The sequence below is a fragment of the Bidens hawaiensis genome, unplaced genomic scaffold (genome assembly GCF_021521415.1).
Source record: "Bidens hawaiensis isolate Kalapana, Puna unplaced genomic scaffold, B.hawaiensis_p1.1 tig00047518_1, whole genome shotgun sequence".
In the NCBI taxonomy this organism is placed as follows: Eukaryota; Viridiplantae; Streptophyta; class Magnoliopsida; order Asterales; family Asteraceae; genus Bidens; species Bidens hawaiensis.
The window spans coordinates 27,265-99,353 of record NW_027498495.1 but is presented as its reverse complement, the minus strand read 5'-3'; the positions used below and the strand labels follow the sequence as shown (position 1 = coordinate 99,353).

Here is a 72,089-nt window from a genome sequence, read left to right as displayed (position 1 = left end):
AATTAACATCCAAATCAAGCGTAAACGAGCACCGAAAGCTCTGATACCACTTGTTTGATCTCGTAAAACCAACACACAGATCTCAAATCTGATCTATGTTTAATTAACCTAATACGAAGGATCTAGTTCATAATTACTCTTGATTGCATGTTGTATATATGATATATTAGTTGTATGTATGTATGTGTATAATATTAATATACTGATTGAAGTTTGAGAGTGAATCTGGACAGAAATTCGTTAATATAACTCAAAACTTAAATTAAACAGTCGACAGAAGCCACTATATATAGAAGATGGATCTAGTTCGTTACACATTCCGTAACGAACTAGCATCCACTTCGTTACATACACTTAAATCAAATAACCTTAACGAATCACCCCCTGATTCGTTAAACATCCTTAACGAATCAGGAGAGATATAAAGTTAGATCTAGTTCGTTAAACATCCTTAACGAACTAGACTATACTTAGCGAACTACATTAATAACTTAATAGTTTATTCCATAAATAAAACGAAAAATACATAATCGATAAATACAAAGACTCGAGACGCAAAACCGTGCACTAAAATGTTGTAGACTAGCAAGGAATACAACAAGTGTATGACTATCAAAATTGATAACTCGATACATACCATACTCAAAATATTCCCATTTTTAACCCAACGCGATTGGAAAAGGGGAGCGTAACCCCGATAGATCTACCAATATTTTTGTGCCTTTATTAATTCGGTTAACAGTTATTTAACCAATTATTGACTCATCCCACTTTTTAAACGATTTGTAAAATAAAATGCGTTATAAAAACTTCAATAATAAATATTGATAAAGAATATGTTTCCCCCCAAAACACAATAAAAACATTTCGAAAACGAGGGGCCGATAGAGAAACTCACGGTTTGAAGCTTTTCGTTCCAAAATCTCGTGTCCTGTATTAGTACACGTTTTGTTAATAAAAACTTGGTGTTAGTTTATAAAAATCTTTTAAGTTTATTGATCCTAATCTAGTGTCCACACAAACACATAAGCAAATAAATTCCTATTAAGTTAACGAATACGCATTGTTCGGTTTTCGTTAACTATTTAAATACTAAATAATTTAATAAAAAATTAAAACATATATAGTAAAATATTTTAAGTTTTAGTTTCTGGAAAGTTTTAAGAAAATATTAATATATTATTTTTCATAATTCTTGTCGGTTTTGTCGGTTTTACGTTTAAAAATGAATTGTTTGGTTTTTCGTATAGAAATGTAACTTTTAAATTTTGATGAATATTTGTTACATATATATTAGTTAAGTTTTATAAGTTACCTTGTAAAAATATATTGTTTTCATTTTCGTCAATATTTTCTTAAAATAGCAACTTTTTAACGTTTTCGTGTCGGTTTTCGCGACACGAACAGTTTAGAACTAAGTTATATCATCTTATCCTTTTCCCATATATTATCTAATGTTATATATGAGTATTTTACAATTTTAGGGGCTGTTCTAAAATAGTCCCTAATAGTCGTGTCAGTTTACGTTTTAAAACTGATTTTTTGACCGTTAAAGTTACCGACAAGTCAAATAAGTTAAACAAGTGCATACCAATTATCCCATGAACTAATTACACATATAATAACATATAATTCATCATAAATTCCAGTTTTGATCATACAATTTCATAAGACATATTAAACCCAATTTTAAGTTTCTAGTTTATATTTTAAGTTTGTTCATAAGGTTGTTAATCAAGTTTGTTTATTCTTATATGAACAAATATTATTATATAACCTAAGAATCCAGATTTTTAACTTATTTTATGGGTTCATAACAAGTTAAAATAACACTTTTCAACAAAGTTCTCTTATTCTGTTTTGGAAGAATCTAAAGTATATGATCAAGTATGTCTTTTTCAAGAATCAAGTGTTTTAACTTTTTGGTGATTATTCTCCATTATTTGTCACATCATTCATATCATCATCAATATTTTAAACAATTCATTCAAATCAACAGATCATGTATTCTAATGAATTTTCTAGATGTTAATCTAACAAAGTTTCCTATTATAGTAACGTTTAATTTTTAATAATTCTAACTAGTTCAATCTTTCAAATTTGACTAAGTATGAATCTAAGTTCATTTCATTCAATTAGTTTGATAGGGTTTCATGCATCTTAAGTGTTCTATTCAAGTTTTATTCTTTCAATTTACAAATCAACAAAGTTTCCATTTCTAGTAAGTTGTAGTCCATTTAATCAATGTGCTAACAAATCCATACTGTAATCATGCACCCTATCTTAGTTCAAAGATCTAATTCATCACACATTAAACACATTCATATCAAGTATTCATATCCCAATCAAAAATTTAACTTTTCATTAAATAAAGTTTCCTTAATTAGCAACTTTAACAATCTTTATCAATCTTCAAGTATCAACTAATGATTCTATGTGTTTACTAGCATATACCCTATTTCAGTTTTATTGTTCCATATCACTTCTTGATTCATTATTCCATCCAAAATCCACAATTAATCCAAGAACTCAAAAATCCCAAACTTTCCAATTATGAACAAGTTATTGTTTTGTGTTATCTCTAATAACAATTTTTCAATAATTCAAGTCCATATTAACAAACTAATGATCAACAGTTATCCCAAATCCATTATAACATCACATCCTAACATCAAGTTTATCCAAGTTTATATCAAACAATCAAGAGATCAACAATACTTGTAATCAAACTTGGAAATCAATGTATGATCCTCAAGATGGATGTGTGCATGTGTAAATGAGTTTAATCTTTCCTCATACACATACATACATATATACATACATACATACATACACACATAGACTATCCATATATTCAACTTTCAAGCTCCAATCAACTCAAGAACAACTAATCTAATGCTTATAATCCTAATAATCAACCTTAAATCAAAACTTACTTGTTGTTCTTGGAGATTAGAAAGATGTGAATGATAATGTTACGAGTGTGATGGTGATGTTCTTCTTCCCTAATCTCTTCCTAGCTTGCTTGATCTTTTAGTTTCTTGATTCAACCTTCATGATTCTTGATTATGTGTGTGTGTGTTTAATATTTGAATTTGATTTGTGTGTGGGTGCAAAGGGGGTGTTCGGCCGCAAGCTTTAAGAAGAGAGGGAGAGTGTGATGTAGAGTGATGAGTAATGTATAAAGTGATTGGTTGGATAGTTTGTGTATCTTACAAAACATAATCCTTCTAGAAGCATAATCATTAGTTAGAGTGATTTGGATAGTAACTATTGGAGATCAAGGGTGGTTGGGGTGATGAGGTGTATTTGAAGTGTTTGGTTATTTTATAAACAATTTTGGTTAAGCGTTTAACGTGTTGCGTGATTTAGATGTCCAAACGGATCCCGTTTTTAATAATTTTTGTCGGACTTTGAACGAAATCAAATTCCTGACAGTATGGACCATAAAAAATATTTTCTTGATAATAGTTAGGGTTGGGTCCTTTCCGGGTCCTGTACTGGCTTGTGCTTATTTTTAATCCAGTTTTCGCGATTCAAGCCTTCTTAAATTATGTTTTTATATTGTCTCACATGTTTTAGTATATATTTTGAATTTTTGGGATTATTTAACTAATCTAATGATTTATTTACTTATTGGCTCGTTGCCCGAGGTTTTTGCACGTTTTACTCAATTTGTGTCGGAATTTGGACTTTTTGTTGACTTTGCAAGATATAGAACCTTAAAAAAGAATGATTTTATTAATAAAGCGATATTTGAATGGTACACATGATTACATTAGTGAAAATGTTTGCCAGATGTTATAGTTATAACCCGATTTAGAAGCTATCTGGGTTTTGTGAGACCCATGACCCGTTTTTTTTACTATAAAATTGTTTCTTATTTATAAATATTATCTTTTAAAAAAAATTTTAGCATATCCCAATTTTATAAGGTTTTAATATCAAATATTTGATGAATTAATTTTTAATATAATAAGATGTTATAACCCATTTAAGAGCTATTTGGGTTTGGTAATACCTATACCTATGAATTCGAGTTAAGTGTGTGAGAAATATTCATTTACAAATAAAGTAATCTGGTGGACAGAGAGAATTTAGGAAGGTTTTGTTTATATATATTTAAGATTAATAAAGTTTATTATGTATTAATTAAATTATCTTTTATTTAGTTTTCTTATTGTTTGGGAGTCTTACCGAAAGCAGTCTCTCTAATCCTACTGGGTAGAGGTAAGGTTGTATACATCTTACTCTTCTCAGACTCTACCATTGCTTTGCTATTGGTGGGATTTACTGAGTACAATGATGACGATTGTATTATAATTATGTTTCCTTATTATTTATTTTTTCCGTATTTTAATGTATTTGTTTTCCTAATTCTATATATTGTAATCTCGTTTAAGAAACCAAATAAAAAAAATAATCATAAGATTTTCTCAATTTGGTTTGGTTTCTCTATTCTCTTTTGTTCTTGTAGCCTAACTCACTCTAAGTGTCTGTTGGAAGAGTGACAATCTCGAATCAGTCTATATCATAAACTATATGTATATTTTTTTAAACAACAAACAAAGCTCTGCTAACCGGGTTAACTAAATAACAAAAGACGATCCCCACACGCAGAATAGGGATGATCAATGCCAACTCAATCAATAATTCAAATTGTCGTTTAGAAAATAAATATAATGAAATAATCGGTTGAAATTAACGGGATTCATTAATTAATTTTGAATGAATTAACATTGTAGAGTATATATTAAATGTTATGCGAATTAATTTACCATTTATCTGTTGGGTGCAGTACGACAAAGAATGCTAAAGAGTGGTCACGTTAATTATATGAAATGGTTTGAAATTGTGAAAATTAATGAGTTATATATTAATAGAAATGAAAAAAAGAGCTACGTGGATGTAGGCTGAGATTTATAAAAGTCTTGGGCTGTTTAAGAGGACTAAAATACTCAATTTATATAATTCTTTTGGGCCAATTAAATGTGCGTTGAATAGGCTATCCATTACTAAAGCTATGTTTCAGAGTTGTATTCAAGAGAGGAAATGAAAGTAAACATAGGAATAAAAAACAAAAATAATTGTAGCCTAACTATCATAAGAAGAAAAAGGAAGGAAAACATAAAAAAAGAGTGTGTTTAAGTTTTATTAAATGAAATAATAGAGGATACATGAAAAGAAAAGGAAGAGTAAAATGAGAGAATATATTTTTTACAAATTAACAAGATTTGATAGGAAAGAAAAAGGAGATGAAAAAAAAACAGAGAAGAATGGAAAACTATCTTTTAATTTTATTTTTTTCCATAAGGCTGATTATTATGAAGGGGCTTTAAACCCCTCTACGTCATCTTGACGTCATCACCATGTAGGAGACGGGGTTTTGAATCCCTTCTCCATAATGCACTGTTGTGGTTTAAAGTTCCTTTAACGCCCGTTATATGTGTGTGTGTATATTTATATATATATATATATGTGTGTGTGTGTGTATGAGGTTGAGAGAGAGAGAGGGCCCACAAAAATCCACAAAGGCATCAATCGTTGTGAAGCCGCCCCCTAGTGCCCCTTTCTCCGCACCCCTCAACGGTGTGCAGGGCCGAAGGCGTCCCATAGTCGCCCACTTCCATGCCCATAGCGAAGGGTCTAAATGTGTGTTGATTTGCCTTTCTGATCGAACAAGAAGAATCAGAGGGCAAGGAGAAAAAAAGATAAGGAAACAAGCAGATAGATATTTAAGTGGAGCACATTCAGAATTAACAACTATTCATCTAAATACATTTATCAGTTTCATTTCCTTATTTTTATCATGAACTAAGTTGTTGAGCCTATTAGTTTTGTTTCGTTCGTGATTATGAGTAGCTAATTTTGTTGAACAACTTAGGTTATGGTTGAATGTCGGCTATTGTTTGTTTAACTAATTACGTAATGTGTTTGCTATTGAAAATTTTTATTCAAAATGATCTTTGATGTGTTATATTACATTATTATATAACTAGTTTTTATCCCCCGTATTACTACGGGGTTGTTTTACATTATTCATTTTAAATCTTTATATATTTTTTTTTTAGATTTTAATTTGATTTATTGTAAGGAAGTTAATAATGTAATTTGGATTTAATGATAAAAGGGTTTCACAGATAAATGAAATGTTATAGCCCGTTTTACAAGCTAGCTGGCTTTGATGAGACCCATGACCCGCTTATTTTTTTACTATCAAATTGTTTCTTAATTACAATTTTATATATATTTTTAAAAAAGTAGGATATTAATTTTTAGTATATACTTATTTTATAGGAATTTTCATATCAAATATTTGGTGAGGTTAATTTTTAATTTAATAAAACGTTATAACTCGTTTAAGGGCTATATGAGTTTGGTGAGAGTCATGCTCATGAATTCGAGAAGTCTTCATTTACAAATAAAACAATCTTGTGACTTGAGAAAAAGTAGAGAGCAACTAGAAGGATTTTAAATGTTTCGTTTGTATATATATTACTATTTTTATCCCCCGCATTACGGGGGTTGTTTTACATTATTCGTTTTTAGTATTTATATATTTTTAGATTTTAATTTTAGTTATTATACATAAATTGCATGCAGTTGTTAATCACACAAAATAGAACAAAATACTGAAAATAATAATCAAAGATATTATGTATCACCATAATCAAAGATAATCGAACTGATGCAAATTGTTCAAATTTGCAACAATTTTAAAGATAATCGATTACCTTGGCATGGCCACTACAAACCCCTAAAGATAATAAAATCCTGAACATATGATAATCATGTATTAAACTAATCTAAAAACTAAATATTAACATGTATGTAGCAATTAGGGTTACCTTTGGAGTAACCAAAATAAAGTTAAAAGAAGGAAATAACGAAATCGCTAATGATTAAAGGGCTCACAAATAAATGAGATGTTATAACCCGGTTTAAAAGCTATTTGGGTTTGGTGAGACTCATGACCCGCTAATTTTTGTTTACTGAAAAATTGTTTTTTAATTATAAATTAATATATATATATATATATATATTTTTAAGAAATCATATATTAATTTATAGTAAATCACTATTTTATAGGATTTTCATATTAAATATTTGGTGAGAGTAAATTTTAATTTAATGAGATGTTATAACCTGTTTAAGGAATATTTGGGTTTGATGAGACCCATACCCGTGAATTCTTCTCTAATGAATGAGAATCCTCCATTTAAAAATAATGGAATCTGGTGGCTTGCGAGAATGTAGGAAGCAACCAGAGATCCTGAACATATGGTAATCATGTATTAAACTAATCTAAAGACTAAATATTAAAATGTATGTAGAAATTAGGGTTACCTTTGGAGTAACCAAAAGAAAGTTAAAAGAAGGAAATAACGAAATCGCTAATGATTAAAGGGTTCACAAATAAATGGGATGTTATAACCCGGTTTAAAAGCTATTTGGGTTTGGTGAGACCCATGACCGCTAATTTTTGTTTACTGAAAAATTGTTTTTTAATTATAAATTAATATATATCTTTTTTTAAGAAATCATATATTAATTTATAATAAATCACTATTTTATAGGATTTTCATATCAAATATTTGGTGAGATTAATTTTTAATTTAATGAGATGTTATAACATGTTTAAGGAATATTTGGGTTTGGTGAGACCCATACCCGTGAATTCTTCTCAAATGAATAAGAATCCTCCATTTAAAAATAATGGAATCTGGTGGCTTGGGAGAATGTAGGAAACAACCAGAGAGCTATTAAAGGCTTCGTTTATATATATTATAGATTGCATATGATTATGTGTGTAACTTTGAATTATTGATTGCGTGCCATTGAGTTAGGGCGTCCATACGAATCTAGAGTGTGAATGTTAAAATTCGTTAGGTTCACCTCCTTTGCGACTGAAAGGTATTGGGGAGTTAATTTGTCTTGAATTTTTATTCGGTTAGGTTAGGATTGCGTGGAATGAGTTTTTATTCGGGTTAGATAGACTTACCGATTGTGATATAGTAATGTAACGATAAGTCTGAATATCGATTATGTGAATATATGAGCTGGCTCTCAATACTAAACCTTTATTGAGTTCTAACGTCCTTTAAAAGTTAACTGAATTTTCGTCAACTCGCCACCGTAGCGCTTGAGTTTTCCAATGCCCATGCTTCAACGCTTGGATTTTAATAACGCCCAATTTTTCCCGACCCCAATAAACATCATTTTAAATAGAGTAAAATGTGATTTTCGTCAATGTGGTTTGTTCAAATCTGTCAATTCAGTCCAAAAGTTTAAAATTTTCTATTTCTATCCTTGTGGTTTCATTTTGGTTGCAATTAAGTCCAAGCCACTAAATCCATTTACTTATTCTGATAGTTTTTGTTAAATAACTATAATGCCCTTAAAATATTAAGTAACTTAATCCTACTCTTCTAATAAAAGAAAATGATTGTGACATGTGTTGATTTATGGTTAAATTTCATAACTGTTTTCCCTCCTAAACTAATATCTTAATTGACACTAATATACAGGCCCGGCCCAGGCGCATGGCAGGGTAGTCGACGGCCATAGGCCCGACCACCCGGTAGGCCCGAAAATTTTTTTAAAAAAAAATTATATTTTATAAAAAAAAATTGTTTAGGCCCATTTATGATTTATGAATTGTTCATTTGTTTAGGCCCAATCTTCCAAATTTGTTTAGGCCCATATCCATTTATGATTAATCATTCACAGAGGTTTTAAAAAAATAAAATACAACCTAACATTATCCATACCAACATACCAGACTACCAGTGCACAAAAACTCAAAAAGGCAGCCAGGCACCAGCTAGCCACTAACCACCGCGGACCGCCGGCAGCCAGCAGCTTGCACCACCAGCACCAGACACCAGTTCACACCACCACAGCGGCGCAGCCGGCTCCAACCACCCTGCTCCGACAGTCCGACTCCGTCAGCGACTCAGCGGTTAGTAATTAGTTCTGAGTTGTGAGTTCTAACAAATAATTTGTTTAGTTTTATACTTTAATTATAAAAGTTAGTGAGTTCAGTTTATCAGTTTGGGTAACATTTTGTTTGTTTTGTTATAAAAGTTGTTGAATTGTTGTTTATCAGTTTATCAGTTTATGTCAACAGTAGGTTTGATTGTTAATTGTTACTTTGTTTTTGTTTATTGAATTAACACATATATATTATTTTTTAGAAAAATGCCTCCTAAATACAAATACCTATCCGGTAATGAAAAACGCAAAAAGAGGAAACGTGACGAAGAAATAAGAAAGTCTCAAGCCGGGGATATATTCAAGTTTTTAACAAAACAACCAGAAACTTCTAATGTTAATGAAGAACAAGAACGTGTTTATGTTGATGATGATAATGTGATTAATGTCGAAGCTAATGTTGATGGTAATGTCAATGTGGATGAAGATGATATTGATGTGGATGTTCGTGTTGATAAAGATGATATTGATGTGGATAAAGATGATGTGGATGAAGATGATGATCATGATGTTGATGTTGATGTTAATATGGATGGAGCTAATGTGAATGGAGGTAATATAAATACAAAAATTGATATTTTTGATCCTAGAATTTGGGATGGCCTTAATCCGTACATGATTAATTTGTTGGTTGAGAAAGGTCCAAAACGAGATCCTATTGATAAGGGTCCGGTGAATTCAACGGGAAGACGGTTTTCTTCAAGCATGTATACTAGGTGTCTATGTAATGGGGACACTTATGATAGAGTATGGCTAGTGTATTCAAAGGAGGTTGACAAATTATTTTGTTTTTGTTGTAAACTTTTTAGAAAAGGGCATCCGAAAGGTGGGTTAGATAGCGATGGTTTTGCTACTTGGAAGAATTGTTCCGTTAGACTTAAAGAACATGAGCTTGACATCGAACATTTGAAGAATATGAAACGATGGTTTGAAATGCGAAAGAGATTGAGTTGTAAGGAAACCATCGACAAAGTAGCATACGAACAATTCAAGAAAGAAAGAGATTATTGGCGAGAAGTTATTTTTAGGATTATTGCACTCGTGAAATTTCTTGCTAAAAATGGTTTAGCATTTCGGGGATCCTTAGAGAAGTTATACCAAAAAAATAATGGAAACTTTTTGGATTGGTTGAGATGTTGGAAGAGTTCAACCCAATTATAAAAGAACATGTACGACGTATTATGAGTGACGAACTCAACGTACATTATCTTGGTCACAATATCCAAAACGAGATAATCGGTTTACTAGCACATCGTATTAGATCGGAAATCACCGAGAAGATAAAGCAAGCAAAGTATTATTCTATCATCCTCGATTGAACTCCGGATATAAGTCACCAAGAACAAATGTCTATAATTGTGAGGTATGTCAATATCAATTTAAAATATAATTCGGTTACCGTTGAAGAATCATTTTTAGGTTTTCTAGTTGTTGATGATACCACCGGTAAAGGACTTTTTGATGTTACACTTGAAGAATTAAAGTCTCTTGGTCTTGATGTCAATAATATGCGTGGTCAAGGCTATGATAACGGATCGAACATGAAAGGAAAACATCAAGGAGTTCAAAAGAGATTCTTAGATATAAATCTTAGGGCTTTTTATGCCGCATGTGGTTGTCATAGTCTTAATCTTGTACTATGTGACATGGCTAACGCTTGCACTAAATCTAGAGAATTCTTTGGTGTCATTCAACGGATTTATAGCGTCTTTGCTAATTCTACTAATAGGTGGGCGGTTTTGAAAGACAATGTTAAAGGACTCACTCTTAAGTCAATGTGTCCTACTCGTTGGGAAAGTCGTGTGGATAGTGTTAAACCGATTAGATTTCAACTTTCGGATGTAAGAGAAGCTTTGCTTGAAATTAGGGACACCGACTTAGATAATAAAACTCAAAGTGATGCTCATACGCTAACAAAGAATGAATTTGGTGAGTATGAATTTTATTTAGCAATTGTCATTTGGTATGAAATATTATCAACGGTGAATTTCGTTAGCAAAAGATTGTAAACCAAGGATATGGTTCTCGATGTTGCTATTAAACAAGTGAAGAAATTGATCAAATACTTCAAGAATTATAGAGAAGTGGGGTTTCCTAAGGCAATTGTTGATGCTAAAAAAATTGCCATTGAAATGGGTGTTGATCCGGTATTCTCTCAAAGTCGTCCGCTTATTAGGAAAAAACAATTTGACGAGTCTCGTGAGCAAGAAGTTTTGTTTTCACCCGAGGAAAACTTTAGAGTCAACTACTTTTTATGTATTGTTGACCAATCGATTTCTTCTCTTGAAACAAGATTCGAACAATACGAAAAACTATTTGGTTCTTTGTTTCCTAAAAAGTTGAAGGCGCTTGATGAAACAAAACTTAAATCGTGTTGTTATACTCTTCAAGAAGCATTGAAGCATGGAGAAGAGTCTGATATTGATGCCGAGGAACTTTTTTTGGAGTTGAAGTTGTTTGAGACATTTTTATACTTGGTGAAATCCAAAATTCAACAAAAACCATGTTTGTTAAAGATTGAAAAGAATATAATTTTAAATGTTATCATCAACATATTATACTATGTATATAGTTAAAGATCGTAAAGAACAACAAAACTCGAATACGATTTCATTTTATGAAGAAAATTTTAAATTGTTAAATTATAAATGTATGCTTAAAACTCATCCGTTTTTTTTAAATCAAATCATTTATTTATTACTACACGGGTGCTCGCGCGATGCAGCGAGTGTTTCAACCTGTTAATCACGTACAAATATAAGTGTTTATGGTTCAGTTAAAACCTTGAAATCGTTTAAAACGGTCATTGGTTTAACTTCTTTTTTCTTTTTTCTTTTCTACTTTCGGTTTGTTGGTCGGTTTCAAAATTTTCTAAACGTAGTGAACGGTTGGTTCGCGGTTTATATCGGCAACCGACCATATGAAACCAGAAAAGACTATAAATTAACCAAATTGCCATATGATTCCTTTTGTAATCTTTGTTGTTATTATTTCACTTCCTAGATCTTCCATTAATATTTTACCATTTATGTGGCTATAATTATCATTTTTTATTTATGATCATCTCAAGTATCATATTATATTGGTTTTTAGTTAAAATTGATGGTACATTTATTATTAATTATTTTAAACTAAATTTATTATTAAAGTTTAAACTGTGAAACCAAACTGGAACCAGGCCGTTAGTAACGATTCGGTTTCAACTTTCAATGGTTGAGTTTGGTTTTGGACGACAAAAAATCAGTATTAACGGCTGGACTCACAAGTTTAACTTAAAAACCATCAAAACCGACACTGAACACCCCTACGTAACATAAATTATTTAAAATGAAAAACAAATTACAACAATATCATATCCAAATTAAAGAGAATAAAATGCTCGTTTTTATGGTGCAATTTGTTTATAAAAATATTAACGTATGAAGAGGCTATAGTCGTTTAAAAATCATGGGTGGGAAGTTAGTTTACAAGTTAAATTAAAAACATAATATGGTTAAAGATGAGTGACCAAACTTGTAAGTTGAATGTATTGTGTTTAAAAGACATGTTTACACTTACTACACATGTACCTCATGCTTTAAGTGTTGTAAATTACTTAAAAATGAGTGTCTTAATTTGCCCTTGTTTGGTGTATTATATATAGACTAGACGGGTGCCCGCGCGATGCAGCGGGTGTTTGAACCTATTAATCATGTACAAATATAAGTGTTTATGGTTCGGTTAAAACCTTGAAATCGTTTAAATCGGTCATTGGTTTGACTTACTTTTTTTCTTTTTCTTTTTTTACTTTCGGTTTGTTGGTCGGTTTCAAAATTTTCAAAATGAAGTGAACGGTTGGTTCGCGGTTTATATCGGCAACTGGCCATATGAAACCAGACCATACTGTAAATGTTGAACGCAATTTAATCTTTTTGTTTATTAATTATCAGATATGTTTTGTAATATATATTAGATATAGTTAAAATTTAATTGAACATAATCTTTTTATTATTAAAAATAACTTGGCTATATAGTTTCAAATTAACCTAATTACAATATGATTCATTTTGTAATATTTGTTGCTTTCACGTCCTAAATCTTCCATTAATATTTATCATTTATATGGTTAAAATTATCATTTTTTATTTATGATCATCTCAAGTATCAAATAATGTTGGTTTTTAGTTAAAATTGATGGTACCTTTAAATATTAATTATTTTAAACTAACTTTATTATTAAAGTTTAAACTGTGAAACCAAACTAGAACCAAGCCGTTAGTAACGACTCAGTTTCAACTTTCAATGGTTGAGTTTGGTTTTGGACGACAAAAAATCAGTATTAATGGTTGGACTCACAAGTTTAACTTAAAAACCATCAAAACCGACACTGAACACCCCTACGTAACATATTAATTTATTTAAAATGAAAAAATTACAACAATATCTTATCCAAATTAAAGAGAATAAAATGCTCGTTTTTATGGTGCAATTTGTTTATAAAAATATTAGCGTATGAAAAGGCTATAGTCGTTTAAAAATCATGGGTGGGAAGTTAGTTTACAAGTTAAATTAAAAATATAATATTGTTATAGATAAGGGACCAAACTTGTAAGTTAAATGGATTGTGTTTAAAAGACATGTTTACTTAAAAGACATGTACCTCATGCTTTAAGTGTTATAAATTACTTAAAAATGAGTGTCTTAATTTGCCCTTATTTGGTGTATTATATATAGTATAGATTATTATTGTAAATCGTTGTATAAATTTATAAATTATAAATATATGCTTTAAATCTATCCATTTATTTTTTCGGTTAATTTAGTAAACTGTATATATGTTAAAATGTAAGGATGGTATATACCAATCACTTTCATATATAACAAAGTTTATAATATTTAATTTCTTAGTTTTTTTATCAATGATTGTTTTCGATTTATTGTGGAAGTTAAACTTGACTGTTACAGGTCAAAAGTTAGTAAATAGATACAAGTTAACTACATTTTGTTTAAATTTGTTACAAGTTAAAAATGACTAATCTGAGTATTTTAAAAGTTTGGGAATGGAAATAGATTTATCTTCAAATTTGTTACGGTTCAAAGTGTTGACTTGAAAATGTCAAGCAGATGAAAGCTAGAATTTTAAACATGATTTGGGTTTCAAATTATCTTCAAGGGCATTTTTTAGAAATAATCAAAAGATTTAGGATTTAGTAATTGACTACTTTTCGATCAACTATTAAAATTTAAAAAAATATGGTGAACACTTCTGACATGTCACTCTCAAGCCTATCAATACTTCTAACTTTTATCAATTTTAAAACATTTGTGTCAACATTAATTTTTCATTCAATGGTGATTAAAATGTTGAATATAAAACATGTCATGCAAAATTATGCCCAAATGAAGAAGAATATTTACAAAATTGAATGGGTTAACATGTTATTTCTTATGTTATCATTATGGCAAAGTCAATAAACCCCTCAAACTTATCAAAAAAAAATTTCATTGTGTAGTTCAGAAAAACATAGTTCTTGAAAAGAATCCATCGTAATTTGGATCATCCGGGCTCTAAAACTAGTGCTTTATAAAATACTAGTATGAAACCCGCGCGATGCTGCGGCGGCAAGAATTTGCAATTTGATAATTGTTTATGTTAGTTTATCAATCCTCTCATGATATAGTGTATAGTATTTATCCATACGTATTCAAGTTATTTTACAAAAATGAGATAACATTGAGAAAGATACAAAGGATTTGTGTATATAAAAAAGTCCTTAAAAATAATAAAAATTAGAGAAAGAAAGAAAAAGAATAAAGAATATAATAAAAAAAAACTCATCACTCAAAATTTAAATAAAAGCGAAAAAAGTAAACAAGAGAAAACCAAAAATATTCCTCCCGTCTTCTTCATTCTAAAAAAAATGTTGAAAAAAATATCATTGTGTTTTTTTATTTATTTTCGTCATTGATTGTGTCTCTTTTATTGATAGTGTCCTTTTTTTAAATATTGTTTTATGTTAATCAACATTGTGTTATATTTTTCTCGGCATTATGTTATATCAGGTTTTTTATAGTGTTTTATTTATATTTTGAGTTATTATTTTTTTAATATTTTCCTTGAAATTCTTTAGAGGTTTCTTTCGAGGTCACAAATACTTCTCACACTGTTTGTTTTTGTCTTCCTTTATAGATTAACAGTTTTCCTATACTAATAATAGTTTTCTTAATCTTTAATGTTTTACAAAAGTTTATTACGTTACTTGTTGAATTGGTTCGGTTGATACATGTATGTTGGGTTGTCAATGAGCCGAGCCGAGCCAAGCTCGACTCGAATACATGTCGAGCTAGCTCAGCTCGAGCTCGAAACAACCAACATGATTAAAACAGCAAAAAGAAAAACATAAAGCAATATAAAATATTTATTATATTATTTTCATATAATTTTAATTATGTTATTTAATATCAATCAGTAATAACAAATTTAGTATAGTATTTTGTATAAAATTGTTCCATAGTTTTAATTATCTCTTTGTTATCAGTGAAACCATAACATTTTTTTATCAGTGTCATTGGAAGTTTGAAAATTTGTTCTTGTCACTACATTGAATTACGGTATTCCATATATTATTAACATAAGAATGATTTTGTAAACTTTAACAAAACAACATATAGTATTTATTTAGTTATTACTTTCACCCATAATAAAAACGAAAAAGACAGTGTAGGTCCCAACAAGCCTTATTATTATACGTTAATAATAATAGTCTATAAATTCGATGGTTTTCTTAATCGTTTAATGTTTTACAAAAGTTTTATTGATACTGTCTTTTTTTAATGCCAAGTTTTAGCCTAGCCAAAATTCGGCCACATGTTCAAGCGATTTTTTTTTCAAGCATTGGGCGAGCCGCGGGGTTTTTGGACACCCATAAATGTATATTTCACCAAAAGAATTACAACACATATCCAAAATAATATTAATTGGAGTTTATTTATTTCTTTTTATTTTGTAATTTGAGTTGTATAATTGGGAAGACAGGTTTTGTAAATTCTAATTTGATAAAGTCAAACAGGAGGCATCTTTATGAGATTAAACATTTTATAGGTTCATAATGCATATTTAAGTTTGTATTTTAATGCTTCATTAACTTGTAAATTATAATTTACAAACTGGTGTTGAAATTTTTTTACATTTAAACGTCGAAAAAAATATGCACGTCGTAATATAGGCTTTGGTTCTTTTATAAACATAATATATTTAAAAATATTGAGGGAAAAAATAAATATATAAATTTGTCAAATTATTGGCTAAAGATGATGGGTAAAATATGCAACAATTTCTATATATTATAAAAGTCATATAAAGTTTAAGGGTAGTTATTGTAACTATAGTTAGAGAACGTAAATTTATTTATAGGTTTATAGTTGCATATCTAACTTGTACATTAATGCTTGATTAACTTGTACATTATAATCTACATATTGGTTTGGGAGATTTTTTATATCTAAACGTCGACAAAAATTAGCACAACGTAATGGTATGTTCAGTTTTTTTTAAAACATAATATAGTTAAAGATATAGACGGAAACAAAAACATAAATAAATTTGTCAAGTTTTTGGATAAAGATGAGGGTTAGATGTATAACTATTCTTAGATATTACAAATATTATCTAAAGTTCAAGGGTAACTATTGTAACTATAGAATGATGATTGTTGTAACTATTGAATTAAATGAAAATCTACGGTTAGTGGATGTTGAGTAAAGACATAATTACCCTCAAATTTTGAAAAATATATGCATTTACAATTGTACATATTGCATAATTGATTGGACCTCTTAAAATTTAAAAGGTCCTTCACTCACTATTTATATATATTATATACAGTAGAGAATAAATAAAACTATGGGACCCACCACCGACCTTTTAAATGAAGAAGAGACTCACCCACCATGAACCTAGACCCTAGCCTCTGGTTCGATCAATTCTCTAGAAACTTGGCAAGTAGAGGCCACAATGAATCACCATGTGCGCCACCATCGGACCTCCTCATCTATACTCACTCTAATCACCTGGGCCTCCATTTCATTCCTCCTCACACACCTATCACCGAAAACCATCGTCGGCCTCTATCGCCCGAGACATATTACCCACAACAACCGATATTCAGACTGAATTTTTGTTATTTGGAAAAACAACCACCGATGAAGACCACCACGGAAAAAACGATTTGAGACTAAAATGCTGGTGGTGGTCGGTGGGTATCACGGGTTGAAGTTAGAAGATTTCTTTATTATATATTGACAGAATTACAGAAATTGTCCTTTGTATCAAATTTCATTCATTGTCTTTTACCTTTAAAATTGATATGTTTTATCCTTTACGTTTGCAAATCCAACAGTGTTATCCTTTAATCCTAACCCAGTTAATTTTTCTCGCTAAGTCAAATCATATGTTTGGCACATGAGGACAAATTGGTCCTTTATCCATATATTTGAAAATCATTTTATTTAAAACACATTTAAAGATATTATATATATATATATATATATATATATATATATATAATAAGATTAAAATCTCTCTTTATCTCTCTCTCTCTTTTTCTGTGTTCTACAGCACGTCACAACCCACCCACTCCATCGCTACTAGTCACCATCCAATCTCGGGCAATTATCCACTCCATCGCTCATGTTTTTTGGTTTTAAAATGTATTTTTTTTAATGAATAGGTAAATTGACCAATGTGCCCTCATGTGCAAGGCACACATTGTTGGATTTGTAATCGTAAAGGATAAAACATATCAATTTTAAAGATAAATGACCATGACTGAAATTTGGTACAAACATAAAGGAAATTTCTGTAATTCTGTCTAATATAAATATATACTTTATAAAAAAATAGAATTTGAACGGACCAGATAAAAAACATAAAAAAACCGTCTTGAGAGACTGCTTTTTACAAAAGGATTTAAGTAAAAAATTTGAACGAAAACCTTGATTTTCAAAAATCTGGTCGGGTTTATCAGACTAATGCCAGGTGTCAACTTTTAGTTGGTTCTATAATCCCGTCGGTTATATTTCCAAAGTGTTGCCTCAGTACAAATTCGTTGGGTTATTTTGAGAATGTTGTGACTTTTTGGATCTTTTTTTCTCTCTTCATTTAGGTTATTTTGGGAATTATCCCTTTTATTAATCTCAACTGTTTTATAATTTTAAAATGTATTTTAGAATGAATAGGTAAATTGATCAATGTGCCCTCATGTTCAAGGCACATGACCTGACTTAACGAGAAAAGTTAATTGGGTTAGGGTTAATGGACAAACATTGTTGGATTTGTAATGTAAAGGATAAAACATATCAATTTTAAAGATAAAGGACTATGAGTAAAATTTGGTACAAACCTAAAGAAAATTTATGTAATTCTGCCTAATATAAATATATACTTTATAATATAAAAAGACTAAAATACCCCTTAATACCCTAGGAAAAGGCTGCAATATCCCTCCACTTAACAAAAATATTTAATATGGTTAGTGAGGTGGACTTACTTGCAACAAAAATGAAACCACGGAGACGAAAATAACAAATTTTAAACTTTTGGACTAAAATATCATATTTGAACAAACCACAGGGACGCAAACCGCATTTTACGCTTTTAAATATTTTAACTTTTTGTATGTTAATCTTTTTATACATTAATTCAACAAATTTATATTTTGGGTTTTATTAAGGTACTTTTACTAACATAACTAATACCCACCGAATATGTGTCAACTCGATGTTGTAACATAATGCCCGGTTTTTCCGGCCGAATAAATATTGTTTTAAATATGGTAATTTTAAATATAATATATGTTATACGAGCGCTGCTATTTTTTTTTAAAGTATGTTAATATGATGAACTTAATTTTAATTTTTAGGTCTGGTAGCATAACAAACGTAGTCAATACATACAAAATTCACGTTGACTCATAACTGCATCACCGGAGTTTTACATATCAAATTCGTCACGTAACGCACGGGTTAATCACTAGCTGCCATACTGGTTAGAACGTGAAATTCTAATATATTCCTAAACACCAATATGTCAAATAATTTAGTAAGAATGTGTAATGATAATAATGTCATTTAAAACAATATTTATTTGACCGGTAAAATTGGGCATTGTGTTACAACAACGAGTTGATGCGCATTAGGTGGGTAATGATTACGTTAGTAAATGTAACTTAATAAAACCCAAAATATAAAATAGTACATTACATTGCCACAAATTTAAAACCTTAGAACCCAAACTTGCAACTTTTAAACCTTGATACTCAATCTTGTTACTCTATGGAAACGTTAGAGACTAAGTTTGTAATTGTGTCTTTTTTTTAACTTGATTATTAAAAGTTATTAGATAAAACAATATTGTAGTTAAAACTAATTATTGTGAAAGTAAAAGAGGTCCATTAAAATGTTGACATGTGAAGTGAGTGGGTTTACAAATTGATTTGGTGCATCAAACGATTTGGTCCATTTATTTTATTTGTTTAATTTTTTTTTTCAAATAGTGAAACAAACCAGGAATGGTTTGCTAACGGAGTGGTTTAAGTATGGTGGTTTATGAGTGTATTCAGGCTTCATCCTATAAGCAATGGCGAAGCTTGAACGAAAACATAGAGCAACTGGACTCAATACGTATAATAAATATTCATAAACAGAGAGGCAGCCATGCTCAAATTTTTGGAAGAAAATGAGTTCATTTACGCTAGGTGTGACACTTTTGAAGGGAAATAAGTAAACTTACACAGTGCAAAAAAGCAGGGTGGGCCACCCTGGGCCATCACCAGACATCGCCCTTGCCTATAAGAGCACAAGACTACAAGTGTTATGCATAATGCATGATTCCATTAAACAATACTTATGAAACATTATCCGGTCTATTAGAAGAAACCACACTTCATTTTCTTTAGAGTTAAGTGTCATTTTAGTACCTGTGCTTTGTTTAATTACGCAACTCTAGTACCAATTTTGAATTTATTGCAAATGGATACCTCACTTTTCTAAAACTTGCAACTTTAGTATTTTTTTTTAACTCCGTCTATTTTACACGTTAAGTCAGGGGTACTGTTGGTGCATGTTTTGTAACAGATGATCCTTTGTGTTTGTTAGAATTGAGAGCAACGGCCAAAGGGGAGACTGTTGGTGCATTTTGTGGCCGTCGCTATGCAATTCTGACCAGCGGATCGCCACAGGCGAAGTTAGCACAACTTCGCCTTAGGCGAAGTTAGAACAACTTCGCCAACGGCGAAGTTGTAACAACTTCTGCCTTAGGCGAAGTTATCACAACTTCGCCTAGGCGAAGTTATGCACAACTTCGCCTACTGAAGCCCAGGCCCGTGAATGTTATCTATATATACATGTGTCATGTTTAGTTTTAGGGATCAAGTAATCAAGTAATCCAGTAATTCGTATTGTGTTATAGTTCAGTTAGAGAGAGCAAGAAAGTGAGAGTCGTGTAAGACGACCCGAGGTAGAGCTCACCTCGGGTCAGTCGTGTTTCTGTTTATGTTACGGTATGTAACGTGATTATTTTATATATGAATCTGCAGATTTGATTATCCATTCTTGTATTTGTTTGTGTATTTGATCGTGTACGTGTTTGTGTTCTTCGTCTATACACCATATACGAGTCTAGGAGGATTCCGCACTCCTAGACCTCGTGCGGATCTCGTATCGATCAGCAACGGGACTAACAAGTGGTATCAGATCCTTAGGCTCTTATGCTATGGTTCGAGATCTTCGTTTTGGTGTTTCTGGCACGTTTCTGGCCGAACAGCGCCGCAGGCGAAGTTAGTGTTCATCAGGCGAAGTTGCCGTCACTGTTCGTAGGGTTTCAGCGAAGATATAAGATCTGGCGAAGTTATGGACAGGCGAAGTTAGCAGCCAGGCGAAGTTATAGCCAGGCGAAGTTATAGCCAGGCGAAGTTACGAACAGGCGAAGTTGACTTTGGGCGAAGTTGACTTCTCGGCGAAGTTAAAAAAAAAAAAAAAAAAAAAAAAAAAAAAAAAAAAAAAAAAAAAAAAGTCTGGAACGCCCGCTTACACGAAAATTTGCCCAAGCCATTTTTATCAGTCGGGAAGTCTTCTGAAAAAGTTTGGCAAAAATAAATTTTTTCGGCAAAATTTCCGGGAAATTTTCGGTTAATTTTCGGGTCTGTGATGAAGATTTTTCTGGACATCCTATACAAGTTGATTACTTTCCAGAAAAAAATTTGGTGACAGTGAAATTTTCACTGACTTTGGAGTTTTCGTCTATATGGCCAGGTGTACACGATTATTGTGAGACCAAAGATGTGGTTCCGTCAACGAGTGATCTTGTTATCTTTTGGTCTTACGTGTGAACAAATACGTGTCAACTCTGGATTTGGAGTTGATGTTCTGAATGGGATATTGTTTGGTACTGGATATTGACACAGATTCGGGTGTTTGTGGGCAATGAAATTGTTGTTGTTCGTGGTGACCAACCGAAGAAAGTCAAATTAAACTGAAGGTTTTCGTCATTACTGGATTGCGGTCAGAGCATATTATTTATGTTATTTTCAAGGCGTTCGAGAATTGGATCCTGAAACGTGATGCTTATTGATTAGAGTGAAGATTCTGGAACAAGTTGGATTTAACCGGGAATTAAAGCGTTTATGTTCCGGATCGTTATCCCTGGTGATTGAAGATGCTTCGGATTAATTAATGGTCGTGTGTTTGATTCTGTCAAGGTGGTTTTGTGATGATATTGATCACTTAATGTTGAGTAGTTGAAGATTAAACCTTATCGTATGCCGACGAGTTGGTGAAGTTGTGGAGGAAGCCCAACTTCATGTGTTGGTGAAGTCAGATGGACTCACGTGATTGATTGAGATGATCTATTGGCACGAGGATGCATGCATTTCAAAGACCTCAATCGTTATAGTCGGAGAAGCTTACACTGAAGGGGAGATCTGATATGGAAGACGCTGGGTGATTGGTAGATTTGTGAAGCTACAGGACGGATTCAGACACGGCTGGTTGACTGCAAACAGGGATCATCAGTTAAGGGGGAGACTGTTGGTGCATGTTTTGTAACAGATGATCCTTTGTGTTTGTTAGAATTGAGAGCAACGGCCAAAGGGGAGACTGTTGGTGCATTTTGTGGCCGTCGCTATGCAATTCTGACCAGCGGATCGCCACAGGCGAAGTTAGCACAACTTCGCCTTAGGCGAAGTTAGAACAACTTCGCCAACGGCGAAGTTGTAACAACTTCTGCCTTAGGCGAAGTTATCACAACTTCGCCTAGGCGAAGTTATGCACAACTTCGCCTACTGAAGCCCAGGCCCGTGAATGTTATCTATATATACATGTGTCATGTTTAGTTTTAGGGATCAAGTAATCAAGTAATCCAGTAATTCGTATTGTGTTATAGTTCAGTTAGAGAGAGCAAGAAAGTGAGAGTCGTGTAAGACGACCCGAGGTAGAGCTCACCTCGGGTCAGTCGTGTTTCTGTTTATGTTACGGTATGTAACGTGATTATTTTATATATGAATCTGCAGATTTGATTATCCATTCTTGTATTTGTTTGTGTATTTGATCGTGTACGTGTTTGTGTTCTTCGTCTATACACCATATACGAGTCTAGGAGGATTCCGCACTCCTAGACCTCGTGCGGATCTCGTATCGATCAGCAACGGGACTAACAAGTAATTGTAGGTTCCTGGACGCGGATCGTACACGGGAAATCTCTAACAACGCAGGTGCGGAATCCCTGCGTATATAGGTACGAGTGTAGATATTGTAGAGATTGAATACACGAACAATGAACACGAGCTATAAGGTAAACACGTTATATTGAATAACCAAACACGTGACAGTAGGTCACTGTTACAGAGAACAAAACGAAACAAAACGTAAAACCAAAACCCTAACTCACGTTCTCTGCTGAAACGTTCTATTTAAACACGACAACTTCGCCACTGGCGAAGTTGTCAGTAACCTCGCTAGATCAGCAAGTTCGCCATAGCGAACTTGCTGATAACTTCGCTAGTTTACAAAACAAACCATAAACAAACCATTAACTATATTACAGACTCGATAACAAATACTAGACTATGAACTACTGACAAACATGTACCAACAGACTCCCCCTTGGCAGTAGCTTCATATCTTGATCTCTGAGTCTTGTAATCTTGCACTTTCACGCGTGCGCCCCTTCTCTCACACAAACCGACACTACCCGTTGATATTTCCTAGCTTGATCCTTCCAAGCAGGAATGTAGAAGATCTTCTTCTCGTTCAGCACTTCCAGATCAGCTTCAGCAGTCTGGCAGTCTACATACCACCATTTCAGACTCTTCAATACATCTTGATCAAACACATATCAATCACGTCGAGTTCCTTTCAATAATATCATTTGGCAGCACATCTTAATCAAACAGCACATCGTCTATCTCTTTCAGTGGATCTATCACATCATCAACACTCTCAACATTTTCAAACACATCCACATCATCACCAACAGCAACCACATCATCACCAGCTGCAGACTCCCCCTCAGCTGTGGAAGTCCCAAGAGCTATAGTAGTTCTTGGCAACTCACCACCTGCACCTTCCGGTGCATTGGGATCATTGTCTCGATCATTTCTTCAATACATCTTCAGCTTGTCGCCTCTACACCTCATCTCCCCCTGAGATGCCAAGAACACCTTCAAGACATCTATAACTTTCCCATGCTCAACCAGGAGGGTTGCATGTAGTTGAATTGCTTCCACTAGGCTTGAATATTTTTCAATTAAGTTATAAAACTTCCCTTTAAGAATTTAAATGAAACGATCAAGTCCAAGTAACCAGTTTAGAAAAACATAAAACTATCTAAGTACAAAAACTTAAAACATTTAAAGTATAAGGGATCAAATTTCAGTCTAGTCAGGGACCACTACGTTTTTAGAAAAGATCCTAACAGGAATCATACTAATTATGTGACTGTCACTTGGATCCGTGTTTAGCTGTATTATGACATAAAGAGACAGGTTGTAAGCATGTAAATAACTTAAATGGTTTTCATCGTTTCTGTGATACGGATTAAGGTTCAGTTAAGCTCAAAAATTTAAGATGGCAACATCTCAGAGATAATGATGTCTTCTATCTATTCTCAAAGCGTATTTGGCTATACCCAAGTCACCCCGAATTGACTTCGACCCATAGTGTCTGATTATCTTGTAGATACACGATGTCTGCTTCCCGTTTTCTTCTAACTCCAGACTTGAGAAGTCTTGATTGTTACTATGTCTCGAAAGTACTTAAAAATATACACGTATTTTTTTTTTTTTTTTTTTTTTTTTTTTTTATAAACATTTTTATCGACTTCGGAGTATGAAACCACTGCAAGTCCCGAATCTGGATCACTGCAGTGTCTTGAAATGCTTTCTTCACGGGAATCAGAACACTCACGGGCTCGTGTATGACTGGGTAGTCGCTTTTCTGCCTATCCTTCGAAAAGATATGCATGAAGACATACAAAACTCTTAAGGAGTTTCCACATAAATTCGAGTAAATTTAAGTTAGTATCACATACACTTTTACGCACCATTAAAATTACCATGACATACAATGACTGTTCTAAAGCCTTTTAAGCCTAATAACTTCACTAGTTAAGCACACACAATCAGTATATATATCATTTTCCAAGGTTGGATCAATTTTCTGTTAAACATAGCACATTTACTTCAAAACGAAGTAATAGACTTGAAAAGTAATTTCATTTCCCAAAAAAATTTTGACTTCAATTCGCCCCGATCACGTCAAAGTTTTTCAGGTAAACGGCAATCCTGAAGATCCAATGGATCAACTGGACCGACCACATACAAGTATGTGTCCTTCTAACTAAGTATGAACGACTAATTTTCAGCGATAGAAAGAAAACACATCATAAATCGCCCCGGTCACTTTCAGTCATCAGGTTAATGGCTATCCTCAAAATCTACAAGTAGAAAATGAGGACCAAAACATATCCTAAGACATGTCCTTCCAACTGAGATAACCGACATAATTTTAAGCGATTAGTGACGATTTTTTTTTTTTTTTTTTTTTTTTTTTTTTTTTTTTTTTTTTTTTACTCAGAAGAAAAACATGGTTACTCGGGATTGATCATCCCGTTTAGCTCAATAAAGTTCACATTTTCTAACGTCATCTTCCCGTTAGTTACCGTATCCTTTCCTGATATTTTGCCTCCACTCTCACCGGCAAAACTGACTCTCGCTCCTTGAACAGGTTTTAAATCTTGTAACAAATTTTTGTTACCAGTCACGTGCCGGGAACAGCCGCTATCCACAACCCAAAGATTATTGGAAGCCCTGTTCAACTGTTCCTGCACAAATAAAAGAGATGATTAAAATTTGGGGACCCAAGACCTCTTGGTCTTGGGTCGATTAACCTTCTCAACCGAACTCACACACCTTGGCTGACCAAAGTTAGCATTATAAAAATTTCCACGAGTCCTAACAGGATACCTCCTTGGAGACTGATAGTGAGGCCTACCAAACCGACGAACATTAAGAGAATTAAAAGAATTATAGCAGTTGGTTTGGTTATTAGTAGTGTGAAAACGAGATGTGTTTTTTTGAAAACCGGTATTATATCTCAAATTTGAATGGTTTTCTTTTTTAACATGTAAACGATTACTAAAAACCTTGGTCTCAGTTTTCGAGGGCCTCACCTCTCTGAAACGCTGCTTCAGAGGGCAATCAGCAACAAGGTGCCCTGTTTGATTACATCTAAAACAACATCTATAATCAGCTTTCCTGTCAGCAGTTGTTTTAGATGTGGAGGCAGTATTACTAACCATACGTCTCACATAAGGTGGGACATATGGGTTGAGTGGAGTACTCTTATTAGTTGATTTAGCATTTTCTCCACTTGTGGGTAATACTTCCTTCTCTTTTGTCTTACCCGACTTGGATGACTTATCCGAATCAGATGAGACAGGACTTGAAATTTTAATTTTTGAGACAGGCGAACTTGTTTCGCCTTTACTAACTTCCGGTACTTTACCAGTTTCCTTAGCAGTACTTGTCTGATCAGCTACGAAATTAACAGATTCATGAACACTAGGATTGAAAGTGTAGTTGTGATTATACGGTGGTGGCACCTCGTTATAACCAATTCCTCCCCTCTTTGCAGAGGTACCTTGATCACTCACAAGGTGATCAAGGATGGCAGTGGAGTTCCGGAATTGCTCCAGTTTCCTATTTAGTGCCACCACTTTTACCTGGTGATCAGCAATCTGTTTTTCTTTCTCAGCGATTAACTTGGTTTTCTCTTCTAAAACCTCGTAGCTTAGATCGATCACAACAATTTTTTCAGCTAATTTTGTTTTTAAACTTTGAACGTCTTTTTCACAAGCTTTAATTTTTATTCTATAATTATTTTCTCTTGTCTTTGTGAAGTGATGATCTTCTTTCAAGGTTTTAAATTCGGCATCCAACTTAACATACTGATCAGTAATTGTAGCAAGTTGTTCTGACAAGTTCTCACATTTAGTACAGAAAGATTTAGAACTTACCTCGGAGCGATTATCCTTGTCATCTGCCATGAAAGCTGTTTCTTCTTCAGTAGCTTTCTCATTTCTATCAACCTTCTTACATTCTCCAACCTTCTGACCTTCTTCAACCTCAGCCTCAGCCATGTTTGCTTGCTCACCAGATTCATTTGAATGCAGGTTCCAGTTGTACTCACCTGCTTCTCTGGTCAACATGGCGTTAATCTCTCTTTTAATTCCAGAGTGTTGAGTAGGCCGACCTTGTCCTCGTTCAACCCTCTCATTTCTGCATTCCTTGGCAAAGTGCCCGTACTGTTGACAATTATAGCACCTTACCTTGGATTTGTCGAATCCAGGCCTACCACCAACAAACTTTCTCCCAGTTTTCTTCATAAAACGTTTAATTCGCCTCACAATTATTGCCATTTGCCATTGCAAATCCATCTCCTCCAGATCATCAGCATCGATCTGGTCATAATCCTCATCCAGAACAGCAGGGTCCATAATCTTCCCTTGGATGTAGTTTTCATAGGAAGCAATAAATGATGCATAGACTGCAAACTGCTCTTCAGCAGATTTGACACTCATAGGCATCTTGGAATAATTATTGCTTGAGGAATTTTCAGAGAAACCACTCGTGGATGCTTGAGGCTTTGAAGTACTTGATCCTCCAGCAACAAAGCAAACATCACCGTTCATGTTTACTGACACATTTCCTGACTCTCCTTTGGAGTAGTAAGCAGCAGATTCAGACTTCGAACTTGAGCCTGAGTTAACTTTGGCACCATACATACCAGGGTCTTGAACCTGATCCGTTGGTGTCTCTTTTCGAACCATATTAAGCTCATAAGTTCTGAGCTTGTTTACTGCCGTTTCCAAATCATAATTAGGAAAGTCTCTGTCTTCCCTCATAAGAACGGTGTACATTTCCCACTTCGGTGGGAGAGCATCGAGAAGCTTTTCAACGATCTCTTCTTCTCGGTAAGCAATCGAATAATTGTTCAGCTCTGTCATTAGATGATAGTATCGGGTGATAATATCATCGAGCGATTCGTTCTTCAAATGCTTGAAGACAGAGAACTGGGTCTTTAACAGCTTAATCTTCGAGGCACGAATACCCGCGTTCCCTTCGAATCTATTCTCAAGAGCATCCCAAAGCTCTCGTGCAGAAGTGTACTTCCTGAATGTATGGAGAATCTCTTGAGGAAGAGCCATAGTAATCGCAGCATGGGCCTTGCTCTCGGCCTCATACATTTTTTTCTCTTGTTCCTCCATCTGGCTGTACTTCTTTACCACATCCCGACCTTCGTGTTCCATTGACGGTGGAATATATCCATCCTGGATGCACACCCACATCTTTGCATCCTGGTATTTAATATACTGAATGAACCTATCCTTCCACGCCACAAAATCGGTTACTTTCAGCAATCTTGGGGCCTTAGTAGCAGATCCCGCTTCGACTTCCATTTTGACTAAGTCTGAGATGTTGATTGATGACTTCCATTGCTGATCGATACGAGATCCGCACGAGGTCTAGGAGTGCGGAATCCTCCTAGACTCGTATATGGTGTATAGACGAAGAACACAAACACGTACACGATCAAATACACAAACAAATACAAGAATGGATAATCAAATCTGCAGATTCATATATAAAATAATCACGTTACATACCGTAACATAAACAGAAACACGACTGACCCGAGGTGAGCTCTACCTCGGGTCGTCTTACACGACTCTCACTTTCTTGCTCTCTCTAACTGAACTATAACACAATACGAATTACTGGATTACTTGATTACTTGATCCCTAAAACTAAACATGACACATGTATATATAGATAACATTCACGGGCCTGGGCTTCAGTAGGCGAAGTTGTGCATAACTTCGCCTAGGCGAAGTTGTGATAACTTCGCCTAAGGCAGAAGTTGTTACAACTTCGCCGTTGGCGAAGTTGTTCTAACTTCGCCTAAGGCGAAGTTGTGCTAACTTCGCCTGTGGCGATCCGCTGGTCAGAATTGCATAGCGACGGCCACAAAATGCACCAACAGGTACTATGGTAAATTCATTAATTTTTTTTCTTTTTCTTTTTCCTCTTTTTTCCCTATCTTCTACTCCATCTTTCCACTTTTCTCTTTTAAAAATATTTTCCTTAAATCCAAGCAAACCCTAAATCCCCAAATCCAAACCCCAAAAATCCAATAAACAACACTTGAGGCTACCCCGTCCCCTGTGAACTTATCTCCAATCCTTACATTCCACATAAATCGCATTCCATTTATTCTTGAGGTTGCAGACTAAGAGTTTACCCGAAGTTCTTTTGCATTCTCATAAGATGTTATTGGTGGTAAGGGTAGGGTTGGTGGCGGCTGGTCAACGATGGTTTCTGGGTTGTCGTGGTGATTGTGTAGGTTCTACAAGTGGGTATGGGATGTGGTGGAACTGGTTGGCTGCGGGCTGTGGCGGCTGATTAGGTGGTGATGGGGGGTTCCGACAGTAAGCTTTTTAAATGGGGTGGGTGTGGATTTAAATGGAGATGTTGTGGTATCTCACCGGAAATGGTGATCGGAGAGAGAGATAGAGGTGGTGGTGGTGGGGAAGATGTGGAGACTGGAGAGGGGTAGAATGGCGAATGAAGGGGAAAGATGGAGTAGAAGAAGACAGGGAAAAAAGAGGAAAAAGAAAAAGAAAAAAAATTAATGAATTTACCATAGCACCCCTGACTTAACGTGTAAAATAGACAGAGTTAAAAAAAGTACTAAAGTTGCAAGTTTTAGAAAAGTGAGGTATTCATTTGCAATAAATTCAAAATTAGTACTAAAGTTGCGTAATTAAACAAACCACAGGTACTAAAATGACACTTAACTCTTTTCTATATTTCACCATCAATACATGGATTGAAATCACGTTTTAGTTATGTTCGGTTTGTTAAAAAAAAAAGGTTTGGATTGAAATCACGTTTTCGTTATGTTTGCTAATGGACAAACCAACCGGTTTGGTTTAAGCATAGAACCACCCAACCTGACCCAAACCGGTTCGGGTGGTTTTAAAACCGGTTGGATTGTCAATAACCCAAACCGCTATACGAACCGGCAGTTTGGGAACCAGTTTGGTAGAAACCGGTTCGGTTACAATTCTACTAACTATTAACCATGAATTGAAGATTGAAAGCAAAAAGGTCTAAATAAATACCAATTTCCTTTAAACAAAGTCCCCATCTGAAACCTCATATATCTAAAACTGAACAATTAACTGCTTATCACAACTCTTTTAACTCAAAACTAGATTCAACATCATCCAGTCTACACAAAAAAACAACCTTTTTATAAGTCAGTGTTGCGTGAGAAGGATGGTAATGGAACCGACTCTTGAGGGCGGAAGATAACAAGAACAGCAAACATGCCAATCATCGGGAGCATGAGAAGCCATTTTAGCAGTTTGTAATAATGGAGATGAAAGGTTAAAGAGAACTCATCAGAGAAGTATAACCCGTTCTTGTCTGTCATCTCCACCACCACTGCTGTTCCTGTCGTTCTAACACCGACTGTAGGCAACTTTATCCCGTATTTTCCAGGTTTGTCATAAATCTGGCTGCTTTTGATTGTTCTTTCTCCTTGGTAGTTTCCAGGAACTAATAACGATGTCTGAAACGTTTGAAGCAAGAAAAACCAATCAGTACTTTGATTTTACATTTTACAACAAATAAAAAATGCAAATTTATATAAGACAGTTACATTAGATATAAAATCATGTCTATTTCCTTTTTAGTTTTAAAATTTTTATTACATAAACTACATTTAAATAAAAAACAGGTTAAACAGGTCAACCTATAAACATCCCGGGTTGATACAACACGACCCGTTTAGCTAAACAGGTTCGAAGATTCAACCCAGGGTCCAATCATGTTTACTTTTATATATAATGGTTTAATTATGAACAGGTTCAATCAGGTTAAATACATATAACAGTTGAGCGTACGAAAGAATAGTTGACTAAAAAAAATAGTCAAAAGCGTCGACGTCAAGAAGTTTATCTACAAAGCAGAAACCACCAAAATCATTTTATCCAAAAAATATATATATCAGATAAATCATGAATATAATATATTCTCAACAAAATCATTTTAAAAGCTTAAGATAAACTATGAATATAATAAACCACCAAAATTATTTTATCCAACAGGTTTCCATTTTATGCATTGGGGGTCTTCAGTATTCGAATCATACTCAAAACTCGATTCGAATCGAATTCATATTAAAAGGTTCAAATTCGATTTTCAAATTTCGAAACTAAAACATATTTATAATTGTGGATTCGAATACAAATAATACTTTTTTTACTTTTGATACTTATATATGCACGCGCACACACGCATACACAGGCACAAAATTAAACATTTAATGACACTTGGGTCTCTTAATTCATTATCCAGCCCAATAACCAATGTCCAATTGTTTGGGCCTACTAAAATAAAAGTTAAAAAAAAGGCTGATATCAAATCGATTTAGAATTGTATGCGATATTGAATTTCGAATTTGAATCCAGCTTCTTAGTATATTAATTCGAATATTCATTTTAGCCAATTTCAAATTTTCAACTATCTTATACCATATTAAAGGCTAAGTATAACCAAAATGAGTCAATATTGCCACCTCTAGTCCAGTTGACCAATACAAATGGCCAAAGTTGCATTCCTAAAAAAAGTCAAAATTACCGTGACATTATACGGGGCTTGATATCCAGATGGTACCCTGTGTTTATCTACAATCTCTATATCAACCCAAAAATGTTTTCCTTCTTCATCCCGGAATGTTCTAGAAGAAGGTGTAACATAAACACCTTCACGGTCAACACGAGCTGCAACATTGTTCCGTCCTTGATTATGTGATCTCCACGCCTAACAAAGCAAAACATAAAATGAGAATATTAAAAATCAAAAAATCGAAAGAGTAACACGATAACAAAAATCATGTCATGCCTTGAGAGGATGATGTGGCGCAGGGGTTGAAAAACAAAACACATTGCCATTCATAGTTGTCACAATAAGATCAAGATCGTCTCCACCGTCAACATTGTCAGCCAACACCATGCTATATCTGTTCATTTTACGATTCACCAGTTTTAGCTAAACTTTACAAGAAATATAACATATGCCAACCAGCAAAGCATAAATTCTTAGCAATTCATCTTTTTTAAGATTAATATCAGAAAACGAAGATGGGAATCTATGTTTAGAGATAATTCTGCAATAAAAGAATAATGTACAGCAGTAAGATTTACTGGGGGTGTTACAGTACAACTAGTATCGAGTATTTTTAAGTTAAGTGCCCATTGTGATTTGCAGTGGGAGAATTGATGAATTAAGTGTAGGCCTGTAAACGAACCAAACGTTCAATGAACAATTCGTGAACCATTGCGGGAAGTTCGTTTATATGCATTGACTTAATTAATATACAAACGAACATGAAAAATATATTCTGTTCATTTAGTTAAACGAACGAACACGAACACATGTCCCATTCATTCATGTATGTTCATGAGCATCTGTTTACACGCGTTCATTTAAATTCATTTATGTTTGTTCATTTATTTTCATTTATGTTGTTAGTTTACTTATTTTTAAGTTTGTTCGTTAGGTTCGTTAATACATTCAACTAAACTTTTAAACCCGTTACAATTTAGTCTAGTTTTTCATAATTTTTTAGACCCAACAAATTGTTTTTCACATTTACTTTTATATAGTGAAAGCTTAGACACGTTCATTCATCTAAGTTCAATTATATTTGTTCGTTTACGTTCATACCGTAAACGAATAGATTCATTTTCTTAACGAAAAAACAGAACAAGAAAACCACAATCGTTTAATTGTTTGTGTTCAATCGTTTGTTAAGTTAAAAGTTAGCAAACAGATACATGTATGCTTTGTTTGCGTTCATTCGTTCGTTTACAGACATAGTCAAGTGGGTTGAGTAATAACACGTCAACTCGTCAAGTTTTTGTCAAAATGGGTAATTTTAGAATCGTTATAGTTTTGACACATTTTGTTTTTTGTGGTTTACTTTTACCTGTTTGACCATATATAAAACATAACAACCTTAAGAAAGAAAGACTTACGATGTTTCACCAATATCCACAACATCAGCACACGAAGTGGGCCCATCAATGAGATACAAGTAACCATCAAATGATGTTGTCACAATTGTAAGACCTTTCTTCTTTTCCCTTCGTTTGCTCAAATCAACTAACAAGACTTGATTCATCACTCTCCCGTGAGTTCGGTATGGATACGGACGCACAAACGAGCCATCTTTTCCACTAAGAACATAAATGTTTCCTGATATTGTTGGAACCACCACATCCGTGTGCCCGTCTCCATCCACATCACCAACAGTTGCACCCTAGAAATAGACAAAAATGTGTTACGGAGACAACCCAGTCTGGCCAATATCAACTAGGAGCGGCAATTCCTGACACGACACTAAAAAAATAGGTTTTGGGTCGGTTGACACGACCCGTTTTAAAAATGGGTCAACAAGGACATGACAAGTTTAATAAGTGAGTTGGCTTGTAGACCCGTTAAAGGATTTTAAAAAAAAGATAATATTTAGATTTTAAAGATGAAAAGTAAAGTATAAAGTGTTTGATTTATAACTTTTCCTCTTTACTTATAACTTCTATAAAGTGTCATTTCCATTTGCTTCTTATAATCTTGACCTAGGCTATATATGCAAACCCAAGTTTGCTAATGGAAATGAAAACTGAAGAAACAAAAACAATTAAAAGGACACCAATTGAAAAAAAAAAAAAAAAAAGCTTCATCTGAGTCACATTAATTAACTGTTTAAACTGTTTCAAGTCAGTATATAGTACTCATATTCATAAATTCATAAATGATCATAAAACGAGTAAACCTGAAACATGACTCAACACGGCACAATTTTAAGCGGGTCTGACACATTTAAGTATGGCCCATCCATTTTTGGTTACCTGAGAAATTAAGCTCTTAAGATGGGCTTCCCAAATTTCTACACCTTGTGGGGTCCACGCAGCAACGTTTCCGTGTGTATCAGTAGTAACCAATTCAATCTTCCCATCATCATTAATATCAGCAGCTATTACACCTCCTTGGATTTCAGCCATCTCAAGAGGAAACTTCTCTCTTACCTTGCCTGAATTATAATCAATATAAAAATTATAACTAAGATACTTTACTTATTAATATCTCAATAAATAACTGTATTACCTTTATGGTCGAGGACATAAAATAGACCATAACATGTGCCAACAAGGATGTCTAGGTATCCATCACCATCCAAATCAACCACCGTTGGAGATGAATATATATACGCACGGTATTTGGCAGTATCTGTACTTATATCCAACTCAGCAGTCCACTTAACTTGTTTGGTCTCAAGGTTAAAAACGACAATTCCACCACCAACATATTTTCCAATTTCAATACCACCAAGTTCCTTCACACGCTCTGGGTTATCATAGTATCTGTAAAAGGTTACAATGGTCAAAAGAGCAACTATGATTATAACACAGACATTATAAGATGACGCTCACTCCTGGTCAAAGAAATATGAGACTGCAACAATCATTTCTGAAACCCCATCCTTATCAATATCAGCTATCACCTGAAAATAACAAGAAACGGGCATAACTCATAATTCCTAATTCATTCCAGTATCACATAATCTAAGATTAGAGGTGTACATAGGGATGAGATTTTTTTCCCGAATACCCGTACATGTACTTGTACGCATCTATTGGGTACGGGTATGAGTACCCAAATTTACTGATTATAAGTACGGTTACTTTCGGGTACAGGTACGGGTACAAGTACGGGTATTACGGGTACTGGTACCCGTTTAGAATATGTAGGGGCTTTTATTAGGTTTCCAACACTCATGACTTAACTTTCAAGCGGGATTTTCAAAACCTAATATATATTAGTTGAATAAGTTCCTTCTCAATCTATATGTGTATATTCATATATTGTGTATTCGTATATTTTTATTTCATGTATGTGTAATTGTGTATATCATAAAATAACATGTATTAACTTTCTCTCTTGTTTTTCTATAGAAATTGAGGAAGCAATAAACAAAGAAAAGGAAAAGGGAAAATGGAAAGATGACTAACGAAGATTAAACGAATGTTGACTTTCTTTCAATCAATCAATCAATCATACCCAGTGGAATCCCACCAATAGCAAAGTTATAAGTAGGGTCTGGGGAGGGTGGGATATAGGCACACCGTACCTCTATCCAATGGGATGGAGAGGTGGCTTCCAGAGAGACAGGGTCTAAAAAAAACATATGTATGAGGGAATATAATAGGAAATCAAAGTTCAACGGTAATATAATTAATAATAGTGTTATGTTGTGGTCTCCGATCCATCATGGGTCGGGTCCGGTTTAGACGAATAGACAGAATTAGGAGATTAAGCTGTTTGAGTTTTGGCCAAGCCCAAAAGCTCTAATCAGGCCCAGTTTAGTTAAAGGGTTAAACCCTAATTGTCTAGTCTATATATTCTCTCCTGTACTTGTAAGTTTGTATCACTCAATAATAAGAAAACCCTAGTTATCGACAGTGGACGTAGGTCATACACCGTGACCGAACCACTTAAATCCTTGTGTCTCTTTCGTTTATTCTTTCGGTTTTACTATTGTATTCGTGTTTGTGTGTGACTCCGAACCTAACAATTGGCATCAGAGCCTGGTTCTCGATTATACACACAGTTCCGCCGCCGCTGCTCCGCTGCTAAAGTTCCACCGCCGCTGCTACAGTACCGCTGCCGCTGCTACAGTACCGCCGCCGCTACAGTACCCGCGCCGCCGCTACAGTACCGCCGCCGCCGCTACAGTCCGCCGCCGCTAATTAGGGTTCCGCAGCTGCTGGTTCGTTTTTTCTGATCAGTTTCCAGTCCTTTTATTCCTTGGGTAGTTTGGTTGTTTGCTGTAATCAAAACTCAGTTTGGATAATGGCTGAGGACGGAAAGATCAAGATTGAGAAGTTTGATGGTCAGGATTTTGGATGGTGGAAAATGCAAATTGAGGATTTGCTATGTCAGAAAGACTTAATGGAAGCACTAGAAGAGAGGAAACCGGAAAGTATGAAAGATGATGAGTGGAAGGTACTTGACAGAAAAGCCATAGCTGTTATTAGACTCTCACTAGCTAAGAATGTGGCATTCAATATTGTAAATGAAACTACCACGTATGGTCTTATGAAAGCCTTGTCAAATATGTATGAAAAGCCTTCTGCATCAAACAAGGTATTTCTGATTAGACAGCTAGTTAACACCAGAATGAAGGAAGGGGCATCTGTTACCTCTCATGTTAATGACTTCAACACTATTATTTCTCGTTTGTCTTCTGTTGATATCAAGTTTGATGATGAAGTTCAAGCGTTACTCTTGTTATCCTCGTTACCCGAAAGTTGGTCAGGGACTGTTACTGCAGTTAGTAGTTCTTCTGGGAATACTAAGCTTACTTTTGAAGGAGTCCGGGATTTGATTTTAGGGGAGGACATAAGAAGAAGGAATTCTGGTGAGACATCTAGTTCTATATTGAGCACCGAAGGGAGAGGTAGGAGAAGAGAGAAAGGTAATGGCAGGGGTAGGTCAAAGTCTAGAAGAAGAAGTCAGTCAAAGCCCAGAAAAGACATTGAGTGTTGGAATTGCAAAGAAATGGGGCATTTTAGAAACCAATGCCCTAACCCCTCAATTTCAAAAGAAAAGAAAGAATCTAAGAAGGAAGTTAATCTGGCCACCGGTTCAGATGATTCAGAAGGTTCAGAAGAGACTCTTATCTGCTGTGTTGAAGAATCAACAGATTCATGGATTATGGATTCTGGTGCATCTTTTCATGCCACTTATGGCACGAAGAAGATGAAGAATCTCCGAACAGGTAATTTTGGTAAAGTTCGTTTGGCTAATAATCATGCTGTTGATATCACGAGGATGGGGGATATTGAACTAAAAACTTCATTGGGCACCTCATGGACTCTAAAGGATGTTCGGGTCGTTCCTAGCCTTAGAAGAAAGCTAATTTCTGTTGGGCAGTTAGATGACCAAGAATATGATGTTATGTTTGGTGGGGGTAAATGGAAAGTTGTGAAAGGGAATCTTGTGATCGCCAGAGGTAAAAAGAAGGGCACTTTATACATGGTTGAAATTCCAGCTGATGGGGTAAATGCAGTGACCAGTGGACCGAGTCAGTCTAGTTTGTGGCACCAACGACTCGGCCACATGAGTGAAAAAGGGATGAAAATGCTCGTTGCTAGAGGAAAAATTCCAGAACTGAAGAAGGTTGAATCTGAATTTTGTGAACCATGTGTTTTCGGTAAAAAGAAGAAAGTATCTTTTGTGAAGACCGGAAAACAACCGAAAGCTCAGAAATTGGAGCTTATTCACTCTGATGTCTATGGACCAACTTCAGTCTCTTCTTTGGGAGGATCGCACTATTATGTCACCTTCATTGATGATTCGACACGCAAGGTATGGGTTTACTTTCTTAAAAATAAATCTGATGTTTTTGATACTTTTAAGAAATGGAAAACTGCTGTTGAATTGGAAACTGATTTGAAGGTGAAATGCTTGAAGTCGGATAACGGTGGTGAATACGTTAGCAAAGAATTCCGTGATTATTGTGAAGAGTACGGTATTCGGATGATCTTTACAGTCCCTGGCACTCCTCAACAAAATGGAGTGGCAGAACGAATGAACAGGACGTTAAATGAAAGGGCAAGAAGTATGAGACTTAATGCCGGGCTTCCAAAGACGTTCTGGGCAGATGCAGTTAATACTGCAGCTTATTTAATTAACCGGGGATTGTCAGTACCGCTGGGTTTCAAGACACCAGAAGAAGAGTGGAAAGGTAAAGCTGCAGATTATAAGCATTTGAAAGTCTTTGGGTGTAGCGCTTATGATCTAGTGAAAAATGACAAGCTTGATGCTAAAGCTAAAAAATATGTTTTCATTGGATATGGGTCAAACGAAATGGGCTACAGGCTTTGGGATTTAGAAAGCAGAAAAGTAGTCAGAAGCAAGCATGCAACTTTTAATGAGGCTGAGTTATACAAAGATAGAAACACTTCAAAATCAAGGGTTCAGAAAGAGCAGGTTGAATATGAAATTGATGCTCAGAAAAAGACAGTTGAGTCAGCTACCGAACCCGAGACAGAAACTGAAGAAACCACAGTTCCTGAATTTGAAGATGATGATATTGGTGGAAATGAAGAGTCAGAGGGAGTCTCTGACAGTGGGAGTTCAGAGTCTGAGGATGAACAGTCTCCACAAGAACCTGACCCGCCTCAGCACTGGGTTAGGAGGTCAACCAGAGTTTCTAAACAGCCGGTACGTTACAAACCTTCAGTTAATTATCTCCTTTTAACTGAAAATGGTGAGCCAGAGAGTTATTATGAAGCACTTAAGTTGAAAGATTCGCTCCAGTGGGAGCATGCTATGAAGGAGGAGATGAACTCTTTGAGTAAAAACCAGACATGGGTTTTAACCAAGTTTCCACCAGATAAAAGAGTTCTACAGAATAAATGGGTCTATAGAGTCAAGGAAGAACATGATGGGTCTAAACGATACAAAGCTCGTTTAGTGGTCAAGGGTTTCCAGCAAAAGAAAGGAATTGATTATAATGAAATATTCTCTCCAGTTGTGAAGATGACCACCATCAGATTGATCTTAAGTATTGTTGCTGCAGAAAATTTACATCTAGAGCAATTAGATGTTAAGACAGCATTTTTACATGGTGATCTTGACGAGGAGATCTATATGGCACAACCTGAGGGATTTCAGGTTGCCGGGAAAGAAAAATGGGTCTGCAAATTGAAGAAAAGCTTGTATGGTCTGAAGCAGACACCTAGGCAATGGTACCTAAAGTTTGATGATTTTATGGTGAGAACTGGGTACAAGAAATGCGAGGCCGACCATTGCTGCTACTTAAAGAAGTTTAAAGGCTCATATATCATTCTACTTCTTTATGTAGATGATATGTTAATTGCAGGATCTGATATGAAGGAGATTCGCAAGTTGAAGAAACAGTTGTCTGATGAATTTGAGATGAAAGATCTTGGTCCAGCCAAACAGATTTTGGGGATGAGTATATCCAGAAAGAAAGATGGCTCCATAACACTATCCCAAGAGAAATACATAGGGAAAGTGTTAGAAAGATTCAGGATGAATGATGAGAAGACTAAACCGAGAAACACACCTCTGGGAAGTCATTTCAAACTTACCAAAGACCAGTCTCCCAGAACAGAGGAAGAAAGAACAGAGATGGCTAAAGTTCCGTATGCATCTGCTGTTGGCAGTCTCATGTACGCCATGGTTTGTACACGGCCAGACATTGCTCATGCTGTCGGGGTAGTTAGTCGTTTTATGTCGGATCCGGGAAAGGAACATTGGGAAGCGGTGAAATGGTTACTCAGATACTTAAAGGGTACTTCCAGTTTGGGGTTATGTTTTAAGGGGAATGATACAATTCTCAGGGGTTATTCAGATGCTGATCTGGGTGGATGTAAGAAGACGTTTAAAAGCACTACTGGTTATGTTTTCACAGTTGGGGGAACAGCAGTATGTTGGATGTCCAGACTTCAGAAAAGTGTTGCTTTATCAACCACTGAGGCAGAATATATGGCAGCAGCCGAAGCAAGTAAAGAATTAGTATGGTTGAGAACTTTTCTTGAAGAGTTGGGAAAGAAACAGGCAGAGTTCTTCTTATATTGTGACAATGAGAGTGCAGTGAAACTTGCGAAGAATCCAGTCTATCATTCGAAGACTAAGCACATCGGGAGGAGATATCACTTTGTCAGAGATTTGATCAGTGATGGTGTTTTCAGTTTGAAAAATATCTCAGGTGCTAAGAATCCAGCAGATATGTTCACCAAGCCGGTGATGCTGGATAAGCTGAAGCTGTGCAGAGCTTCAGCAGGCCTTCAGGAATAATGTTGAGAAGGCGAAGGGTAACTAGGAGGTGCAAAACCAGATGGGTTTTATTTTACATGTACAAGGCAATGCAGGTGAAGACATTTTACGTCTCCAAATGGGAGCAGGTTGAAATGTTTGACGCATCCAAGTGGTGGTTTAGAGAAGATGTCTCGAAGCCCAAGTGGGAGATTGTTATGTTGTGGTCTCCGATCCATCATGGGTCGGGTCCGGTTTAGACGAATAGACAGAATTAGGAGATTAAGCTGTTTGAGTTTTGGCCAAGCCCAAAAGCTCTAATCAGGCCCAGTTTAGTTAAAGGGTTAAACCCTAATTGTCTAGTCTATATATTCTCTCCTGTACTTGTAAGTTTGTATCACTCAATAATAAGAAAACCCTAGTTATCGACAGTGGACGTAGGTCATACACCGTGACCGAACCACTTAAATCCTTGTGTCTCTTTCGTTTATTCTTTCGGTTTTACTATTGTATTCGTGTTTGTGTGTGACTCCGAACCTAACAAATAGCACGTAGTGAAAATAATAATACTAATACATAAATAGATAAAAATACATAATATATGAAAAGAAAATAACATAATGGTGTGTGACCAAAACTAAAGTAAAGAGAAGCCCCTAAGGTATTCCTTTCTCCCTAAAAATCCTTAACTCTAATTCTACGTCTCCAAGAATTCCTATCCTCAACCATGTCCTCGGAGAGGTTTAGGTCTAGCAAATCATGTCTAATCCTCTCATCCCAAGTCAATTTAGGTCAGCCTCTACCCCTCCTCCCATCTATAGTAATGTTAACTTTCTTTGTATAAGTTAATTTAGTTTTAAACATTTTGATATCTTTTTTGGATACTTTGTATGTTTTGGTATTCATTACTTGATTTTGAATGGATTTTATACTATAGTTGATTTGTTTCATTTTTAGTTTTGGTATTATGTTTTTGGTTGCGGGTATTATGGTTTTGGTTGTGGTATTACGGTTTTGGTATTATAGATAATTGATTGTCGGTACCATACCGTTACCGATACCTAGTTTAGTGGAGATTTTTTTTAAAAAAGAACAAAGGGGTACGAAGCGAGTACCGTACCCAAAGTACATGTACCCGTACTCGTACCATAAAATTCGGGTACGGGTATGGGTACCAAGATTTACTAATTTTAGGTACGGGTACTTTCGGGTACAAGTACGGGTACGGTCCCAATCTCATCTATGGGCGTACATGTAACCAAAATAACCGAAAAAACCAAACCCAAACAAAAATCAATAGTTTGGTTATATGTTTTTATAAACACTGAATTTTTAGTTTGGGGTTGACTTTTCATGATTATTAAAACCGAAAAAAGAACCAAACGTATGAATTTTCATTTTAATTTGTGAATGTTAAGTAATATATAAGCAAACAAACATACATTGCAAAATCCCAAACATTTTAGGCCAGATGTAGAATAATCAATTTATCATTAAATACAAAAAGATTTAGGCCTAAATTCGTTACAATGTTTTAGTCCATTTTTTTCAGTCTAAAAATTTCAAGCCCAAATGGTAAAACCAAACCTAATGTATGAATGTCATTTTTGAATGTTAAGTAATATATAAACAAACAAACTTACACAGTAAAATCCCAAATATTTTAACCATTTAATCATTAGCACTTTAACAGAAAGGAGTTAGGCACAAATTCATTATTGTAGTCCAATTTTTTTCATTCCAAAAATTTCAAGCACAATTGATAAAACTCAAACGGAAAACCGAAAAGAAAACTAAACAAAATCGAATGTTTTCAAAAATTTAAAAAGCCGAATTTTGGGTTTTTGGTTCAATTTGAGCCCAAAACCGACCCATGCACACCCCCACCTAAGATTGCTTAACTAATGACATTAATGACTTACAGGAGTACACAAAATGTGTGAATCAACATGCACATAGCTTTGAGATGCCTCATGTTGTGCTTCATTCCACTCTTCATCTCCCCACATTGTTTCATCAACATAATCATCATAGTCATAGTTGTACTCATCTGCCAGCTCATCATTGTCACGGAGCATATCGAAAGACGCGTCAGCATCAGCTTCAAGGCCTTCATCATTTTCAACAGTTGCAGCACGAACATCTTTTTGGTCATTGTTCTCCTGTAGTTTTTCTTCTAGAAGCCGTCTTCCAGTCTTTGTTTCATTATTAGCACCTTGTACATTTTCTAATATATTTGTTGATATATTTTGAGGCAACTCGATATGTGGGCTAGTTTTATTTTCTGCATTATTGCTGCCGTTTGGCAACTCGATATGTGGGCTAGTTTTATTTCCTGCATTATTGCTACCCTTATTTTCCAATGAATCTGTACTAGCTTCACTGTCATTATGTGAACTTTTAACATGTTCATCTAATAAAGTACTTTTTGTAGTATTTTGTGATTCAGGTTTCAGGGGTATTTCAGTCTTTGTCTCCTTATGCTCCTCCAAACCAGATGTATGGTTAGCTCTTGTAGGGGCTGTGGAAATGTTTACAAAAGTAGGCTGGTTAGATATCTCTGGTACAGTTCACAATTTTTTGTTTTAATGATTATGATAATATCTAAAAAACAGTTAAATTCCTTATTAATCAAACTAATTTATCTTTAAGACTAATTAAGGTTAACCATAGATGACTGCTGAATAGAAGATACAAAAAATACATTGACCACAAAAGAGATAGCAAGTGGAATTTACATAATAGTTACCTGCATATTAGTATGCAACAAAATCTTTAAATAAAAACAAATCAACATAGAACTTGATTAACATATGCATAACTATACAGTGATTATATCCTTCCTTTAAAATAATAATTATTTGGTCCTATAAAATTGAGTAAAAATTGCCTTTGGTCCACTCTAGTAGTAAAATAAATATATTTATTTTGCAATTGTAACATGCGTCCAACCACCTGCGGTGCAGCTTTCGACATAGTCAACAACCCAGTTGACAAAAAGTAACTACAAACTAGTCAAGTGACACTTTGAGACAGGTACAAGATTAAGAAACATGCGCTAAGAATCAACAATCTTGAAAAGAATGTATTGTCGTAAAGTGGATAAAAAAACATTTACTCAATCACAAGATCTAAACAATTTTCCATGATTATTGTATAAAACCTTAATAAAACAAAAGACATACGAGGTATGGAGTGCAAAGCAGCCTCTTGAATAAGTTGATCATCGTGAACATCTGGATGAGAGTGATCAACTGGCTCTGGGTTCAACCCCACATACCAATCCTTTTTAGCTTTTAGTCTAGGAACCTCTAATTTATCTGACATCATATAACCTGAAGCCCTGCATAAAAAAAATAAGAAAGTAAATTGGATGTTGAATAGAAAGAAAAAAAGACAAAAATGCTGCAAAAACTAATAAAAAGCCTGTACCGGAAGAAGAGCACCTCGCCATTGTATGTAGCCAAAGCTATTTCTCTCACACCATCCTTGTCAATATCATACAAAAGTGGACTCGCGTGAACAGTTGACTGATGGAAAGCGGGCCACCCTGAAAAACCATAAAAAAATCATAATTATAAGCTCAATTGTGTAATCATATTACTTGTTTATCATCTTATGCTACTAAAGGTATAGGACTTATTAAGGTAAAAGTATTACAACTTAACTAATATTATATGTAATACACTTCCTTATATGTAATACAACTTAAAATAATCTTTAAACTTTATTTAACCTACTACATCTCATTCTCTATCTCTATAAACACTTATTTTATTATTAGTTCTTCTTTCTTATACACTCACAAACATTTATAGAGATCATACATAGTGGATCTGTATATTTAGAGAATCGCTATTCATAAAACTTGGTTTTAGATATAGAGATGGAGATTAAGATTCTGATGGAGGTTCAAAATAAAAATCTCTAAACTTTAATAAGAGATAAAGATAAAGATCCTATTGTGAATGCACTTGCATATAGACAATTACAATAGTAGTGTAGATACTTAAAGTACAGAATCAATTAAATTGACTGAATGACACACCTGGCATTTTGTCACCATCAGAACCTTCCAAGACTTCCAGGTAGTGGACAAAAGATGGAACAACAACATCAAGTTTGCCATCACTAAGAGAAAGAAATGCCACCGCAAAAAAAATCAATAATTACAGGATGCAAATTCTTCAGCCAGAAATGGAATAATGCTAGATTCAGAAGACAGTACCAACATTTTTTACCTGTTAATATCAGCGATCAATGGTGTTGCATATATGCTAGAACTAACTTCCGTCTGCCATCTTAGCTCCAAATTCTGAGGGCATTGTTTATTCAACAGTTCATCCTCATCACTATAGACACAAAACATGTAAGAGTTAGTTATAGAACCAACTATAACGATGTACATGGTTAGACATACATACCAAAAGCGCTAGAAGCATAACACTTTAAGTTACACCAACTCTAGGTCCCTATCATTCTTGCGGTTCTTATATTCTAACTTAGGCAAAACACAAAATATAATAATATCACAGTACCTGCCTAGTGCCTACTTGAGAACAACTTAACTGCAGCTTCTCACTTTATTAAACACAGGCATGAGGCATCAGAAATCAAAACACACACACACACATATATATATATATATATATATATATATATATTTAAACATTTTTATACAAGTTGGCTTTTGGCGTTGATAAGTATGCCCTAAGGTAAGGTAAAGCTAGAAAACAATAATAATCCTGATGCATCATCTCAATAATAACCTTATAATCAGAAATAATAGAGAGCGATAAATGCTAGAAATGGAGACTTACAAATTAGGATATCCTAAGTTATCATCGGTGGCTTCACGTTCACGAAACTTATTATTGTTGGATTTTGCTTCTTCTTCTCCGCCAATTAGAATAAATGATACAGAAATAAAACCCTAATTTTCATACCTTGATCGATCTTAATACAAAAATCAAAGGAATGCTAGATCGATCTAGAAGAGAAGACAAGAGTTGAGTTGAGTTGGTAACAGTCTATAAGACCTCAATTCGATTCACAGAAGGCGCCTCCGGACATTCGTTAATCGCACTGCATTTCAACAACTTTTCTGGTTGGCCAAGCCCGTGTGTGTGATGTTGTAGCCTTGGTTTAAAATAGCTTTAGGCAAGAAGAGGCGTTTTGGTCTAAAAAATCCCAAGCGCAAGCCACCAGGCGAGAGCTTCACGTATGTTAATATTTTAAGCAGATGAGCCAAAGCGGTTACATTTTTAATTTCGTTTAGACTGCATCAAATGAAGCGCCGCCTCAAATGCCTCACGCCTCACCCGCTGGTCAGGGCGCCTCATGTTTTTTTCTTGCCTCACGTAAAATAAGGTGTTTTCCATAACGCCTCGAGTGCCTCACTCCTCAAGCGCGCCAAGGGTGTATCTGCGAGCTAACACTAATTTGATCGGTATCGGGTTACGACACAAAAACTAAACAAACAAGGTCTATGGAAAAAAGCTACCATCTAGAATAAAGCAGTCTTTTTTGTTAGTAATTTGAATTCCTCGATCGGCTCTTCTTTTCTTCGCTCCTTCTGATCACGATTGTGATTGAACACAGTAGACGAGTCTCAATCGCCTTGTCAAACTCTAATCATGATTTTTTATACAACTTAATCAACCCTTCCTTGTCATAACGACTTTGATGATGTTCCTTCTTCGACCAAGGATCTAGTTAATGAACACACTCGGGGTTCTTCTCGATCACGACCTGATCGATTCCTTCTAATCAATCACGAATTTGATCGAGGTCTTCAGTCTCCTTATCAATCACGACTTTGCTCGATAAACACCAAGAGTTTAATTACTTGGATACCAATTCAAGAATAACTTGATACCTCACCAAACGAAAGCGCACACATACAATTATTGAATAACTCTTTCAATATCATACAGAGGAAATATAACTCGAAAACTCCTATCACACATAATCTGTGTCTATCACAATGAAACGTTAACTTTGACCCGGTATCATCAATTTATATTGTTAACTCTAACTTACTATACCAAGTTTAATTACAATGAAATTAGGAAAATTAAATAGCTATCACCGACTTGTGAATTGCAGTCCAAAAGGACAGAAGATAATGGTTGGGGACAGGGTCACAAATATACTCGTGTTAGGGATAGCCGAAAGAACACAACTATATATGTAAAGGAGTTCTAGGGGGTTAAGACTGATCAAAGGAGATAAGTTTGGGTTATTTCAGACAAATCAACTGAGATAAGTTTGGTGACAAAAATCCACCTGATTCGAGTTAGAAATTAGAGGGTGATTGTTGGTAATTTCGAATTCCAAGTCATGAGTAGGTAAACTTGGAGGCCAATATTGACAAGTCAAGCATGATTGGTTACGTTTCATATTTACAATATAATTGCAATGTAACTAAAATTGGTAATGTCTTTACTAGTAAGTTGAAAACAACATAAATAGATGATACATGGTTAACATTTTATTACGAGATACACAAGTTACGTGTAATCGATTTTTTTAGTTACATTTCTTCTATAATATATTGAGAACTATTCGATAATCGTTTGTACGCGTTTTTGTTTTGTTAAGTCATATTAATTCGTTCTTGTACATATATTTGATAATATTTTGTCTAGACAAACATATAGCCAAGCATCATGTCACACCCCCATCTTAGGCCTAGGAGTGCGACCAATAGTTGGTACCACATTTGTAAATAAATCAGAGTTACGGTTATTAGCGGAAGTCTTATAAAAACATGTGGATCGAAATTATAAATATTTACAACACAAAAGACGAGACGAAAGTCTCGTTTAGTTTTACTTGTTTATAAATTATACAAAATCACCATTTAATAATTAAGTTTTAACAAAATTATCAGAGTCATCGGATTCTTGAGCCCTTCGTCTTCACAAGCTCTATTTTTGATTACCTGCAAAATGTTAGAAAATATGTCAGCAACGAATGCTGGTGAATATGCTGACGCTTAAAATATTTTCTTTACTTAATCACCCCTCGAGACCACGTAAGTCTCGCCCCATCTTGGCTTAGGAATAATTAAGTTTAAACAATATCATTATAAACTCGAGTCTCTACACTAGGTCACCTCAGCAAAACACTGCAGCGTTTCGACATAACTTAGGTACCATAAATATACACATGGTCAGTCTCACCCGAACGTAACTTAGGTCCGGCCCATCGTGGCTGGAGGTCGTGACCAAGCGTGGTGCGATGTGCCCACCGCATTTTACCACATATGTAAGGATCCAGACAAACGTATACTACAGCCTGAGGGCTAGGATTATACTCTTATTTACAATGTTTTTAGAGACACTTAGTATCACGTAAAGTTTTTCACATAATCAAGTTGACTCGTTTGAAATCAAGTTTGTAAAAGTGGGGCGTATTCACCTTTTCAATTGGGATCGGTTTCCAACACCGTCCGTGGGTCTTTCCCTTGCTATCTCGCACCTATAGTACGAGTATAACTTTTGTTAGTCGGATATACAATCCGGCTTAAGACCTTTAGTGTTAATTTATCTCGATGAAACTTTAGTTTAATTCTCTTTTACTTAAAAACCTTTAGTTTAAAAGTAATATTTATAAACCTTTAGTTTATTATAAAAAAACCCTACGTTTCTTCTTCTTCTTTAAGAAACGTATTCTTTTCTTTATTATTTAAGAATAATCATTATACTTAAATAATATTTCATAACAAAGAATATATATAATCACACACATATATATACATTTATATTTCTTTCTTTTCTTTTCTTTGTTATTTACTTTCTTTTTATTTATGAAGCATCGAGTATAATTTCGACTTTAAGGTTAAGCCTTTATAATATTTTATTATTATTTTATTCGGGCATTATGCCTACCTTTTACTCAGCTTAACAACCCTATTCACTTTGAGCAGCACTTCGTCGCCGCTTGATCAGCACTCTTTCCTCGTTGTCCTTTCTCGACAATATTTCTCCACCCTTGACACGCTTTACGAGGCACTACACTTCACGGCACGTATTTTGAGATGATCGTCGGGATGTCGCGATGGCAACGCCTTCTTGTTTGGAATGTCGTCGGGAAATGGCAAGAGTATCGAGGTATGGCACGGAAATCAAGGAATCGAGGGCACGTTTATCGGGGGATCGGGGCACGAGCTTCGAGGTATGATAGTGAGATGTTAGAGAGAGAAAGAGCTACTGATTTTTGGATGTGGGAAATGAAATCCCAAACTTGCTATCTATAGGCATTTTCAGGAAACTCATCGCGGTACGCGATGGCCTCCTGGTCACCCGTCGCGTACCGCGACGTAGGCCAGGTGAGTCACCCAGTAGACCTGCCACGTGGCGACACGTGGCAGGCGTTGCACCACGTGGCGGACGTGTTGCCACGTGGCGGCAGACGGTGCCACCGTGTGCCACGTGTCGAAACGTGACAGACAACCCATCGCGCTACGCGATGGGTCTCTCTTCTGATCCATCGCGTATCGCGATAGGTCAAGAAAACAGAACTTATATTTTTGACCCTCGAGTTTGGAATTTGACAGAATTGGTTCCTTGACTTTGGATTTTGGCATTTTTGGCTCGAGATTTCCGTGATGTTACACATCAGCCATACATTTTACACATGAAATATGAGCAGCACAGGACCTGCTAAAAGATGGACAAAATATACCCAGCTCCTAACCGAACCTCTCTAGGAACCATGGGTTGAAACCGAACCGAACAATCAGTTTGCAATCTCCATAAAACTGGTTAATAGCAAACATGTTAAAAACCGAACCTGTTTCAAACCAAGCAGGTCCTTTTCCCTTTAGAAACTGGTTTCAAACTGAACAGAGATCCTTTTCCCTTTTACAAACCAGTTCCAAACCGAATCAGTTTGGCCAAAACCGATATTGACCATCTTTGACCGAAACCGTACCAGTTTACGCCCAAAACCCAATTTGAGTTGATTAGTGAAAAAAAAGGGTTCAAACACCAGAAGAAGGCCATAAAGTCTAGACTAAAATATACATTTACTAATCCATAATAATAATAATAATACCTGAAAACCAATATAAAAAGGGCTTCTTGATATAATATCCATAGCTAGATTATGCGCAGCAACTGGATCATGCAAACTCACCAGACACCACAATTTACAACAATATTAAATCACTCGATTCGCTCCCTAATTACATAACATTCTCGGTTATCCTTTCTTCTCCTACACTAAACCCGATCCATTAAACTCACTCTCATTTAGGTCTAGAACTTGAGTGGTGGTGGCCTTTGCTGTCCTGTTTAATTCTATCTGCATACATTGGCAGCTGAATTATCTCATTTATCTCATCCAATAACACTTCCTCTGTGATATTGTCCTTTATGCTCCGCATCACCTGTTTTCACGTGTGTTTTTACACATAGTTAACATACCCATATGTTAGATATGTGGGTTGAATCAATCCACATACATGGGTAGAAATGTGCCCGTACTAATTTAGTTAGCATGATATTCTTTAGGTAGCAGTTAGTGTCCAGATCTTGTTTCATGTTCAATAAAAAAAATTTACGCCTGTAAACGAACCAAATGGTTCAGTGAACCCATGAACTGTTAGGCGGAAAGTTCGTTGACTTAATAAACAACCGAACATGAACAAAATTTTGTGTTCATTTAGTTAAACGAACGAACATGAACACGTCTCCTTCATTTATGCTCATATTAAAAAAAAAAATTTTTAAGCCCATTGCAATTTATTATAGTTTTATTGAACTCAGATATCACCAAGTACAACTTAGTCTAGTTTTATTAATTTTTTAGGTCCAAGATATTGATGTTCATTCATATATGTTAAGTTATGCTTGTTTATGTTCGTGAACCGTTTGTTTATGCTATTAACAAATGAGCATGAACACACTAGTTTTCTTAAAGAACGAACACGAACAAGAAACTTCGCTCGTTTAATTGTTCATCTTCAATCGTTTGTCCAGTTAAAGTTAAACTAAAGAACACTAACATGCCCATTTGTGTTTGTTTGGTTCGCTAACAGGCCTACAAGAATTCAATAACTTCTGTTTTGTGTCATACTTGGTTCTTTTTAATCATGACAATTGAAAAGGTTGACTATATACACACTGCCCACACACACACACACACAGAAAGAGAAGCACCTTTCTATACGTATTGAACTCGTTTGGTGTAGCTTTATCTGTCCTGACCCGCATGCAGGCCCATACTTCTTCCTCTGAATTCCAAGCACACTCGATTATCTTCCCCGAGTATGATGCAGGATCAACATCATCTACCGATTCAAAAGAAATTAGATCAACAATATCATCAAAAAATACAATAATCTAAACTTTTGAATAGTGTTAAATTTCACCCATGTGGCCCGTTAAAAGATTAATCATAACAAAAATTAACTGAATTTGTAAGTTAGCGGGTCAAAGTTGTGACATCAAATTAGTTATTTACTGACCACCAAATGCAATTCGGTTTCCTTCCATTAGCTTCTTTTTCCCTCGTTCATAGAGAAAAATTAGTTGGCGATCTTCAGCCATCTGTGGATGCGATGATATAACAGTTATTGGCCTATAAACATCTGCAAATACATTATATTTGAAAACTTCAAAATGAAACCTCGAAAAGAAAATCCACAGAGTTCATTGACGCATATTTCCACTTCAAAAGTCCTTCATGTGTTCGTGGGACATAAGGGTCATCCCAACCCTGCCCATATAGAAATAAATGTTTACAGAGATAATAAAACATTTTGAAAATATAAATATGATTTGAGTAAAAGTGTAAAGGAGCCGATCCGCTTGTGGGGTACTCAAGATCAACTCACTATAAACTCAAACTGAGCCGAGCTTAAACGAACTCGAGCCTAAAACTAAGCTTGTTTAATAAACGAGCCCGAGAATAAACTCGTGAGCCTAAAGCCTTTTATTAATATAATAGTTATTATCTAAAATATATATATTAAAAGCAACTAAACAATATATATTATGTTATATACAAAACTATATTTATAAACACATAAAAATAATTATGTGTATATAATATATAATACATAATAAATGAGCCGAGCTGGAAAATTATCTCACGAGCGAGCTAAAGCTTGAAACAAGCCAAAATCGAGCTTTGGATACATAGCTCTAAACGAGCCTGATCGGCTCAGCTCGTTTCATCCAGTATGTGTGTGGATTTTGAACCTGAAAAACAAGACCATCTGCATCATGTGAAAGCCTTGGAATGAACTCCTTCAGGAGCTTATTGACAGTTGAAAGCAACCAAAAGTCCTTCCTCCTTACCTATTAAAACTTCACAAAATAAGTAAATATTAACTATAAACTTAATTAATTAGTGTATGCTAATTATACCCTGAATGGCTCCAAGTCATATCTATACATAGAATGTCCGTTTTTATATATATTATGGCGTTCACGGTTTCGAGGTTCAACCACTTCCTTCTCCAGCATTTTCCATCGTTCGTAGAAAGGCCTCTGTATCAATTTTCATTAATATATATATATATATATTAGAATAGAATTATTTTTATTGTATCAACTATACTTACACTTTACCTCAATGATAGATATTTGATTGATTGCCATCAAATCGTAAATCAGATAACGTCTTTCTTGTTTCTGAGTGTCGGGTACAGTATCAATTATCATCTCACCATCAAGCAGCGTGTAGTGGTGAACCTTCTCAGCTAAACCCTTGCAAAAAGATTATTTTTTATGTCATGATAGACGTTTAACGTGAAGACCTTTAAAACAAGAAATTTTCTCAAGAGTAAACTTATACTTCATTATTCAATTTCCAAGGAAATCGCATCTGGACCCTTCGGAAAACAAAGTTTCTGTCAATTAAATAGCATCCGTCCATAGTAATTAGCATCATGTATCGCGTTCCATCAGCTTTCCATGTTGCATAATAGTAGCGCTGCCTAAGAAGTTGCAAGTTTTCCCTGCACAGTATTCAATCATTATAATATATTATAATATTATAGTCGATAAACATCCCAAAAAAATAGATTACGACTATGAAAAAGAGTTAGACATCAGACCTATCTAGAGAAACAGGATGTGACCCTGGAAACTGCTGGTTCCCTCTAGGCTGAGAAGCAAAAATATACAAAAAGTAAAATAAATCACAGCTGAAACAATATGTTTTAGTAATAATAACCAACGAATTAACTATATAAAAATATATGAGCCAAAAAAAAAAGTGATTGCGGCAACCCGTTGTCTGTTTTGAATAAGATGAGGCAATAGCAAGAATGTGATTGCAGAAATGTAACTGTCAATGCAAGAAATAAAGATATACGGCCAACCCCCTACCCTTACCCCTACCCAAAGAAAGAAAAAAACAAATGGCCACTAAGCCCCTAGGCACTTTAATTATTTCATACAAGAGACCTAAGTGATACAACATCAACATATAAGAAACATTCAAAAATCCTCTTATTGGCGTCTACAGATTAGAAACTTGTTCTACTCTTACTTTTTTAAAGTTTCAGATGCCAAAAATCCTAAAAACGTGACGCTAAAGTTCAAGGCAATGTGAACTGGGTTAAATAGGCATTCATAAGACAACAGTTGTTTTTTCCTTCAAACCACTTGGTGATTCAGAACTTTGAACAAGTCAAAATGTTGTTGATTCTCTAGCTGAAGAAGCACAATTGAATAAAAAAACAGTCTTTATAGTTTATAGTTTATAGCTTTTATAACTAGTTTAGTTAAGTGGTTCACTGGCTTGTCAACATAAATGTAGATCTTTGTTATATTTATTTGAAAATGAGGCATTCATGAAAGAATAAGCATACACAGAAAAGACCTATTCTACCAAACCCAACACTTACAAAATATGGTTTTCAAAAAGACAAGGGGGTAACCTCTACATTAAAGTAAGGCCATAACAAGGTCGTCATGTTTCAGGAGTTATATTAAATAATATTCAATATTACGTCCAGATACTATCAAGCTTGACAAGTGTCATTAATTATTCACTATATTTAAAAGAATTTAAACTGTACAAACGATCAAATGAAATATCACTTACCCCTGCACTTAATTTCAATGCCTGATAACAGAACTGTCTGAAAGAATCTTGCTGATCTTGAGGGATACTATCACCCAAGACATCATCATTTGTCATCACTCCCTCTGTATCATCATGGACATTCCCCTAACACAAATAAAAAAAATGCTAAATCAGGGTCGTGATTAAAAAACGTGAACAATTAATACAAGGAAATATACATCCAGAGGATCCAAAGGCACTCCATCATCATCTTCATCCGGTAACGCCTCTCCATTCAGATCAAACTCAGAAGATCTTTTCCACTCGGGAGTTGAAGGACACGTGACCATATCAGGTTTTCTTTCATGATAGAAGGTGTATAACGCGTCAATATAGTCCGGTTTATATATGCCGGGTGGACGTGCTTCAGAGAATATTCTTATTGCCTGTAGCAGAATAATTAGTAGAAATCCATAACATAAACGAATTTATAAAACGATAAAAACAGCTCACAAGATTAACTGACCTGAGTTACAGATATTGGCAATGTTCGCATGAGATAATGGATAATCATATACCCTGTACGGTTATGCCCATGTGTGCAATGAACAAGAACATACTTCTTTGAGTTCTTTTGTCGAGCTAGAAATTGAGAAACCTGAGATTAAACCTATTTTGTTATTATTATTTTTTTGTAATTTGAAAAATGATAGAACACATTTTCAACGGACAGCGCTGTGGGTCTGTAAACGAACCAAACAAACATGTCATTAAACTTAAAAACTAACAAACGAATTTTGTTCGTGTTCATTCATCAAGAAAATGAATGCGTTCGTTTACACTCGCTCAATAATATTCTAAACGAACAGTTCACGAACATAAGCAAGCACAAATGAACAAAATCAAACACAAACGAATACATACTAAAAGTATACACATTTCCAAATTAAAGTCTAAAAATGCCATGATCACATAATCCAACCTTTATATAGTAAACAAAGGTTTAAATATGAAGTTCAAACTGATTTTAAAGTAATATTAGTAAATAGTAATAACTAAATATATTTTATACAAACGAACATAACTGAACGTCAATGAACAGACATAAGTGAACGTTCACGAACGTAAATGGACAAACGGGACATCTGTAGTGTTGGTCCGTTTGATTAAACGAAAAAAAAATATTTGTGTTCATGTCCGTTCGTTTATTAAATAAACAAACCCAAACAAACTTCTTGCCGGACGATTCACTGAACGTTCGGTCCGTTTACAGGCCTAGACAAAAGGGGTAAATAACTTGTAAAGTTGTAAGAATAACATGCCTCATACACAAACTGATTAACTGCCTCGTTCTCTGGAACTGAGTCACGCCCCTTGCAGTTGATCTGAAACAAACAAAAACACGAACGGATGAATAATCATTGTTTTGATAAAATAGAATAATGAATACAAAACAAAGACTTGGTAATTAGTATCTGGAAACTAACCTTAACATACTTGATGCCTTCTTTCTTCCAATCATTTACAGAATAGTAGCGAGTTGTATTTGTAAGATCAATCACCAAGCCCAACTAAAAATGTAGCAAATCACAAATTAAGCTCATATTTTCATACAAGTAGTATCATTTATCTTCGATTTGACCATACTAACCTTCCGACCCAAAACTCTTTGTTGATGAATGACTTGTCTATACGAGTATCTTTTACCAGGGACAATGCAGTCATTAAAAGATTCACTGAGAGGCACTTTAGAAGGAACAATACCACCTATTTCTTGACCATATGCAGGGCAATCCAACCATCCTATAGTACAAACAAATTAATCAAAATGTACTATGTAACAATTTGAAATGAATGTACATGTAGACCAAATTTGAATCCTTGAGATTAAAGTTTACCTGGAGGAAGTTTACTCTTATCATAAGTTCTCTGCATCTTTGTATGAAACAAATGATCATTCACAGACTGGTAAGCTTGATATTTTGGTTTGTCATCGGGGCGTTCTCGTTTCAGTCTTAGCTTTCTTTCTTCACGCTCCTGATTCAAGAACGCGATTGGATCATGAAAACTGTATCTTTTATTCGTGATATATAGCAGCATTAAAGTTTAAACATTAGTGAAGTACCCGGCGCATAATATCAACTGCTGACTCCACAGGATCTAGTTGATGATGATGATGAGGGATATGCTTTTCTTCTGGTGCACTGTCTTCGCTGAAGCTTGGCTCGAATACTTGTTCATCTTCTTCGGGTTCAGGCGATGCGTTTAAATCCATGCCTACGTTCATTCAAGGCAAACTACTCCCTTTGGAAAAGCAAAGAAAAGATAGCTAGCTAATATGAGAAGATTGCACACAAAATAAATGAATCAACAAGTAACTTTGCTATTGACTGCATAGCATGTTGTTAATAAGAAAAGAGACCTAACACATTCAGAACAATGTTGGTGCTTTATTTCCAGTTAATTAACCGAAATCCTAACAACTGTGAAGCCTAATTCTAACGACTTCCAGATGACCTAACTTATGAATTGAACAAATGGATTAATGAAGAGGCTTACGAATCGTGCCAACTTCAACATGCAATGAGAAGGAATTGTGAACGCCTGAATCGGAAGATTGTGTCGAGTAACCAAGACTCATAAACCCTAGAGATTCAAGAAAGAACATGACCAACGACGACGACCCACTATTAATATCACCAGATTCCAATTCTCATTTTCTTTTCTTTTCTGTTCTGTTTACTTACATCAGTCTTCTAAACACCAAAACTTAAAACTGTATAAAACTTAAAATGTATTCTCGAGTTTCATTTAAGCAGCAACAGAGAATAAAAAGGGAGGAGAATTGAAAGAGAAGAGAAAGAGGGGGAAAGAAAAACATATCACTTCATTTCATATTCCCGAGTTTAATGAAAATGAAAAGAAAAGAATGAAAATTTATGAATTAATAGGTAGTTAATGTTATACATACACATTTTCTCTCCTAATTTTTTTCAATTCGGAAGGATGAGTATGGACTTCAATTTTCTAGTCTTTATCTCCCTTCCCCTCCTTAAAAAATCTCTGGAACATAATTCCTTCCCATTTTCTTCTCATTTTCTTTCCCTCCCCTCTTTAAATGAGACTCGGGAACACAGTGTTAGGTGATATTTGTTTTCTCAAAGGTAAAATGTATGCAGCTTACTAAACATGTTACACTCACTGGGAAGGTTTGTTCAAGTCAATAACTGGTAAGGTCTCGCTTAAGTGTGGTATCTCCCTCTCAATAGTTGTAGGAACATCTTTGTGCACAACTAATTGTATTAGAGAATAGGTTCCATCTATTACCCGGTCTTCTTGGACCGCCTGATTTCACCCGCACAGCTTGAATCAAGCGATGCAGGCATCTGTAGCAGTAGAAGAGGTGGACCAAGAAAAAAAAACTACTTGTTTTTTAACAGAGTGCTAAAATAAACTGAAATTTTTAAATAAACTATAATTTAAATATAAAAAAGTCCTCAAGATAGTCAAACAACATTTGTTAATTTAATATAAGTATCTTATATAAAATTGATATTTGAGTTTGATGTGGGACTGTTATCTCTTGTCAAATATAAATATACTTTTTCATAATAGCCATTTTTACATATTCTATTCTTTTTTCACTCGGTCAGCCGGAAAATCAAAGACAGGTAAGGCCATATGATGCTAGGCATCTTCAAAGTTCTCTCATCCTTTATTTAAACTATAAATTGAGGGTTCAATTAATAAAAAGTTTCTCTGTGAAGTACACCGGATAAAAGAGAACGTAAAGGAACTCCGGACTCCCAATTAATAAAAAGTTTCTCTGTTGGCTGGTGTTTGTGTGCGACGACAGCAGCGGCGGTGTGGAGCTGGAAGGGTAGGGGTCGATGGAGGTTAGGGTGGAAGAAGAGGTTGTATGTTTATAGGGTTTGAGAAGGGATGAAATAAAAGATAAGAAGAGGCCATAAGATGTGAGAAGGGGTTGGTCCATGTATGCCCGAAGAAGAGGGCGCGCAAACCTTTTTTAATGAAATGTCTTCCAAAAAACAAACAGTCTGTAGACCTATACGTCTGCGCGTGATATGCGCGGCGCATACAAAAGATGTCAAGAAGAGCTTCCTAGAAAAAACAAACATCCCTAGGCTCGTGCTCAAAGTGTGTTTCGATTTCTATTTATAAAGCTCGTGCTTGGCTTGTGAGTAGTTTTACAAGCTCCAGTTTGATGGGACTCAACTTGTTTGTTATATATTAATTAATTTTTATATATTTATAATTATTTTTCACATGTTTTTCAATTATAATTGTATATATAACTGTTGGTGCATCTTAGTGACAATGTTTGTAATTGTGTTTATAATGAATGCATTGTGGTTTGTGTCGTTAGTGGATTGTGTTTGGTTAACATACTGGCTGGTGTGAATTTAGGGAGCTGGTGAAGAAAACTAAGTGATGAACTTAGTTAAGTTCGTCAGGTCTGTAAAAGGGCGAACTTGTATCGGCCTTAAGGTTTTGGTTACTTCCTTCAGCATTCGTTCTTTGTGTTCAGGTACTCGTGTTCATAGTTAATCTACAGAAGAAAATTCTGTGTAATATTTGTGTTACTACTCATATTAATCTCGTAGTTGATATCTAAGGGGATTCCGCACCATTAGACAATCATAACAGTCTCACATTGATCCGGCTAGGAATCTACAATTTGTATCAATGTGTTTGTTCGTGAGGCAAGTGATTTTTTGGATTTTTTATGAGTATTTTAACAAGTTTACACATTCAAAACCCTCATCAAACTCACCATCAACATGTATTTTACTACTACACAAACCCATCATACACACCCTCGAAAAAACCCAGAAAAATCCTTCATTAATTCTTTTCTGCCATCGGCGAACTTGTCGCTAGGGTTTCCAGACCCGGCGGACATACGAGTGGTGAACATAACAGACGAAGTTACTAGAAGGTGAACCTAACTAAACGAAACTATACTTCGGCAAAGTTAGACTAGAGAACTTTTCGCCAATACTGAAAACAAGATAACTTAGCTTATGATCTAATAACTTTAAACTATTTAAAACATGTCATCGATAAACTTAACTGAAATTTTCAAGAATGGATTCTTAGGCGGGATCACCTAATAGTACTCCCAAATTACTTAAGACCATTGATTATCCAAGTTGGAAAGAAAGGTCTGAACAATTATACTGTATGTTGATACAAAGATGTGGGTTTGCATCAAGGACGATTAGGTGCAACCTATTATTGAGTTTAACGAGAGAGTATAAGTGAAAAAATATTTAGAATTGGATGATAATGAGAAGAAAATGTATGAAGCCAAGAAGAAAGCCCATGCAAAGAAAACAATGGCACTTCCACAAGAAATCTTGCATATGTTCAAAAAATACTTTGCTAGGGAGTTATGGGAAGTCCTAGAAAACCGCTTGAAGGGAATGTGAGCATTAAAACAACAAAAAGTGTCTACAAAAATGAAGTTTGTTGTTTTCAAGTACATGAAGAATGAAACGCTTGAAGACGTAATCACAAGATTCTACCATCTTATGACCGAACTAAGTAATTATGCAATTACGGTTAAAGATGATGAAATTAAAGAGAAGTCACCCAAGTAGGAATTCTATATCGTGATGATCAAAAAGTTTGCAGAGTAGATGGACTTAGAGGTTGTTGTGAACCGATTAAGGGGTTATGACTTGAACATGAAATAAAATGAGACAAACACTAATTAGGTTTCAGGATCTGGGAATGCATGATGCTAAGGGATCTCCAAGTTTAGGAAATAAGTATACAAGCAGTTCAGCAACATTCTTTACATGTAGAGAGAGTGTTGAAGGTATGAGTGGGAAAATAGTGTATGATTGATGTGCAAAAATACATATACAAATAGAATGCGGTTCACAACTAAGCCTAAAATCAAACAACTTAAACTATCTTCACACAAGCGGTCAGTCGCATGTATCACATATAAATGAAGTCTAGATATCGAACTCAAGGACACGTGCGGTGGCTCAGATACTAAACCCTAACTAATACCGCCTAATAAATATATTAAAATTTCTTTTAAACTAGTTTTAATTTAAATTAACTAATTGAACTAACGGAAAAACTTTACAAGACTTAACTAAACTGACGGAAGTTTCAAATACGATTAAAGGGAACTACCTAGGTAAGGAAAATTCATGACCAATAATGAGACTCAGGTGCTAAAAAATGTTTGAGGGTTCTAAATATGTACTAAAACAAACAGAGCTAAGGAAACTAGGTCCCCATGGTCAGTTTTACTAGGAAACTTTAACAACGTTTAGATAGCTTCTAAGTTACAATTGCGTATCTGAATATCCTAATGACCCACCACTTGGTCCATGTCTAAGTCACAAATACCTCTATGGCTCGTAGGCATAACAATCCTAAGGAATAAGAGGTAATTCGACAATACGAACAAAATAACTCAACTTACAACTTAACCTATTCGACAGCTAAAAACCGCACGTGGTCTCACAACAGCTAACTAAATTAATTAAGACAAGAGGATAAGCTAACCCCTAATGTCTTGGTCCAACTAAAACGGGGGTGGGGGTGAATTGATATTAATATATTTAACCACACAAACCCTATGATACATGTATCAAACTCAACCAACACACTCAATATCGATTAAACATGCAATTAATGATAACACAAAATAAATTTATGCAATAATCAACTACAAGGGGATCATGCAACTGAAAAGTCATCTAGTTCAGTAGCTATGTACGGGATAATTTCACACACTATGAACTTTCAGTATATAAACGATCATACATTCATTAAAAACCCAAAACAACGTTAAAACATCAATAATAACCAAAACCTAGGCAGTACTATGGAGCTTAGCTACTCATATCACAAAACATCTCAAGAACAGTAGTATTAAGGTTCTATAACGTGTTCATAAGTCTGATTACAAAGAGTATTCAAGGAAATAAAACAAAACCAACCTTATACGACTTGTGACACACTTGATACTTCAACCCGACTGTTCTCTAATGATTTCAGCAGCTTCTCATCTCTCCAAATCATCATAGGGTTCTTCTTTGCCAGATATGGTACAAGCTATATCATCTAGGGTTGTAAAAACAGTTTAAATATGTTTTTAACAAACTTAACCGACAAGCCACCCTGTCGCGCTATGTGACTTGTCTTAATCACGTCCGCCACGTTATGTGACATACAAAATAGTTGGATTTGTCTCATGAGCGCGTCGCATGATTCGCGGCTAACCAAGAAACCACTTTCAACGTGGGGGACGTGTATGACCAGATTTTTCGATCACTTTATTCTTTTTCTTTATTCTCACTCCTTGGCCTTCATGCCAATCCCCGTACAAGCTGATTTTACATCATCTTGCATTATTTTCTGCTCCTCTCGTGCATAGGTCGTTAATACATCATTAGGCGTCTCGTTCTTTATTTAATTGTTTGTCAAATTTTGTAATAGATATAATATATAGGGTTTAGTTTTGCAATTAATGTAAAGTGTCATTCACTATGGATTGTATAGGAAATGAACACTGTTTTATTTCTTCATTCGTTAGGGGATGTTAACGAATGAGTTTATAACTTATAAGGCCATTCGCTAAGGGATGTCTAGCGAATGTGGCTCATTCGCTACGCCTATATAGCGAATGAGTCATCATCTCCTATATATACCCCCATATAACTTTATGATTTATAACAGTTTCGAATTATTATTGAAATTCTCTCGTTACTCTGTCTAAATTTCCTCTCAACACACAATGATACCTAATAAGTTAACATAGAGCATATATCACAAGGACTAGATCAAATTGTAATGAATAATGATGATTATTCATGTGGTCTCTCAATTGGAATCAGAGCACTGAATGTCTGATTGATCGTATTGTTGATCTTGATTAGGTTAATTGAAAGTGTTTGAGATAAAATTGGTTAACGAATTGAACGAACTTAAAAACGGATAGAAAATTGATCAATTTACTTGATAACTGAGTGTCAATTTTAGTAAGGGTTGATCATATGATTTGGATTAAGGTCTGGTATGAGTGAAATGGATTGTATTGATTTAATTTGTTGTGAATTGATTTGAGCGGGAGTCTAAAGTTATTTGAACGCATGATTTTGACTTTAATTAGTCAAAATTGATTCAAGGATTGACTAATTTGAGGTGTGATTTGTGGTCAAAAGTGTTGGAATTAGTTCGGATTGATTGATTTGTGATTGCGAGTGGATTGATTGTGGTTTAAGCTTGGATTTGATGTGGTTTTGGATGCTTAAGGATCTGGGTTTTGAGTTTGAATGTTTGAACTCATTTGCTAATTTCTTGATGATGGATGAGTTCATTCGTTATCATCTTTGAGTTCATTCGTGAGTTTGTTAGAAGCTTGTTATAATCATTCTAGTGACTCATTCATTATACTGTTCACTCATTCGTGATACTTGTAACGATTCCGGCAACTTCAGGTATACCCTAGCCGGAATATACTATTTACGTGTCGTTTAATATTGATTATATGAGTTATAGTACGTTTATACGAGTATATATGATTCACAGTATGAATCATACTCAATTATATAGTGAATCATATTGGAATTTCGATCAACCAATGATCGGTTATTGAAACCCGAACGAATCGGGAATTACATTATAGACGAAGTATATAATGTTTAGTGATGTTTACGAAGTATTAATGCTTCGGGATAGGTGAATTATAGCACAGAAAAAGGATTTCGATTTAATGGTACGTCGGTACGCTAAACGAAACCTTTAACACCAAACCAAGCAAGAGACGATCAATCAAGCCGAAAAAGATGCGTAATTATTAATAATATGATGTTTTAATGTCATGGGTTAAGTTTTTAAAGTTTTTAAATCAGTTTTATATAAATTTTGTGTTAACCCGAAAAACAACCATTTTAAGCTCGTTTTAAGCCGAATTACGAGTTTAAACGAGAAACGAACTGAACCAGATTATCCACAACATTATCCAGATTGCGTAATCTAGATATGTGGACAATATTGGAGATGTGGGGCCCCCACACACACCCACAAAGGGCCGGCCACCCCCCATGGGTTAACATTATCTTTCATTTTCTTTTTTTTTACACAAAAACACACACAAACTCTCTCAAAACTCTCTCCATCTCTCAAGCTTTTCATCACCCATCACAAACCCTTGATCCTCCATCCATTTCCATCATTTCTAATCAAGAACAAAGGTATAAACATGTTATAATACATGATCTTTGGTGTTAATTACTTAGTTTGAGTTGTTTTTGCAAGAACAAAAAGGTTCCAAATGAAATATGGGTGAAAACCCGAGATGGAACCGGTTCTTGTGTGATCAAAGGATGTATACAAGTTATACAAAGGATCTTGATCCAAGTAATTAGTTAAAAGTGTTTAGAACGAATTTTTACGGTTGAAATCGTTGTTTTGATGTTTTAACCGACTCTAGGAAAGAAATGGCTTGATTGTTGGTATAGTTTGCTTGGTGTGGTGTTGTTGTGCTTGAAAGTGTTGTATCTAGCGGCTAGCAAAGGCTAGAAACCGAGATCCTTGCGATCTAAAGCTAGAAAACACAAGATAGTTCGGTTTTCGGGTGTTTATGAAAAATGGACAGATTTCCGTGTGCTTAGAGTTGGGTCACGAAATTTCACAGAGATGATCTACACATGAAAATATGAGATCTGTGAATTTTTGGTAATTTTTGGATAAAAGATGAATATTTGGTGAATTTAATGCTCGGTTTTGGCCAAAAATAGTGAAAAATAGCAAAACATGATGAAAAATTCCGAAAAATTTAAGATAAGCTTTTTATAACATATAAAAGTCACCCACAAAATTTGAGCTCAGTTGGAAAAGTCTAAGTAGGCTTTTCGGTGATACGAGTTCTAGGGCTTTCTAGCTCGGTTTTGGGTGAAAATGGCTTGAAAAATAAGTTTTAAATTCTGGAAAAATTCCAGAAAGTTATGAGGATGATAAAGATCATCCCAGAAAAATTTGGGATTTTTCTAAAGTGTTTTGGTATTTTTGATATATTTAGTGTTTTAACAAGATTTAAAAATAGATAAATAAATGTAAATGTAGGAAAATAAATCTGGGAAAATTCCAGAAAGTTATGAGGATGATAAAGATCATCCCAGAAAAACTTGGGATTTTTCTAAAGTGTTTTGGTATTTTTGATATATTTAGTATTTTAATAAGATTTGAAAATAGATAAATATATGTAAATTTACGAAAATAAATCTGGAAAAATTCCAGAGAGTTATGAGAATGACAAGGAACATCCCAGAAAAATTTGGTATTTTTCTAAAGTGTTTTGGTATTTTTGATATATTTAGTATTTTAATAAGATTTGAAAATAGATAAATATATGTAAATTTACGAAAATAAATCTGGAAAAATTCCAGAGAGTTATGAGAATGACAAGGATCATTCCAGAAAAACTTGGGATTTTCCTAAAGTATTTTGGTATTTTTTATATTTTTAGTGTTTTAATGAGATTTAAAAATAAGTAAATAAATGCAAATATAGGAAAATAAATCTGGAAAATTTTATAAAATGTTCTTTCTGTCAAAATAAGTTTTGAGCAAAATTTCAAGACCCGAGACTAAACGGGTAATTATTTGTGCTAAAATGAACATAAAAACAATTAGTTAAAGCTTAAAACGTGTAAACCGGCAAAGTTCGCATAAGCGAGCTGACTGGTACACGAAAAACTCTAAAAATAGACTATTTCATAAATCTAAGTAAATTAAGTAAAAATAAATCATCCGAAAATAATCCGGATGATTTGGGTAATTTTACCCGATTGTACCGTTTCCGGCACCGAAATACCGGAAACGGGCCCCACGGCCAAACGGGGTGTCAAACCGAGCTATAATTTCGTCACCTTAACTAAATTGACTGTCAAGCTCTAAGCAATGTCAATCTGAGTCCTTAGAAGTGTCACGGGGTTAACATTGTCCCCGAATCGAGTACAGTACTGGGTTAACAATGTTCCCAGATGTACCGATTGATATGTATTTAAGTTATGGGAATTATATAGTAACGACTAGATATTATATTACAGATCCAGGCACGTAGCTGTTCCTTATATTACTCACCAACTCACGACAAGGTGAGTTTTCACGAGCCCCTTTTAATGAATTGTTTTAATTATATTTTCCCGGGGCGGAAAACATGTCTTATTTAAAGTATTTAAGTACATACCGATCGTATGGAAATACTTGTACATTTATATATATATGGGCTGATGCATAGAATATATAAAATGTTTATAATGTGTTATTGTTCTGGGGTAACATAGTTCCCAGGGGTTATATTGTTCTGGGGTAACATAGTTCCCAGGGGTTATTATTGTTCTGGGGTAACATAGTTCCCAGGGGTTATTATTGTTCTGGGGTAACATAGTTCCCAGGGGTTGTTATTATTCTGGGGTAACATAGTTCCCAGGGGTTATTATTGTTCTGGGGTAACATAGTTCCCAGGGGTTGTTATTATTCTGGGGTAACATAGTTCCCAGGGGTTATTATTATTCTGGGGTAACATAGTTCCCAGGGGTTGTTATTGTTCTGGGGTAACATAGTTCCCAGAAAGTTATTGGAAATGTTCTGGGGTAACATAGTTCCCAGCATGATTATATTGTTAATAAATGATTATTAAAATGATTTGTCAGTGTTTATTCAAATTAGTGAAACTCACCAACTATTCGTAGTTGACCCGTTTTCTTTACATGTTTTCTAGGTATGCCCAAGTTGGATTGATTGATGTTTGCTTAACTATCTGTGCTACCTGTTGGAAGCTTGCTGCTCTTTGTTTTGTAATGAATTTATTAATGTCTTATCGGTAAAATATGTGTGTAACACCTAGACAGTAATGAAACTCGCAACAATGTAATATATTATAAATTAATGTAGTGGTATTTTCTTTATAAGCAATGCTGTTGATATCAGATGTGTCTGTTGCATCCCGTGTACGTTTCCGCTGCGGTTACGGGGTGTTACAGAACTTGGTATCAGAGCCATTGGTTATAAAGAATTAGGATGTCTGAAAAAGATACCTAAAATATAACCAGTAGCTCAAGTATTATAGGATCTGAATATCAACTAATAATATATTGTGACGAGATCGGGATGAACTTGGATGGACAAGTGGGTTATTATGGTCCGGAACATAATAACAGACTTGTCTGCACGAGTGAATTCAGGGGAAGTCACGGGGGACTTAAATAGGTAAAACTGGCAACATATGTGTAAATGTATAATAATATTATTATGTGGCTAAATTGTATAAGTAGTGCATGATTTATTTAATTATGAATTACACTATGGAAAAGACTATATGTTTGTTAACTTGTGTGCAGGTAATAATGGAAAGAAACCCTAGTGTGTCGACGGAAGAGGACCCGGAAGAGGTCAGTTCCGGGGCCTCTGGAAGCCCAAGTGAAGTACCCAGCTCCGAGCCTTCAGAGGCTAGTCTTAGTGCCTCTAGGCAGACCACCCCAGCTAGGAGTGCTAGTATACCCTCCCCTGTTAGGGTTACCAGGTCTCCTACCCCGCCCGCACCACAGACTGGCCCGATTCCCCTTAGGCGCGGTCCTCGCCTCACGGCGCGGATCAGTGCCCCATATATTCCGCCCACTGTTACCCCACCCCGATCCACTTACCATGTGGGCGAGTCTTCCCGCCCTCAGCCCGAGCCTGCAACCCTACCTGTGTGGGGTCTCCCAAGGCAGGAACGGGACTTGACGGGGTGGCTACGTGTTCTCACCGAGCAGGTGAACGAGCACTCTGCTGCCCTGGTCGTGGGGGTTCAGCGGCGGGCGTACCTAGGGGACAACATACTGGACCACCAGTATGCTATCAACCAGTTAAAGAGGGAGTGCTCATACTCCCACTGGTTGATCGAGCGGATGGAAACCCGAATGCGGGTTATGGTGGCGGTGTTGGTGGCGCTGGTGGCGGTGATGGTGGGGTTGGTTTACCACCATGTGTAGATGTGTTGATAGTAGAATCTTGAACCGCTTTTTGATACTCCATGTGAGCAGTTAGTGGTGATGCTAACATGGAGTGAATCTTGTTTAGTATGATACAACCACTGGCCCATAGGGGGTCTCTTGTAGGGCACATCATTATCGATACTTTTGGGTATCATTCAAGCACTGACCCATTGCGGGTTATGTCGAGGATGATACCAACATAGGCCCTTTGTATTAAAACCTAGTTATGTAATGTTGACTGAAAGTATGTAAATTGGTGTTGTGTAATATGTATCAATGTTTACTAATGAATGAAATATGTATTGTGTTTTATATTTTGAGATGGTATTGATTATATGTATTTCTTTGATGATTGTGTAGAATGGCACCGAAACGATCAACGAAAGTATCGGAAGTAGATGTGAGCCGTTTGATTGCTCAACAGTTGGAGGCGGCGATACCGGATATAGTATCGCGCATCGCCGCCAGTATTAATAACTCGACCAATCCAACCCCTCCGAGCAATCAAACGCCCATAAATAATGATGGGGAACATAACGCTAATCCTCCAAGGAATGACAACACTATGCCGAGTACTGACGCACCGCCTACGGTGGTCGCTACCGACAGTAATGGCCCAATCCCTGCTGTAGAGACCAACCGCACTGGACCATCCAGGGGTTGTTCAATCAAGGATTTTATGTTATGCAAGCCTTTAGAATTTAACGGGTCGGAAGGACCGAATGGGTTAGTGAAATGGTTAGAGAAAATAGAATCAGTGGTAAATATCAGCAACTGTCCTGAGGATTGTGTCGTTAAGTACGCCACCTGTACGTTCACAGACCATGCCTTGACATGGTGGAACACCATAGTACAGACTCGAGGTCAGGCGGCGACAAACCGCATGACCTGGGCAGAGCTTAAGGATCTTGTTTTGAAACATTTCTGCCCAAAGAATGAATTGCAGAAACTGGAACATGAGTTGTGGAACCTAGAGATGCATGGGGCGGACCACTTGGGATATACCAACCGGTTTAATGAACTGTCACGATTAGTGCCGTGGTTGGTCACCCCAGAGTCAAAAAGGGTGGAACGTTATATTTGGGGACTTACTCCAGTAGTGAGGAGCATAGTTAACGCGGGAGGGCACCAGACGTATGAGGGTGCAGTGACACAGGCTGGTATTGTCACATATGATTTCTTAAGGAGCGGATCGATAAAGGCGACGGGAGAGTCGGCTGGGGGAAAGCGAGGTACGTATGACAATAGGATCCGAGAGAAGCAGCAAAACAAACGAGCTAGGCCCGCTGCCCAGAGCTATGCCATGACTAGTTCGGGCGGAAGGCAAGAACCCCAGAGGGGAACGTTTCCTAAATGCGGGAAATGTGGTTACCACCATAGTGGCGTGTGCAAGGAGGTGGTGTGCCACCGGTGTGGCAGGGTTGGACACTACGCACCAAATTGTAAGACAAATCTGAGCAACCTGAACCGTCAACCACAACCTATTCGGGCGCAACCATTTAGAACTCAACCAGCCCGACAGCAGAACCCGCAAGGAAACCAGATGGTGACCACTAGCCGTGCTTGCTACGAATGCGGCAGCACGGATCACTTCAAAAGGAACTGCCCGAAACTGAATCAGGGAGGAAACGGGAGACAACTCGCGGGTCAGCCATCGACTTCCAATCCGGCGCGAGGCCGAGCATTTGTGATGGGAGCGAACGAGGCGCGCCAGGACCCCAGCGTAGTGACAGGTACCTTCCTCGTCTCTGATCATTACGCTTCTGTATTATTTGATACAGGCGCCGATAGAAGTTTTGTCTCCGTTAGGTTCCTTTCGATAGCAAACCTTCCTATTGGTGAAACCATAGAACCCTACACCGTAGAGGTCGCTAACGGTAAAACCATGATAGTTAATCGGATTGTTCGGAATTGCCCTTTTATTCTGAGCGAACAATCCTTCCGGATTGACTTGTTACCGGTAGAATTGGGTAGTTTTGACGTGATAGTGGGAATGGATTGGTTGGCTCGTAATAGGGTAGAAATAAACTGTGAAAAGAAAACCGTCAAGATCCGGGTGTCGGATGACGAGGAGGTATTAGTGCAGGGAGAAAAATCCGGCACCATGATACCATTTATATCCCACCTCAAGGTGTTGAAATATATACGTCAGGGATGTGTGGCGTATCTAGCGAGCCTGACGGCCGCTGATTCTGAGGAAAAACGGGTGGACGATATTCCCGTGGTGCGCGAATTTCCACAAGTCTTTCCAGAGGAACTTCCTGGATTACCGCCAACCCGACAAGTCGAATTCAGAATCGACTTATTACCTCAAGCCGGCCCTGTTGCTAAGGCCCCTTACAGACTTGCACCGTCCGAGATGCAAGAATTATCCAACCAGTTGCAGGAATTGTTGGATAAGGGATTTATACGTCCCAGCTATTCCCCGTGGGGTGCACCTGTGCTATTTGTGAAAAAGAAGGACGGAAGCCTTCGAATGTGCATTGACTACAGGGAATTGAACAAGTTAACCATCAAAAATAGGTATCCTCTTCCCCGAATCGATGATTTGTTCGACCAACTACAAGGTGCGAGCTATTTCTCAAAGATTGATCTTAGATCGGGATACCACCAAGTTAAAATTCAGGAGGAGGATATCCCAAAAACCGCGTTTCGGACTCGCTACGGCCACTATGAATTTCTAGTTATGCCTTTTGGGCTAACAAATGCGCCAGCGGTGTTCATGGATCTCATGAACCGAGTCTGTAAACCCTATCTCGACAAGTTCGTCATTGTATTTATTGACGATATTTTGATATACTCGAAGAGTAAAGAGGAGCACGAGCAACACTTAAAGTTAGTTTTAGAGCTCCTGGATCAGGAGAAGTTATATGCAAAATTCTCCAAGTGTAACTTCTGGTTACAAGAGGTGCAATTCCTCGGTCATGTTATAAACCACCAAGGAATACACGTTGATCCGAGTAAGGTTGAAGCTATTAAGAATTGGCAAGCGCCTAAATCTCCGAAAGAAATCCGCCAATTCTTAGGCTTAGCTGGATACTATCGTCGATTTATAGAGAACTTTTCCAGCATCGCCCAACCTTTAACCCTCCTGACTCAAAAGGATCGGAAATATGAATGGGGTGAAGAGCAGGAAACGGCGTTTCAAACGCTAAAACAAAGATTGTGCCAAGCGCCAATCTTAAGTCTCCCCGACGGAGACGATGGATTTGTTGTATATTGTGACGCATCCCGTAAAGGGTTAGGATGCGTATTAATGCAAAATAAAAAGGTCATAGCCTATGCGTCTCGACAGTTGAAAGTTCATGAGAAAAACTACACTACTCATGACTTGGAACTGGGAGCAGTCATCTTTGCACTTAAAATCTGGAGACACTATCTCTACGGTACAAAGTGCACCATATTCACTGATCATAAAAGTTTGCAACACATATTCGATCAGAAAGAACTGAATATGAGGCAACGAAGATGGGTCGAGTTGCTGAGTGACTATGACTGTGACATACGATATCACCCCGGCAAGGCTAACGTCGTAGCCGATGCCTTGAGCAGAAAGGATCGAGTCAAGCCACTACGTGTGCGAGCGTTGGGGATGATAGTCCAGTCGAACCTTTCAGATTTGATTCGAGTCGCTCAACGCGAGGCGTTGAAAGAGGGCCAATTGGATAAAGAAGGACTTTACGGGAATGAGAAGAATTTCGAACAGCGTGTGGACGAAATTCTTTATTTCAAAAATCGGATTTGGATCCCGACCCTCCATGACCTTCGTGATTTGATCATGGATGAAGCACATAAATCGAAATATTCCATACATCCGGGATCAGATAAAATGTACAAAGATGTGAAAGAATTTTACTGGTGGCCAGGTATGAAAAAGGATATAGCCACATACGTCGGCAAGTGTACGACGTGTGCGAGAGTTAAGGCGGAACACCAGAAACCCTCGGGAATGCTACAACAGCCGGAAATTCCCGAATGGAAGTGGGAGCAGATCACAATGGATTTTGTGACACACCTCCCCAAGACACCCCGAGGTCATGATGCGATTTGGGTAATCGTGGATCGATTAACCAAATCGGCACATTTTATTCCAATTAGGAATACTTTTAACACTGAGAGACTTGCGCAAATTTATATAAATGAAATAGTGTCTCGTCATGGCATCCCCATCTCGATCATCTCCGATAGGGATAGCCATTTCACCTCCAAACTTTGGCAAGCTGTCCAAGAAGCATTGGGAACACGTATTGACCTAAGCACAGCTTACCACCCTCAGACCGATGGTCAGTCTGAGAGGACCATTCAAACTTTGGAGGATTTGCTTCGTGCCTGCGTACTGGACTTTAAGGGAAATTGGGATCAACATCTCCCACTCGTTGAATTTTCCTATAATAACAGTTACCATAGCAGTATAAAGGCAGCACCCTATGAAGCATTGTATGGGCGGAAGTGCCGATCACCACTTTGCTGGTCTGAAGTGGGTGACCCGCAGGTCATTAGATCGGATCTGGTCCAGGAGACGACCAGCAAGATTCTTGAAATTAAGAACAACCTAAAAGCCGCGCGGGACCGGCAGAAGAGTTATGCCGATACCCGTCGAAAACCGTTGTCATTTGAGAAGGGTGAAAAAGTATATTTGAAAGTATCACCCTGGAAAGGAGTGGTCAGGTTTGGAAAGGCGGGGAAGTTGGCCCCTAGATATATTGGACCATTCATTATTACTGCAAGGATCGGTCCGGTAGCTTACCGACTAGAACTGCCTGAGGAACTAAGTGCAGTTCATAACGTGTTTCATGTGTCGAATTTGAAAAGATGTCTGTCGGATGAGACATCGGTGTTACCCTTAGAGGGTGTGCAAATAAGTGATAGGCTCAACTTTGTAGAGGAGCCTATAGAAATAGTAGACGGGAAAATCAAGCAACTTAGACACAATAAGATCTCGTTGGTCAAAGTTAGATGGAATTCGCAACGAGGCCCAGAATTTACTTGGGAACGAAAGGACGAATTTCGGAAGAAATACCCCCACCTGTTTCCTCAAAAGGAAGTAGTTGTCGCGTAAAATTTCGAGGACGAAATTTTTATAACGGGGGGAGAATGTAACGATTCCGGCAACTTCAGGTATACCCTAGCCGGAATATACTATTTACGTGTCGTTTAATATTGATTATATGAGTTATAGTACGTTTATACGAGTATATATGATTCACAGTATGAATCATACTCAATTATATAGTGAATCATATTGGAATTTCGATCAACCAATGATCGGTTATTGAAACCCGAACGAATCGGGAATTACATTATAGACGAAGTATATAATGTTTAGTGATGTTTACGAAGTATTAATGCTTCGGGATAGGTGAATTATAGCACAGAAAAAGGATTTCGATTTAATGGTACGTCGGTACGCTAAACGAAACCTTTAACACCAAACCAAGCAAGAGACGATCAATCAAGCCGAAAAAGATGCGTAATTATTAATAATATGATGTTTTAATGTCATGGGTTAAGTTTTTAAAGTTTTTAAATCAGTTTTATATAAATTTTGTGTTAACCCGAAAAACAACCATTTTAAGCTCGTTTTAAGCCGAATTACGAGTTTAAACGAGAAACGAACTGAACCAGATTATCCACAACATTATCCAGATTGCGTAATCTAGATATGTGGACAATATTGGAGATGTGGGGCCCCCACACACACCCACAAAGGGCCGGCCACCCCCCATGGGTTAACATTATCTTTCATTTTCTTTTTTTTTACACAAAAACACACACAAACTCTCTCAAAACTCTCTCCATCTCTCAAGCTTTTCATCACCCATCACAAACCCTTGATCCTCCATCCATTTCCATCATTTCTAATCAAGAACAAAGGTATAAACATGTTATAATACATGATCTTTGGTGTTAATTACTTAGTTTGAGTTGTTTTTGCAAGAACAAAAAGGTTCCAAATGAAATATGGGTGAAAACCCGAGATGGAACCGGTTCTTGTGTGATCAAAGGATGTATACAAGTTATACAAAGGATCTTGATCCAAGTAATTAGTTAAAAGTGTTTAGAACGAATTTTTACGGTTGAAATCGTTGTTTTGATGTTTTAACCGACTCTAGGAAAGAAATGGCTTGATTGTTGGTATAGTTTGCTTGGTGTGGTGTTGTTGTGCTTGAAAGTGTTGTATCTAGCGGCTAGCAAAGGCTAGAAACCGAGATCCTTGCGATCTAAAGCTAGAAAACACAAGATAGTTCGGTTTTCGGGTGTTTATGAAAAATGGACAGATTTCCGTGTGCTTAGAGTTGGGTCACGAAATTTCACAGAGATGATCTACACATGAAAATATGAGATCTGTGAATTTTTGGTAATTTTTGGATAAAAGATGAATATTTGGTGAATTTAATGCTCGGTTTTGGCCAAAAATAGTGAAAAATAGCAAAACATGATGAAAAATTCCGAAAAATTTAAGATAAGCTTTTTATAACATATAAAAGTCACCCACAAAATTTGAGCTCAGTTGGAAAAGTCTAAGTAGGCTTTTCGGTGATACGAGTTCTAGGGCTTTCTAGCTCGGTTTTGGGTGAAAATGGCTT

The 72,089-nt window shown here is 35.7% G+C and overlaps 2 protein-coding genes and 2 pseudogenes across 3 annotated transcripts; 2 read left to right on the top strand and 2 right to left on the bottom strand.

Moving 5' to 3' along the window:
- The first annotated feature begins 9,084 nt into the window (after nucleotides 1-9,084).
- LOC143597050 (uncharacterized) lies at nucleotides 9,085-11,415 on the top strand (annotated as a pseudogene).
- Nucleotides 11,013-11,570, top strand: LOC143597048 (uncharacterized). Its single transcript, XM_077075664.1, has 2 exons — nucleotides 11,013-11,449; nucleotides 11,567-11,570. Exons 1-2 carry the CDS (start codon nucleotides 11,013-11,015, stop codon nucleotides 11,568-11,570), a joined length of 441 nt encoding a protein of 146 aa, XP_076931779.1.
- Nucleotides 11,571-29,675: 18,105 nt separating this feature from the next.
- LOC143597051 (protein DEFECTIVE IN EXINE FORMATION 1-like) lies at nucleotides 29,676-44,387 on the bottom strand (annotated as a pseudogene). The gene is made up of 13 exons (XR_013146825.1): nucleotides 44,264-44,387; nucleotides 43,685-43,795; nucleotides 43,492-43,574; nucleotides 42,876-42,993; nucleotides 42,629-42,786; nucleotides 41,366-41,964; nucleotides 34,088-34,158; nucleotides 33,762-34,018; nucleotides 33,506-33,687; nucleotides 32,633-32,916; nucleotides 31,497-31,614; nucleotides 31,233-31,415; nucleotides 29,676-30,162 (listed from the first exon to the last, which is right to left on the bottom strand). The product of XR_013146825.1 is annotated as a protein DEFECTIVE IN EXINE FORMATION 1-like (transcript).
- A 4,125-nt stretch (nucleotides 44,388-48,512) lies between these two features.
- LOC143597052 (uncharacterized) lies at nucleotides 48,513-54,795 on the bottom strand. The gene is made up of 17 exons (XM_077075666.1): nucleotides 54,598-54,795; nucleotides 54,371-54,509; nucleotides 54,124-54,275; nucleotides 53,960-54,043; nucleotides 53,795-53,857; nucleotides 52,999-53,130; nucleotides 52,712-52,918; nucleotides 52,512-52,637; nucleotides 51,517-51,566; nucleotides 51,255-51,417; nucleotides 51,029-51,166; nucleotides 50,825-50,947; nucleotides 50,657-50,755; nucleotides 50,082-50,171; nucleotides 49,921-50,002; nucleotides 49,613-49,743; nucleotides 48,513-48,840 (listed from the first exon to the last, which is right to left on the bottom strand). The coding sequence occupies exons 1-17, from the start codon at nucleotides 54,757-54,759 to the stop codon at nucleotides 48,700-48,702; spliced, it is 2,082 nt and encodes a 693-aa protein (XP_076931781.1). The 5' UTR covers nucleotides 54,760-54,795; the 3' UTR covers nucleotides 48,513-48,699.
- Nucleotides 54,796-72,089: the final 17,294 nt, after the last annotated feature.

What these genes read in the sequence shown, in the direction of transcription:
- LOC143597048 (XM_077075664.1), top strand. Translation starts at nt 11,013, where the DNA reads ATGGTTCTCGATGTTGCTATTAAACAAGTGAAGAAATTGATCAAATAC.
- LOC143597052 (XM_077075666.1), bottom strand. Translation starts at nt 54,759, where the DNA reads ATGAACGTAGGCATGGATTTAAACGCATCGCCTGAACCCGAAGAAGAT. An exon ending in CTTGGAAATTGAATAATGAA is followed by an intron (nt 51,167 to 51,254) that starts GTATAAGTTTAC and finishes TCTTTTTGCAAG; the next exon opens with GGTTTAGCTGAGAAGGTTCA. An exon ending in ATCAAATATCTATCATTGAG is followed by an intron (nt 50,948 to 51,028) that starts GTAAAGTGTAAG and finishes AAATTGATACAG; the next exon opens with AGGCCTTTCTACGAACGATG.